This window comes from Callionymus lyra, chromosome 11 (assembly GCF_982586985.1).
Source record: "Callionymus lyra chromosome 11, fCalLyr1.hap1.1, whole genome shotgun sequence".
Lineage (NCBI taxonomy): Eukaryota > Metazoa > Chordata > Actinopteri > Syngnathiformes > Callionymidae > Callionymus > Callionymus lyra.
The window spans coordinates 25,951,882-26,014,467 of NC_141828.1; the positions used below are offsets into that span (position 1 = coordinate 25,951,882).

Sequence of the window (62,586 nt, forward strand, 5' to 3'; positions counted from 1 at the left end):
CCATTGACGTTAATAGCAGCACAACATCAGTTCTGCTCTTGAAAGGCAGACAGCAAAACACTCTGCCAACTGTTAGTCATCAACAAAAACACAAGTTGCATTCAAGGACAAGGGCATGCTTCAACTCAGGCCTGAACTCCCGTTTTGTTCATTAAAAACGAATAATAAAAATACGATTAATTTTGCTGCTTAATGTACACATTACAAAGGGCAGAATTAACTCTCACCATGTTTACATAAATATTTATTTTGTTTCACGATTAACATGTAGGTACTTAACCGATTAGTAAATATTGTTGTGGTCTGTATAAATAAATGCTACAACAAACGTCGTTGACATAACTGTGTTCTCCACTTACTGTGTGTTAACCAATCAGATTCGAGTTAGCGACACAACGTCAGCGCTTTGGAAGCTACCCGCGTCACAGCTTCCACGACGCAGAACGCGTTGAACACGTGACACGTTCATGTCCTCTGATTGGATAGCACTGAGACTCGTCACAGGGAGCTGAAACATTGATTTTAGTTAATTTAACTGTTTGTTTTTCAACACACAATGGCTGAAGAGCTTGATCTGGTTGCGGATATACTTCCAAAGCCATTTTCAAGAGGGATATTTCAAGGTGGATGCAGAGCGCGTGTGTCGTGGCCATGGAAACCACACAGACTGTAGTAGGAATGATCAATCAGAATCCTTTATTTGTCCCGCGAGGGGAAATTCGGTTCAACAACAGCCAGAGCAATGTACCAAGAAAATAAAACACCCAGAAATAAAAAATAAGAAAAAGAAAAAGAAAGAAAATCTAAATAGAATAGAAAATAAATCTGCACTATATTATATATTCACAATCATATTTACAAAAATAACAAGAAAGGTGCAGTTAAATATTTATCTTGGTGTGTTCTTATTGAGGAGTCTGATGGCAGCAGGGAGGAAGGACCTGCGGTACCTCTCCCACTATCACTGAAGGAGCTCCTCAATGCCCTCAGTGTGTGGTGGAGAGGGTGAGATAAGTTCTTCTTCATGGAGCCCAGCTTTCTCCGATATTTTGATATAATGCACTGATGTTCATTTGATGATAAATATCTTATTGACCTATAACAGTTCATGGTCAGATCCCTGTGGTGTATAAAGTAAGTAAGTAAGTAAGTAAGTAATATTTATATAGCGCTTTTCGAGACCAGGGTCACAAAGCGCTTTAACAATCAACAATACTCAAAACAGTACATACTTCAAAGATCAAGACAACACCGAGAACAACACAGGAGTTCGAGAAATTCAAGGAAAAGCCTGCACAAATAGAAACGTCTTAAGATGTTTCTTAAAGGAGTCAGTAGACTCCATCAAGCGCAAAGAGAGAGGAAGATTGTTCCAAAGCTTAGGAGCAACAGCCTGAAAAGATTTCTCTCCTCTGGTCCTGAGCCGTGTGCGTGGAACCATAAGTAGATTCTGATCCACAGACCTCAGAGCCAGAGCTGGGGTGTAAGGCTGGATCAGATCAGTGATGTAAGGAGGAGCCTGACCATGAATAGCTCTGAAAGTAAGAACCAGAATTTTAAAGTTGATCCTGAAAGAAACTGGAACCGGAGAGATGTGAGTTCTTCTACTTGAGCGGGTCAGAATTCTCGCTGCAAAGTTCTGAATCAACTGCAGACGAGACACATCCTTCTTGTTAAGACATGAAAACAAACTGTTACAATAGTCCAGGCGAGAAGAAACAAACGCATGGATTACAAGCTCCAGATCATGTTGTGACAGCATTTTCCTAAGTTTAGAGATTTTTCTCAGTTGAAGGAAACAGTTTCTGGTCAGTTTTCTACAGTGTTGAACAAGAGACATGTCTTTATCAAATACAACACCCAGGTTTCTCAGGCTCAGTTTGACAGACTGACCTAAGTCACCCAAGTACTGACTCAACCCTGGAATCTTATCATCAGGAGCAATCACCAGAGTTTCAGTTTTGTCCACATTAAGCTGTAGAGTGTTTTCACTCAGCCATTGTTTGATTTCTAGCAAACAATTGACTAAGCTGTTCAGCCTTTGGGGCTCAGTTGGGTCAAAAGAAATGTTTAGTTTTTAAAGTCTCTTTGCCTCAATGGAGATGTGACGTAGTTTGGCACAGTGGTAATAAAGAACATTACAGTAGTTATTGAGAGGTGGATTCATTAAAACTTGCCTCACTGAAGGTCTATGTGTGAAATGCATTGCGCGCCACTGATTTATAGCTTCATAAACCTGTCATCTTTGACATTGAATTATGAGCCATAGCTGAAGTATTATGTTTCAATTATCAAAATCTTTAACCTGCCATTTTTAATGATCTGAGACCTTTCAATTGGCTGAAAATCTAAATTAGTTTTAAACAATCAATGGATATAGAAAAAGATGAATGATTAAATCAATTATTTAAAAAGGATTAGCAAACCTGGATTTAAACAGTATAGAGTATGGCTGTGATAGTAAAGGATTACAAGGAAGACGCAACTGATTCAATGCTCTTAATTTGAAAGCAGGGCATTTATTTCCTCCTATTTAATGGAGTCCGGGGAATTTACCGTAAAGTTCAGCGATAACTCTCCAGATTAAAGTTTTGCTAAGAGTGAAGTATCCCGAGCGACGGCAATAGACAAGTGGTGCTGTAATGACAGATAGACCTGCCTTTTGTTGCTTCTGATTGGTTAATTTTGAATCAGACCTTCTGTGATTGGCTAGATTAACGCAAACGGGAAAATGTTTATTATGGTGGAAAAAAAAAGAGTATTAAATGGGTCAATATAAGCGTGAGAAAATCAAATAATATTTGATTTAAGGCCAAAATGTTTTTAAATTATCAGTTTTATTTTTCTTAGTCTTATCTCTCTTTTACACGATTGAAATTTAAACCGTTTCTGGTCTTAGTTTTATCTGTAGATAGTTCATGCGCCTGTCCTTCGCCACACAAACCTCTGTTACTTTGTTGTTAAAGTCCACCTTATTTCCTTTAGTTTTTAAAGTCTCTTTGCCTCAATGGAGATGTGACGTAGTTTGGCACAGTGGTGCGTGCATTAAGATGTGCCTTATCATAGTAGTCGTATTTTTAATCAGCAAAACTAAATAAGACCCTTTATAAGCATTATATTGGCGACAGAGATACGGCAACTGGCGTGCGTCAATTGCATTTATGAACGCAGTTTGTGATGGATTGCGCATGGAGAAGTGAGGCAGTGCCTCACCTGCCTCCCCTGACCGCATGTCCCTGCTGTGAGTTTATACTTTTATGTTTTTAAAGGGGTCAAAGCCTAGCTCCTCCTTAATTAAAACAGCTTTTTAGTCCAGGGTCTCTTAGGTCAGATGACCAGCTGCTCTTTAAAGGTTTGAGAGAGGCCCCTCGTCAATGTCTTTAAAATCAACTTAAAACTTTTATCTCTGTCTTTTGATCATGTCATAGTACTTCATGAGTTTAATTCATTTTCTCCAACTCAAGCAAACAAGGGGCTGAAATCTTTCAACACAATGTTCCTCAACCCTCAGTCCGGGGGTATATTTTTAAAACATGAAGTATGATTTCAAAAATTTCATTCCATCTTAAATCTCTGTGTTTTTTCCGACATCAATTTCCTTTCATTCAACCTCATCTTTACTGTTATTAAAAAGTCTGTTGATTCTAGACATCCATAATATCAGTTTCTTATCTTATCTTAGTCACTGTCATCTCTATCAGTCATCTACCATTTGTCAGACCAGAGAAATGACTCAGCAGGCCAGATTTGGACCCGGACCAGAAGTTTGGTACAAGTAATGTAGTTGTTTTATTTATGGTTGTCTTTATTTTAATAAAATTTACTCTCGCTCTTGTTTTTTTTAGGTGATGTATACAAATCAGCATTTATTTATTAAGCTATTTTATGTCATAGCAAAATTGCTATGGTTGGTAGATTGAAAATTGGATTTCTGGCTCCAGTTACTGGTCTTAAATAAAAAATAAAAAATACCAAATTAAAGGATAATTTCTTTCATTTAAAACCTCACTTCATGAAGAAGCACACAGAAAGTAAAATGACATTAACTACTGAGTCAGCTGATTGTCGAGTTACTTCATATGCAAATGCAAAGAGCTTAAACTGGAACTAGAGCTAGAAGCAGTTTATCGGGGTGTGCCTGTTTACACAGCCAACTAGTCAAGGTATAAAAAAGCAAGGGTTCTTTAAGCATACCAGTGAAATTACCAAAGCATTTTCACATATGATCAGAGATTAAACGTAGTACGTTTTGTTGAATTCTGCTGACCTGTCCGGGACTACACTACAGATATTCTCAAAATAAAATCATATATTTTAGAATTTTAACCAACAAGGACACAACAGAGAGACGATGTCTCCTGATTGACCAGGAATCTTGGTGGTATTTATCGAGTTACGCCGACTCACCTTCATGTCAGAGAAAGACAAGGACATCCAGGTAGCCCACTTTACCCTCGAGGAGCCTGATTGGGGTGAATTTGTTTCATACATCTGACTCACACTCGTATGTTTGCAGGTTGATCCAGCCGAGCCGACGCTCTGATTAACATGCTAGTCATTCTGTCTGTGGATTTTGTTCCTGCTCTCACAATCCCAGCGAGTCAATTTTCATCATCAGCCAGGAGAATGAGTTCATTTATGGAGTTCCTGTCATAATTGAGGCTCGTACATATCTATGGTTTTTGCTCATACTTTAATGTTTGATCCCATGTTTCTTAAGACCTTTATTAATAAGATACTTTCTTACATCTTTCTTTCAGGCATTTTTTAATTTATAAGAAACTTTGGTTTTTCCGATTTTACTCTCCTTAACTACATCGTCAATATTTTCCCAGTCCTTCCTACCTCCACCCAGTGAGGCGTCCAGGAGGCATAATGAAGGAATGTCCAAGGCCCCCACCTAAAATTTTTGGCCACCATTTTGTACCCATTGTTTCGGGACCATAGATGAGCATAGGGACTTAGATCGACAGGTACACCGAGAGCCTAACTCTCTTTTCACCACTACAGATTGGTGCATCGTCTGCATAATGGCTGACTTAAAGCAAATCAACCTTTGGATCTTAAATTCAATGATTCCCTCACTCTTGAACAAGACCCCGATATGCTTGACTAGTCCTTTAATTCACAACTTCGATAAAGAGATGTTCCAGATCTATATCGATACAAAAATTATGAGTTTAAATTCTTCATGCATCCCCTGAGCCCATGTTTATAAAACGCCTCAGTCAATATGATGACGATGTTCAACGGTTCAAGGATTTGAGCTACATTAGAGATAAACTTTCCTGAAACACATGTCAGAAAATCAATGAGAGTAATTTAAAGCCTGCTGAGATCTTATCCTAGGATGATGTAGTGAATAATGACTTCCCGGGACCGCATATGAAAAATAAATCCATGAATGGTAGGAAATAAATGGATCATTAAGAATTAATTGAGAAGATTAATAATTAAAATGTCAGGAAAATGTCGAAAAAAAAAGCTTCAAGGAAATGAATATTTAGTTCCAATCACGCTCCAGATTTCCAAGAGGAACAACGACTTGAAAGAATCTCGTCAGCATGGAAATGAGAAGAGGTTAAAAAAAACCCCTAATTTATTCCTTTCCATAAGTTTATCCTTTTAACTGTTGATAAAGGAGGTAAAGTGACAAAATAAACTGAAATCTCCAGAAAAATCCCCTGCAGACGACCTTGGTAATTGACCGGGAAGAGCAGGACTGGATGTGGAGTCTTGTTGCGTGCAAACATCTCCTCAATGTCAACCAGCAGCTGACAGCGTCGTGCAGAGTTTAAAACCACATCGTTTTTATTTCAGGACACTTCACTCCTGTGAAGACATGGTTTCCTAAGGTGGTCGTTAAAGCTGTTGAAGCCAGAGAGATTTCACTAGAGTGACACAGCATATTTTTTTTCTTTTTGAGTGTTTAAATAATGATGAAAATATTATATTGACCAGGAGTTTTAATATTCTTAATCACACATTTCCATCAATTTTCTCTGAGTGATTTTATAACAAGATTCAAGTCATGTATTTGACAATATTACAAGATTGACTTGTATGTATTACATTAATTATGAGATCAGAGTTGAGTATATTACATTTATTATGATTTCAAAGTTGTGTTAATGTTACATTACAATCTTTTTTTTGTCTTATATACAATACATTTATAACTGAGGCCCTGGCTCTATATGTACGTTTAGAGATTTGTGGTATAACTAATAGATTCCAGTTTAAGGATCGTAACATGCTAGAAGGTTGATATGTTTGGATTACAATAGATCTGTGATGTATGTTGGCGGCGGTTAGACCATGTGAAGCTTTGTATATGTTAATAGAAGGATTTTAAATTACATTTTTAAATATTTAAAATTCAACTGGAAGCCAATGTTAAGAGGACAGCAGAGGAGAAATGTGATCGCACCTCTTAGTCTTAGTCAGGATACGAGCTGCAGAGTTCTGAATGAGCTGAAGTGTTCTAAGAGACTTCTTAGAACATCCTGACAGAAGAAAGTTACAAAAGTCCAGCCTGGAGGTAACAAAAGCATGGATGAGTTTCTCAAAGGCGTCCAAAGGAAGGAAGTGCCTGATTTTTGAAACGTTACGAAGGTGGAAGTAGGTAGTCTGTGAGATTTGTTTTATGTTAAATGATAAATCCTCGTCAAAGCAGACACCCAGATTATTTACAGTGGTGCTAGTAGCTGGGGCAAGTGCATTATGAAAAGCTAAATCATTAGTTAGGGATGTCTGAGATGATGTGGACTAAGTAGTAGAACCTGAGTTTTGTCTGAGTTCAGTAAAAGGAAGTTTTGGGTATTCCAGGACTTGATATCTGTAATACAGGACTCTAGTTTTTGTTAGCTGATTCCTTTAATCTGGCTTCGCTGACAAATACAGTTGAGCAGACTCACCCTCTCTTTGTTAAAGGCAGGTGACTGCCGTGAGAAAAGTGCAGAAGAGTGTGTAAGACTGCAGTTCTGTGTCCTGGTCCAGGCTCTGAGTTTTAAGGTCGATCGAGGATTAATAAAACTGTCCACATTGCTAGAAATGAGAGCCGCTCCTTCCAAGGTGGGATGGATGGATGGAAGCATATCATCATTGGCCATATTGGGGAGGAGTCGAGAGAACACTACGGAGTACGAAATATTGCGTACGGATACACCGACTGAACATAAATTTTGACGACTTCCGACCAGCTTAATTGGATGTCATTGCTGCAAACATGAATAATTATTATGGTCAGGAACATGACCAATACCTCCCACGAACAGTGACCCACCGAACCTGGTTTCCCGGCTGCTCGGGAGTTGCTGGAGGAGAACTAACTGCTAAGCTATGTGGCCCCGCTCTGTCTAACTGAGACTGGCTAGCTAGCGGCTTAGCATCAATAGAGCGGAGCCGGCCCTCTAGTTCAATGAGTTTGACCTCCAATCTAGCCAACAAGCTACACTTTAACAACTGATATTATCACTAAAGGAGGTCGAAGCGTAACTAAACATCTGAAACACAGACGAAAGATAAGATGCGAAACAATCTTTCATCTCAGAGGGAGAGAAAAGCTACGCGGTGGTGCGTTCAGTTGCACAATATACAAGATTAAAATATTTATTACATTTATAGATTATTTATTGATCCCTCAAGGGTAAATTATGTTGTCCAGCAGCAATAACACATCCATAAATACAATCAAATAAATACTTAAATATATTCAAAACATGTTAAAATTCAATTTTTGCCAACAATTTTATTAGTAGGTGTCATGGTGCGGAAGGAAACCCAGGAGCAGAAAGTGTCTGTTCGTCAAAACTTGACAGTTTTATTAGGAGCAGGCAGAGGGATCGTCACAGGTAGTCCAGGAATATACAGCAAACAGGTACGATATCCAAAAAACAGAGCACAGGCAGGCAGAAAAACGAGAAAACGTACCAGGGTCAAGACCGGGAAAGCAAAACAAACTCTAACCGGAAGGCTAAAAAGTGAAACACGAACTAGACAAAAACGGGACAGTAAGTGTGACGAACCGACAAAGACTGAGGGAGAGTGAGCAGAATATGAAGACTGCCAGCAATCAGTGACAGCTGCAGAACGGGAGATCACAAGACAGGTGGAGACAATAACAATCAGCAGGGGGAGGGACCGGAAAGGAAACTCACAGACACAGAAGGGAGCAGGTTTCAAAATAAAAACAGGAAACACCAAGAAAGACTCACGAGACATAACAGTAGGACAAACGAAACAAAACAAGACACTGGATACTCAGGGAAGGATGCATAAAAGTAGATATCTGTTTAGATTGATATATGATTAGATGGTTGGATCCAAGGATACTTGCCAAGATTCAAAGATGGACGGATAGATGCATAAATGGATTGATGGAAAGTTGGATGGATGGATGAATAGATAGATAAATGTATGCAGAGATAAATCCATAGACAGGTTGATGGACAGATAGATAGATAAGTTGTTGGGAGAAGGATAGTTGATGGATGCATAGAGGAATTGATGGAAGGATATATAGATGGTTTGGTGAACGGATAGATGTATGGATACCTACTGTAGATGGATGGATGGATGGATAGTTGGATACAAGATTAGCTGCAATGGATAGGTGATTAGATGGATAAACAATTTGATGTTGTATAGATGCATATTGTGGCTTGATGGTTGTGTCAAAGGATAGATGGATGGATTAATGGATGGATAATTGGATACAAAGAAGGATGGATGAAAGTATAGATAGATACATTGAGGGATTGAAGATTGATAAATGGATAGCTAGATGGATGGAAGGATGATAGATAGATGGATGGATGGAAGGATGATAGACAGATGTAAGGGTGGATGGGTGATGGATAGACATCTTCCTCTCCCTCTGCGCTTGATGGATCTACTGACACCCTTAAGAAACATCTGAAGACATTTTATTTGTGCAGGCTTTCCTTGATTCTCTGAGACTCCTGTGTTTGTCTTGGTGGTGTCTTGACCTTTTGAGCATATACTTTATCGGGTATTGTTTAAAATTGTTTAAGCGCTTTACTGACATATGGGGTGAATGTTTCAATCCTAGTTTAGATGCACTGATTCATAGACGGATGGATAGATAGATACATTGATAGTATAGATGGATGATGGATAGATAGAAGGATAGTCAGAAATGTTGATACATACGTAGATCATAGATGGTTGGATGCTAGGTTAGATTGATAGCTAGCTGGATGGATGAATGGCAAGATGATAACGTCACATTAAGGAAGCTTGTATCGACGTGGGCTCTCTGATGACGAATAACAAAGGTAACAGCTGTCACGTGATGATGACAAAATTAAAAATTTGCCTCCTGAGATTTTGAAAGATGCTTAACACTGTATTACAATAATTGTTTACCGAGAATAAACAATCATTGCTGAAATGTTCTCTTTTTTGAAGACATATTCAAGTTAATAGGATTGAAAAAAACGCTCTTTCACGAGTATGTCATCCTGCCTCTGTCAGTGAAAGCACACTTTCCTCAGATGTGCTGCCCCCACAAACCCCGGCAATTTCCCTTTTGTCGTCGGATCAAAAGACCAATTGAGCTGCAGCCACTGAGAGAAAACACTTTTCAAGATGATGATGATGGTGGAATGTTTAAACCCACTTTTAGTTTCTATTTATTTCTGCTGCAATGTCATAGAAAGTTCTCTCTAAATGATGCTCGACACGATCAATAACTTTATTAGGACCCTGTGTTTCTACAAGTCGGTTTAGCTGCAAATGTTTTTTTAATGTGAAAGTCTCGAGTTGATGTAGTCGTGTCTGGAACAAACCAAGATGACCGCTACGAATGTCATCATTATGATTTTCATATCATTTTCTTATTCATGATGTTTCTCATGTTTTAATTTCTTGAGTGTGCTGTGTTTAATGTGAAACAAAAATCCATCATTCAGGAAAATCTGTTAGTCCATGTTGCTTCTACAATCAAATGCACACTGTGTGCTCATGAATAAACACCATTTCTTCCTCATATTGTTATGCAGACAAAACAGGAAAGTTAAAAGAAACAGAATTCAGAGTTCCATCAGCACAGAAAAGAGAGTCACAGTAAATGATGTGAAGAAAAAAAAACGAGGGTAATGGAAACGGCTTCAATAATGATACTTTTCAGAAGTTTTCTGCTAACTCTCTGTTCATGTCGGTTTATTTTATTTGTTGGTCATGTTACAACATTGTATTTCAGAGGTTAATGACATTTAAAGGCCCCACACGTACTTTTTATTAATAGTGTTTCTGGCTTCCCCAAGTGTCACAATAGTGTAACTGCACCGTTACTATTTCACTGCGTGATTCACCTTTGTTTCAGTTTCTTATTCTATCTTTAGGTAACTTCTAAAAAGTATTTCAGTACTTCATATAGCAACACTATAGTACTGAAGAGAATCTTAAAAATGACAGCTCAAAATATAAACTACAAGGGCAGGACATTAGGTTTCCTCAGGGGCCACATTATATACTCTAACCTAACTATGCCAATAGCAGAAGCTAGCTTGTAGCAGAAGCTAAAGGCTAACATGCTACACTAAAATGAAACACTTTGGTTAAACATCGGAAGAGCTTAAAGTGTATACACTAGACTGGAAGCTATGAAGATGAAGACAACCGAGAACCAGGATGACAATAAAATAGACATACATTTTAACTCACAAAAAGGAAAATAATCCTTAACCTTTAGTCAACATGAGGATGTGTAGAACGAAAGGTAAATATTGGCTGAACTATTACTTTAACCAATTTTGTATTTTAGAGTTAATTCAACCATTGATTGATCATCATAAGACAATATCAAGAAAAGAACCTTGAAATGTTACATGTAGACTGCTATATACATTTATATATCAATATCTAGATATCGATCTAGATATCATGATGGATGGACAGATAATAGATGGATATACAGTACTGTGCAAATGTTTTAGGCAGAAGTGAAAAAATGCTGTACATACCACCCTTTGTCTTCAGAACAGCATCAATGCTTCTAGGTACACTTGCACACAGTTTTAGAAGGAACTCAGCTGGTAGGTTGTTCTAAACATCTTGGAGAACTTACCACAGATCTTCTGTAGATGTAGGCTTTCTGAAATCCTTCTGTCTCTTCATGTAATCCCAGAGAGTCATGATGTTGAGATCAGGGCTCTGTGGGGGCCATACCATCACTTCCAGGACTTCTTATTCTTCTTCTTTACGCTGAAGATATTTCTTAATGACATTGGCTGTATGCTTGAGGTCGTTGTCCTGTTGCAGAATACAATTTAGGCCAATCGTATGCCTCCCTGATGGTGTTGCATTATGTAGTTGTATCTGCCTGTATTTCTCAGCATTGATGATACCATTAATCCTGACCAAATCACCAACTCCATTTGAAAGCCCCAAATCTGCAACAAACCTCCACCCTGTTTCACTGTTGCCTGTAGACACTCATTATTGAACCGCTCTCCAGCCCTTCGGCGAACAAACTTCCTTTTTCAGCCAAACATTTCAAATTTTGATTCATCAGTCCAAAGCACATGCTGCCAATAACTTGTGTCTTGTTGCTGTGCTAAGTCTTGCCTGGTGTATGACCTGTGACATGAAACTGTCATCCACAACCATCCTTCTTCCATGCATAGATACATCTATATAGACTCCATCTTTTATCACAACATGAAACATGTCAGGAAGGAAGGAAGGTCAGCAAAAGAATACTACAGCAGCAACAAAAAGATGAAAAAAGAAGGCATTTATATGTATTAAATGAGTCGCAGAATCACTCAGGATGAGTGATAAAGGCAGTCTCAGGGTTGATGTATATCATCCACTCGCTCGACTTCCCAAGTGCGAGTCCCCCCCCCTCTTCTCCCCCCTTCTCCTCCCCCTCTCCCCCCTCCACTCGGTCCTGATTTGGCCAGAGACTCGGATTGTAACCAGCGTCAGACTGACGAGCGTCTCCTGAGGAGGTGCAGAGAACCATCTGAAGGAAGAGAGACGCGGGGACCTCCAGGATGTCGGGGGTCTCGGACTGCGAGGAGTGCGTGTCTTCTCCACGCGCGGACAACCACACGCACTCCAGCCTGGACGACGATGAACTTCTGAGGTACATCTGGAGAGAATACCTTCACCCCAAAGAGTACGAGTGGGTCCTCATCGTGGCTTACATCCTGGTCTTCTTCGTGTCACTCCTCGGAAACTCTCTCGGTAAGTTTCTTTTTTTATCAATGAGTGAGTCGACGAGTGAAGATGAATGAATGAATCAGGAGATTTTAACATGAGATATTCCATGAGTAGATAGCAGGAACTTGACTTTTGGATTGTTAGAAAGTTCATTTTATACAAATATTTTAAGAGTAAAAGATTTGCAAATGTTTAACGATTCTTTAATATGTTGCTAAAATCTTCCTCTGGTCAACATGTCAATCTCTCTGTCACCGAGGCGTTTCTGATTTTTTTTCTGAAAAAAGAAATTTTAAAATAGCTGCTTTAAAACAACACTTTAATTGTTACTAATCTTTTGATAATATTGCAAATAAATCCTTATATTGACCATAAATACCTTATTTTAACAATGCATCACATGTCAACCTTCCTGTGTGGAGTTTGTATGTTCTCCCAGTGTTGCCTGGGTTTACACCGGTTTCCTCCCACAGTCCAAAAACATAGAGAGGCCGATTTGGAACTTGGTGAAATTGTCTGTAGGTATGAGTGTGTGTGTGGATGGTGGTGTGTCTTTGTGTGTCCTGCCACAGACTGGCGTTCAGTCCAGGGTGTCCCCCGCCTCTAGCCCGAAGAAAATGGGAAGAGGAATTATGCAAAGAGGAAAATTAATGAATGAAAATTAATGTATGGTGTGTCAAACTCAAGACCCGGGGTCTGAATCAAGTCAGTCTATGTGCCCTGCTTGATGGTTGACTCAAAATTAAAGTAGATTCTTGTCCATGTTGATGTTGTTAACATTTTTGCTCACTTTTTAAGGAAGAATATTTTGCGGGTGTCTCATTATTTGAAGGATCTGGTGTTCCACCGATATTTTATGTGTATACTCTAGCACCTGGTGGATAAAATTGCCGCCTGTAAAGACAATAATCCAAACAAAGAAAAACCCTCAGATGAGCTTTTCTCTATCTTTCAGTGACGGAATGATTACAGATTACAGACAAGGTTTGTTCTTCAATAACAAGAATGAGTTTCTGAATATAATCACATTCTCTCCATCAGACCAGGAACATACTGTACTGTGTGTGTGTGTGCATGGGTTGTTTATTGTCTCTGTCTAAACAAGAAACAAGGATAAAGTCTTTTATCTCATTTTTTTTAAATTAAAATGGGATAAAGACTAAGAAAAATAATCTTTGGATCAACATATATATTCACTTATATTAATGAGATAAATGTGTAATTTATAATGGAAAGGTTGTCATATTTAATGATAAAGTTCTGGATGTTTAAACACGTGAATCAAGTGAATCACGATCTACCAGTCGACAAAGGTATTGTGGGTGATCACATTACATTGATTTGTTGTTTTGGGAGATGACTTGAAGATAATGTTGTGAGTCATGCAGTCAAACGATATAATATAAAGATTGGTTCTGTTTGATCTGCCCAGATCTCCATCCTGTGTAATATTGCCTCATGTGGTTATGAAGGTACATCAATATAATTGTACGTATCAATAATTATCAATATATTTATAAATAAATATGTATTTTTGTAGTAGCTAAATCATTTGGACTTGATGGTTTTATAAGTGGTTCATATGACTGGTGGAGCTATTCGCTACAGTTCGAAGGGAAATGTGTTGGACACCAGAGGCAGTCCAAACATTTCCCTCCCAATATCCTGCAGATAAAACACTTTTCCTTTTTATGTAGAACAGAATCAGACACATCTCTGCACACAGCAGCTCCTGCAGAGACATGGATCGATTATCTCTGCAGATTAATTTAACTGCACAAAATACAAACTGGCTCCAAATATTTCCTCCCCCACCTCTCTTTGTCTGTCATTAAGAATTTCTAAGTTTATATTTCTTCACTGTACTTAAGACTGAATAATCACATGAACTTGTTTTTTATATATTCACTTTAATGTCTAGTGTAACTTAATAATGTGTAATTTTTCACACAGTTGTCTGTTCATGAAACACAAAATATTACATTTCTTATTCCTATTTTTTAGAATATATTTATTTATTTATTTATACTATATATTTTTTTCCAACGTTCTCTTCATGATCTCTCAGGTGTTGTGTATAAGACAGTGAATCAATAATATGTGTTCATAGTTCATGTGTTTATTTGTGTTACTATTAAGACAACATAAATCAATGCCAGACGAACATAATCCTGAAACACGTCACAGAATGTTTGACTCACACCATCTATCAAGTCTATGTCTGATTCACGAGGACAGTTTTGGTGTATTTTTCTATGCTTATAGTTGAAAAATATTTGAATTATTTTCATTTCAGGTGTTTGATGTTTAATTCTTGTGATGCAGCTCCATAGTCGAAAAGATAAAAATGGTCCGCGAGCTAATTGGCTGACATTTCACCACGAGTGATATATTTCACTGTGCTAATACAATTTTTGACTCAACAGAAGAACACAGTTTTGTTCAAAGAACGAAGCAATTACATTTCCATGCAGCTGATTATTTAAGCTTGAAATAGCTTTTAAAAATAGATATAATAACACATATGCATCATATCGGATTCAATTTAAGTTGCTTTTAAGAGTAAAGAAAGTATTAATCCCAGCTCAATTTATTTTTCAGATACACATTTGATGACAATATTTAACAATTTTCTTTATAAATCAGCAAGGAATGATGCATTAAGACTTAAAGTTCATATTTCTTTAACATGTTTATTTATAAAGTTCTCCCCTGTCTGATATCTGGGTGAACGAGAGGTTACGAGAGTGGAGTCCATTATGATGTATTAATGGCTTCACTTCTCCTCCAGGCAGCTGCTTTGTTTATACAACGAGTAATCAGAATCTTAATATATGTTCATAACATTTATTTAAACAACAAAACAAATTATATCAGGGAAAAAAATTCAGAGAATCTTGGCTCATACATGAGTTTATGTCACTATTGTGTTCATACTTTGTACATGTTTTGACACAAATCCAAGATCAACATTAACATTTCAAGGGTCACAATATGATAGGAGCAACCAGACGATTGTGTACGAAGGACTCTGGGTAAGTACAAATCTGAGATCCTGGTCTGTCAGCATAGCATCATGAAGTGATCAAGAACAAGAATCTCCTAGTTGAATTACTTTTAATTACTTTATTACTTTTCTTATTCCGCCAAATATCTAAAAAAACTCAAAAATTAATAAACCTACACCAATATAAGGAAACATATCAGTTCCCATCTGTAGTTTATTAAAAGTGTTTCTGGCAATGAATAATGAGCTCATGAAGTATTAAGTCCAATAAAATCCTGTTAAACATGAAATCTACAGACAGGACAGGAATAAAGGGAAAGGGTAAAGGTGAAGAAAAGAAAAGAAATAGAAAAAGGTAGGACAAAGAAAGAAAAGTGCAAGACATAAAAAGAAACAATTAAATAAGGTAAACAGAAAAAGAAACAAAAAGAAAGGAAATATGACACAATGAAGTAGGAAAACGTGAATAAAGAATTGGAAAAAAGAAAAAAGGAAGAAAAGAAGAAAGAAATAAGAAGGAGAAGAAAGTAAAAAAGAAAGGGGTGGTACAACACAGGGGAGTGGTGTCTAATGTGATCATATTTGTATAACATGTCTGTATAATCAGAGTGATGCTTCATGGGAAAAATGCCAGCACTAGCATAAATTGTCCTTGAGCAAGGTGGAGGTCACATGATCAGGACCTTACAGCTCGTCAGGGAAAAAACGTTTTCGAGGTCTGACGAGTCGCAATATCTTTAACAATAACTACATTTTTGGACATGTTTTCACTTTGGAATCTATACTTTTATTCTTGTGTCAACCTTTGTGATAAATTGACCCACAGGCCTCAAAAAGATAAAAGCTGAGTTCCTCATAGCAGGTCTTATTTGTTTCAAACCTTCATGTCAATCAAAGTGGACGACAGGAAATCATTCTATTCTTGGACTCCTAACATTGTGGGAGCAGGTGTTGGAATGTCCATGTGCTTCCAAACGGAACCACTCAAACCAGAATAGTAATTAAAAATGGACAAACTTGGACAGAATAAAATCAAAGTTCTGCTTCATGAAGAGAAATTAAAGGAGATAAAATACCTGCAGGACGATGAGCAACAGGAGTTTCATCCACACGTGTTTTTTGAGGAATATTTGTTCAACTGTAAAAGTGTGAATCTGGCAGCTTGTCTGTTATCTCTCCTTATCTTGTCCAGCAGTTCGTCATCGACACAAAGACTGGCATCATTTTATGTCGGCTTTTTCAACAACAAGCTCTGGATTCATGCAGCACCGCAATGGACAGTAACTGGAAAAGATTGAAAAAGTTGAAATAAATTACATTTATTAAGGCAGAATTGAAAATGATTAGTTTTACATATCTTATATAATTATTTGCATGAACTAACCATAATACATTAAATTAAACTTAAATATGAAGTGTACAGAAACAACAGGAACACTAATGCATGGAAGAAGACGTAAATGGAAGAGGGAGGAGAAGGAAGAACAAAGATGAGGAAAATGGAAGAGAAGGAAGCGAAGAAAGATTGAAGAAAAGGAAAAAGAAGAAGAAAAGTAAGATGGAATACGAAGGAAGAAGGAAGAGAAGGAAGAAAACGAAGACGGAAGAAAAAGGATTCATGAGGTATAAGAAAGAAAAGGAAAAAGAAGAAGAAAAGGAAAAAGAAGAAGGAATAACGGGAAGAAGGGATCAAAGGAAGATACGATACAAGTAAAAGGAAGAAGTAAGAGAAGTAAGAAAGAAGAAAAGGAAGGAACTATGATGGAAGGAGAAGAAGAAGTGAGGAGGAAGAAAAGGAAGAAAGAAGAAAAGGAACACAGAAGTGAAGGAAAAATAAAAATGTAAGAAGATGGAAGACATTTCTTATAGAAGCAAGACAAACAAAGACAGAAGAAAGGGAAGAGAGAAAATGATGAAAGACAAAAAGAAAATTATTTATTGCAAAGATTTACCTTAAAAAACTCAAATTTTTCTACAGTGCAGCTAAACTTAAAATGACCTTCTATACGAGCAATGTCAACATCTGCAGGTTTTATTCCTTATCTAAGAAACATGGTTTACTCCTGGTGCTCCTACTTTCTCCCACAATCCAAAAACATTGTTGTGTGTCTGTGTGATGTGATATGCTGGCAGCATTTTAAGGGTGTCCCACCGCCTTCTCTCCCTAAGTAGCTGGGACAGGCTCCAGAACATCTTCCCTGCCAAAGGGAAAGAACTTAACGTAAAAGGTTGAAAGATTTTTGAAATGATAGAAAACTTGATCTGAAAAGAAGTGAATTGAAATAGTTTTGAGAGAAAAAACATTAAAAAGATAATAGATACACTATTGCATAAAGTTCAAGCATACAAAGGAAAAATGATACAAAGATTATCATAGAATACATCATCCTTTCACTCTGATCCTGCCCCTAAATTTCTTATACACATGGTCTGTGTTTCAGGACAAGTCAAGTTTACTGTCCAGCCACACACTCAGGTACTTATAGTTGTCAATTATCTCCACCTCGTTGCCTCTGATGGACACTGGACATAGGTTTGTCTTGGACCTCCCAAAGTCCAAGACCAACTCCTTGGTCTTTAAGGTGTTCAGCTGCAAGTGGTTCCTCTACCTCCAGTTCACAAAGTCATGTATCAGACTCTTGTACTCTTCCTCGCTGTTGTCCCTGATGCATCCAAGAATGGCAGTGTCGTCAGCATACTTCAGGACGAGACTCAGCTCAGAGTTGTAGCAGAAGTCCAAAGTGTAGATGGTGAAGAGGAGAGGGTCCAGCACTGTCCCCTGAGGTGCTCCTGTACTGCACACCACAGTGTCAGACATAATGTCCTTCAGCCTGACCTGTGGTTGATCAGTGAGATAGTCCGAGATCCAGGAGACCAGGCCAAGGTCCACTTTAATCTTTGTCAGTTTGTCCTGCAGCAGAGTGGGCTGGATGGTGTTGGCTTGAGAAATCCAGGAACAGGATCCTCACTGAGCCGTTTCCTTTATCCAGGTAGGAGTAGGTCCGATGCAGGAGATGAAGGATGGCATCCAGTAGGCAAACTACAGGGGGGTCATGCTGAACTTTGGGACTGGAACGATATAGTAAGTCTTCCACAGGGTTGGCACTTTCCCCAGCGGTAGACTTAGGTTAAAGACATGATGGAGCGGCTTAGGTAGTTCAGCGGAGCAGGTGTTTAGCAGCTGAACAGACACCTTGTCAGGACCAGCAGCCTTCCCTGGAAAATCATTTCGAAGTACACGGTGTACCTGGAGTGAGGGGATGCTGGGAAGCGGTTATGTGGAACTGAGGGAGGCAGATGAAGGTGGGGCAGGTTCTTAAGCGTGCTGCAGTGAGGGTGAGGTGACCTGCTCAAACCTGTTGAAAGAGTTGTTGAGGACGTTTGCCTCCTCCACCATGTCCACTGCAGTCCGAGAGGACTTGGTCATGTGTTCAGTGTTGGTTTTAACACCATCACAGACCTCCCCTTAATTTGTTCAACTTCTCCTCCAACCTCCTCCTGTAGGCGTCCTTTGCCTCCCTCAAGCATCACTTCAACTCCTGCTGTGCTGACCTCCTGGCATCTATGTCCCTGCTCCATCCTGTTAAGGACATCCTTGACCTCCTTTTTTACTCACAGTTTATTATTAGGGTAACAGTGAACAGTCTAAGCAGGGGCGACAACCTGATGATGATAAAAACATCAGGGTGCTGATTCTGAAGTCAAGCTGTCACTGTATAATAATCTCTATTTATATAGCGCCTTTCTAGACCAGCATCACAAAGCGCTTTGACAGCCATTCACAGATACTGATGGGAGTAGGCTGCACCACATGGCGCCGAATCTGCCATCAGGAGCAATCAGGGTAAAGTGTCTTGCTCAGGGACACAACGACACAAGCTTGTCAGGAGCTGGGATTGAACCTGCAACCTTTTGGACTGCAGGCAACCACTCTACCATCTGAGCTATAGACACCCCTGCCCACTGTATGCTCTATCACATAAGTGAACCCTCATAGTAGATAGAATGGACGTAAGCTGACAGCCCATAGTTGTAAATCCTGACAACACAAGACTTTTATCTCAGTAACATGATGAGCCCCCCTCGTCCGCAAGCATGTGGGTCTCTGTTGGCTCTTGCGATGGTTTAGCCCGGCATGTCCACGTTAGTGTCTGGGATCAACTGAGTGAGCCACGTCTCTGTGAAGGTCAACAGCCCGTTGATCTTCTTTGTAAATAAATTGAGCCGATTGTCTGTGACGTCTCCAATTGTCCGTTAGCTTATAGCGGCTTTACATCCACGATAGCGGCACAGAAGTTCAATCGGGATATTATGACAATCTCCAGCCCCTGCCATTGACTTCAGTGACAGCAGATCCTCTCTTGGGTATAGAAGACGATTCTTTCCATGTTTAAAAGTATCCATTAAATAAATTATGAATTAAAACCAGAAAGTTATAGATCATTGTTGTGGAGATGCAAAAGGAGATGAACCCAGAGATAAAAATGTATGTATCTGGTATGAGGATGATAAAAGAGCATCATTTTTAAACAGATATTTATTCTTTTCTTTCACAAAATTTTCTTTCAACCTCATTAGTGGAAGTATATTCATCACTTCTTTTCATCCTCACCACTTGAGTTCCGTCAGGATGTTCTAGAGTTTCTTTCACAAACCTGTCGCTTTCATTAACGGTCATTAGTGATCCTGTGAGATGGCAGTTTCTTCGAAGAGTGACAACATCTAAGATTCGGACATGAAAGAGGGATTGTCTTGGTGTTTGTAGCCGTCATAGTTACCACGCACAAGATTCGAAAACATGTTTTATTAAACGTTGAGTTTATGTTACCTGCTGATGCTTTCAATGGCTTTTAAGATTCTGGAGAACATTATTAAATAAAGAAAATAAATGTTAGGGGCACTATTGTGCAGAAATGGAGTAAGACATACTTTTTGGAGCTCCGTGTTATTCACCATATACATTTGAATTCAAACTTCGCACCTCGCTTCTACTGTTGAAAAACGATTTATTAAGAACCGAATAGCAACGAAACATGCCAAGAAAAGAAGAAAACCAGGGCACCAGGTCGACGAAATGCCATGGCAGTATAACTAGCAACGACGCCATACTGGCTGCTATTGCTAAGCAGGGCACCGATCTTTATAAAGTTTGTGAGCTAGTGAACGCTATGAAGGAATCCATGGAGGGGTGCTTCGTCTCAATTGGGAAATCCCTGGCTAGCCTTCAAACGGACCACCCCGAGGTGAAACAGCGCCTGGAGGGTATAGACGAGGCTTTAACAAGCGGCGACTCTCGCATCACTGCGCTTGAAGCTACATGTGGTGAGCTGCAGGTCCTCAACGTTAAGCTAAAGGCTAAGTTGGTCGATCTGGAGGGGTTCTCTGGCCGACAGAATATTCTTAATCTATTCCTGAGGGAGAGGAGAAGGGTCGCCACACTGATTTCATCAGTGAATTGTTACCGAAAATACTTTGAGAAGACAACTTTGAGAAGACTCTGCTACAGGTCTGGAAAAGTCTACAAATTACTTACTTACTTACCTACTTACTTACAGGTGATCTACAACGGCTCTGACACAACTTTTAACTCGGTGACTGACGCTTAACGGTTTGCTTGTTTGTTGACTGCCAGAGCTTAGATTCTGGACCTATCACGGTTTTGTTTTGTTTTCATTGCGCTCAATTTTTCTATGTACTACTGAGCCTTTTTAATGGTTCACTGCCGTGTTAACAGATATATATTTCTATATACATTAGGGTTCCAGAGACAACTACTACTTGTGTGTGTATATACATATATATATGTACAGTTGTTTATATATATGTGTATGTATATATGTATAAATATCAATAAATGATTGTCATTACTTTACATAATTTACATCACTTCACATTCCGCTTCCGGTGAGCCTTTGATCGGCTGCTTGAAACGTAAGCTCCTGCAATAATTGTCAAAAACAGTCGTTTTAACGACTACTTGTCCGGATATTATGCTCATATCACTTAAGATATGTCTCAAGCATCTCGGATCTATGATCGTGATGCTCTTTTCAACATCAGAGAGTCGATGGAGGACTTCACTCGCGACCGTTACCAACGTCCGGTGAACGTGTTTCCGGCTCCGCTTCTCATCGACTCGGACTCTGTGGAATATCGTTTGATCTCTCGAGTACCGGGCGATTTCCACAAGGGATCGAGTCGGGCTGGAGTACAGGTCAGGATGAGACGTGCAGTTGCGATCGCTCGGAACAACTCTGACGTCATCGAACGTCATCGCTGTTTGATCGACATCCCTCTCACTGTGTGTGACGACACATCAGCGCTGCCGTCTGTCCAGACCTCAACGAAAGGTGGTAAGATTTTTTCATTTCCTCTCTTTAATTCGACTTTTACAACCGAGTTGAACTTCAGTGACAGCTGGTACCCACGTGACCGCTGTTCGCTTCAAAAGATCCCGCTCTGCGCGCCTGTCAGTGACGCGGCGTCGTCAGTGACGTCATCGGTGCTGAATGTGGGACTTCTTAATGTTCGCTCCATTACTAATAAATCCTTTATTCTTAATAATCTTTTCACAAGAGTTAATTTGGATTTATTATGTCTTTCTGAGACTTGGCAGAGAGAGGAAGAGTTTATTCATCTGAACGAACTCTGTCCAGTAGGGAGCGCTGTCCTGGGGAAGCCTCGCCTCTCTGGTCGTGGAGGAGGTCTTGCTACTGTTTTTAGGGAGAGTTGTTCTTGCAAAGTGATTCAGACACAGGAATTCACTTCTTTTGAGTCTCAGATGATCTTGATTGGTTCTACAAGACCTTTCTATTGTGTGTCAATCTACCGTCCGCCTGGTCCTGCGGCGGTGTTCTTGAAAGACTTTAGTGAATTCTTATCTTCCATTATTCAAATGGAATCTGTTCTTATTCTTGGAGACTTTAATCTTCATGTTGATGACGTCACATCTTGTTCTGCTAAAGAACTTTTAACTTTAACTGAAGCCTTTAATTTTGAGCAACATGTTTCTGAACCCACTCATCAAAAAGGCCACATTTTAGACTTAGTTTTTACTCTTGGCCTGAACATTTCTAATGTATCTGTACATGATGTCCATCTGAGTGATCATTCTCTTGTCTTGTTCAACCTGGACTTCATCCCTGAACCTAAGCCTTTGAAAGTTAGGTCTCAGAGGCGTGTCATCTCAGCCGATACTGCAGACAGTTTTTCTGCTATGTTTGACCGTCTTTCCTTTGATGACTGTCCAGATGTGGACAGTTTGATTCACTGTTTTACTGATCATTGTGTTGAAATACTGGATCAAGTGGCACCTGTTAAATCGAACTTGAAAATTCAGAAAAAACGGTGCCCTTGGACAAATGAAGATCTCCTGAGTCTGAAGAGACTTTGTCGAAAGACTGAGCGTCTCTGGAAGTCTACTAAACTTGAGGTGCACAGACTTCACCTCAGGGATCTGTTGACTTCTTACAATGAGATGGTAGAAACTGCTAGATCTGATTACATCAGAAAACTGGTAGCAGCAAATAGGAAAAACCCCAAAGTTTTGTTTGACACGATTAATTCTCTCGTGTCTCCTGCTCCTCAAATCACGCCGGTCTTCTGTGAAGCTGACAGCAATGCATTGTTGAGATTTTTCATTGACAAAATTAAATTGATCAAAGAGAAAATCTCTCCCCCTTTGTTGGGAACCCCTACTGTCTCTGAGCCCATCTCCTCCTCTTGGTCATCCTTCACTGCTGTATCTTTGGGTGATATTTCAGCACTAGTGAACAAGATTCAAAGATCAAACAAGATCAAAGTATTTGATGTAATTGGCCCCTGGGTTACCAATATGGTGAACCTCTCCCTTTCCACAGGGGTTTTTCCCAATGCATTTAAACATGCCATTGTGGAGCCTCTGCTCAAAAAACCAGGCTTAGACCCAACTGACCTCAGTAATTTCAGGCCTATTTCTAAGCTCCCTTTCTTGTCCAAGATCTTGGAGAAGGTGGTGTCTGAGCAGCTGTCTTTGTTCTTGGATCAGAGCGACATCCATGAGAAGTTTCAGTCTGGCTTCCGTAAACATCACTCTACGGAGACAGCTTTACTGAAAGTGTCCAGTGACATCATGATGTCGGCTGACTCTGGTAAATTCACTGTTCTGGTTCTCTTGGATCTGTCGTCAGCCTTTGACACAGTTGATCACCAGATCCTGCTGAGAAGACTAAGGGATGAAGTGGGACTGTCTGGGTCTGTGTTAGAATGGTTCTCATCTTACCTTTCTGGGCGCAGTTTTAGTGTATCTGCCAATCAAATGAGGTCTGAATCGGCAGATCTGTTGTGTGGAGTCCCTCAAGGTTCTGTTCTGGGTCCTTTATTGTTTTTGCTGTACTTGATTCCCCTTGGTAAAATCATTCAGAGATTTCCAGATGTTTCTTATCACATTTTTGCTGATGACATCCAGCTCTACTGCTCTTTTGACCCAACTGAGCCCCAAAGGCTGAACAGCTTAGTCAATTGTTTGCTAGAAATCAAACAATGGCTGAGTGAAAACACTTTACAGCTTAATGTGGACAAAACTGAAACTCTGGTGATTGCTCCTGATGATACGATTCCAGGGTTGAGTCAGTACTTGGGTGACTTAGGTCAGTCTGTCAAACTGAGCCTGAGAAACCTGGGTGTTGTATTTGATAAAGACATGTCTCTTGTTCAACACTGTAGAAAACTGACCAGAAACTGTTTCCTTCAACTGAGAAAAATCTCTAAACTTAGGAAAAGGCTGTCACAACATGATCTGGAGCTTGTAATCCATGCGTTTGTTTCTTCTCGTCTGGACTATTGTAACAGTTTGTTTTCATGTCTTAACAAGAAGGAGCTGTCTCGCCTGCAGTTGATTCAGAACTCTGCAGCGAGAATTCTGACCCGCTCTAGTAGAAGAACTCACATTTCTCCGGTCCTTAAAACTCTTCACTGGCTTCCAGTTTCTTTCAGGATCAACTTTAAAATTCTGGTTCTTACTTTCAGAGCTATTCATGGTCAGGCTCCTCCTTACATCACTGATCTGATCCAGCCTTACACCCCAGCTCGGTCTCTGAGGTCTGTGGATCAGAATCTACTTATGGTTCCACGCACACGGCTCAGGACCAGAGGAGAGAAATCTTTTCAGGCTGTTGCTCCTAAGCTTTGGAACAATCTTCCTCTCTCTTTGCGCTTGATGGAGTCTACTGACTCCTTTAAGAAACATCTTAAGACGTTTCTATTTGTGCAGGCTTTTCCTTGAATTTCTCGAACTCCTGTGTTGTTCTCGGTGTTGTCTTGATCTTTGAAGTATGTACTGTTTTGAGTATTGTTTTGATTGTTAAAGCGCTTTGTGACCCTGGTCTCGAAAAGCGCTATATAAATATATATTACTTACTTACTTACTTACTTACATAATACAGTTCTTTAAGGTATTTTTATATACCTCTGTTATTCCACACTTATTTACTGCTTCGTTTTCTTACATGAGTAATTTGACTTTTACAAATAGGTGCATTTAGATGATTTAGATTAAGGTGATGCACACAGAGTTTGAGGAGAGTTTTTCTCTCTCTCTCTGTATATGTATATATATATATATAACTATTTTGGAGGTGGGGCTCTATTGCCCAGCAGCTTTCTGAGAATTAAGGGTTTTTGGCGTCTTTATATTTCAATGACACCGGTTTTGGGGGTTTCTATATGTTTGTTTTCATTGTTATGTGCAGGTTTTCTGTTTCATTTTGTTTTCTTTGCCAGACTGCAACTAAATGTGTTGCAGTTTTAATTATATCCACAGTCCGCTTTAATACAGGATTATACAATTACAGATTTGAGATCAATCACGTTCACAACTTGAATTGTAGAGTCATGGGTAAAGCTTTAAAAAGGGGAACGTTTTTTCACATCTAGTATCCATTTCCTCTGACATTTTTGATTGCCCAGATTCTTTCCAAAAAATGTTTTATCTTGTTGCCAACCATAACAACTGCAATATTCTCATCGGTGGAGACTTGAGTTGTTATCTTGATGCTTCCCTGGACAGCTCTTTGTGTCTCAAAGAAGCCTTCTCCTTAAAAATCGCCCCCTTTGCTCAATAACCTAATTAAACAGCAAGATTTAGTTGATATCTGGAGACTACAACACCCTTGGATAAGCGCTTCTCTTTATTCTCACCTGTCCATGATAGTTTCACTAGATTTGATTATTTTCTGGTTGACTCCAAAATAGTTTATAGTGTGTCTAGCACTAAATATCATAATATAATAATTTCTGATCATGCTCCTGTTACAATGAAAATTGACTCTCAAGTACCAGCTCGCACTTATAACTGGAAATGTAACCCTTCACTGAACACTGACAAATCTTTTATTGAGTACATATCTGGTCGAATGTCAGACTTTCTCCTTTTTAACGATAATGGCACACTCTCAGGTTCAACTCTATGGGAGTCATTTAAAGTTGTAGTGGGTGGATGTTTTATATCATACCAGTCAAAGCAGAAAAGGGAAAGATGTTAATGTTACCAAGAAATTGAATCTGATAGCTAAATACAAAATCTCAAGACACCCTTGATTCAATGCTTAAACTAAAATATGAATCTGAAGAATATATACCAAAACTAAAACAAAAGCATTTTGAGCAAAGTGAGAAGGCACATACTCTCCTCGACAGGCAGCTGAAGGGTCCAGGCAGACAGGGCTATCCATAAGATATCCTTAGCTTCAGGAATTATTTACAAACCCAAAGTCGATTAACAATTCTCTCTTGGATTTTTAATCCAATTTATATTCATCCAGAACAAAAGCATTATTGATGAAATAGATTAATTTATTCCCAGACTTGTTAACCACGCTCGACAGGAATTAGAAGATCAGATCTCATTGGATGAAATAAAGGCGGCAATTCGTTCATTTCCCAGTGTGAAAGCATACTTACCTGATGGTTTTGGGATTGGATTTTATAAAGCAAACAGCATTCAGTTTCACCTTTGTTATTAAGAATGATAAAATACATTTTCCCAAATTCTATTTATGAGGCAAATATTTGTTCACTCCTCAAAAAAGATAGAGATGAAACACTGGTTTCCTCACATTGCGACCAGAAGATAATTGCTAAAGTTCTCTCTTCTCGGTTATCAAAACAATCTGATACACTCTGACCAAATTGGATTTATTCCTAAACGACACCCGGTCTCAAATACTCGCCGTCTTTTAAATATTATGTACTCATCAGAAAAACAGCAGTCCGCAGTAATATCATTAAAAGCACAACAAGCTTTTGATCAAATAGAGTGGAAATTTATGATTTTATTTAATTTGTTGAAATTGAAATATTTATTTTATTTTTATGAGTTCTCTCAAAATACGGATTTGATGAAAAATTCATGACAATCTTAAAACTTCTTTATGCCCAACCCAAATCTTTTATTTTAACCAGATATGATAAGTCGACTCCTTTCAGTCTATATTGAGGGACCAGACAAGGGTGTGTCTCTCTACAATGCTCTATGTCTTGTTTGTTGGAGCCTCTGGCTGTGGCGATCAGTATAAGAGGCCGTTTGAGACAAAATTCAGTTTTTCTCTCACACATACAAATAGTCATTTCTGTGTGTATAGAAAGTACTTCATCAGAAGCGTAAACTACCTAAAAAAGTACCGTTTTAACACAGTGATATCATTAAATAATGTGATATTATAATATATAACGTGATACCAATCCAAACATTTGTATTTCACTGCTGGCAGCTCTGAAATTCAGGGATGATTAAACAAACTTATTTTGAATTTCTTTTGAAAAAGGGGGCGACTGCCTTTGTAATCAAGTTCTCATGCACCTAAACACAAGATCTCTTAAACCTAAAAAGTTAACAAAATACAACTAAAAATGAAAAGTGAAAGTTTTTTAGTGTTCAGTATATTTAGACAAAGTAAAATGAGTGATCTTTTGGAGGTTAACACACTTTGAACATAATGCAACAGAGAGAGTCACAATAATCACATTATGTTTAAACATTTAAATGGTAAATTTAGTTTATAAACCCTACCCAAAAAGAGTTCTGCTGCTTTATCTGCCTTTTTGTGTGTTTGAAATTGTTCATTGTTTCCTGAGAGACTCTTGAGATGATCCAGCACCAAATGAGTTACAGCATTGTGGTCCCAGGATAATTAATATTTTGAAGCTCTTCCTGTCGCATGTCCTTGTGTGTCATGTGTCACACCTAAGGAGAAATAGGACTGATCTAAACTTTCTTCATTTGTCATATTCCTCTTTAGTTAGTGATGATTTGGCTTCTTTGTTTTCGAATGACATCAATCTGAAAAAAAAGGGATGAGAAGTAAGTTTTCCGTGTTGAATAATAAATGTTGAGACTGCGAGGGATGAGAGTTAGAGACGACCTTAAAGATTGGAAACAAACGATTCATTGAATTCACTCTTCAGGCTCCACTGCTTTATAAAAAGTCTGGTGCTTAGACGGATTTCAGGAGGAAATGATGTACATCAGAAGAAACGTTTATTAATTACATTATTAATTCAGTGATATCATTAAATAACGTGATCATATAAAAAAAATAACATGATAACAATCATTATAACCAAAAATTTGTATTAAACTGCAGGAGATTAAGCAATGATTAAACAACTTTATTTAGAATTTACTTTGAAAAGGGGTGGCTTCCTTTGTAATCAAGATGGCTTCCTGTGTAATCAAGTTCTCTCACACTGACTCTCAAGTTCTCATTCACTTATATACAATATTTTTTACACTCACTATCAAATACTCATACACGTACTATTAAGTTCTCATAAAGAGCTTTATAGTGGATGTGAGCAAGTTTGAAAGAAGGTGTGAGAGGGTTTGATAGTATATGTGAGAGAAACACAGAATTTTGTCTCAAACAGCCTCTCATGGATCAGATCCTGTCCCCAAATAAGTGGAATAGAATGTAGAAATATAATGTCGAAAATTGGTCTTTATGCAGACGACATGGTATTGACAATTTCAAATGTGACAAAGTCTCCACCACCCCTCCTTGATCTCATTCAAAAGTTTGGTAATCTACCTGGATTCAGTATTAATTACGACAAAAGCATTTTATTGCCTCTGTCAAAGGACTTGGATACAGAGTATTTGCATAACTTGCCCTTTAAAATTAGTCTATTTAGTATTTTACCTACCTTGGTGTCAATGTCACGAGACATCCCAGGTGCAGTTTTTTTTTTTACATTTTTTATTGGAAGACTTCACATGAAACATTAACATACATGTTCAAAAATAATGCTAATACCTTATATACAAATATACCGATATAGAAATACAATAGAAATAAAACAAAGTAAGAAGTTAAGCAATAAGGTGGGTGGAGAGAGATCAGACACAGTCATATGATGATAAAGAAAAGTAAAAAAAAAGAAAAGATACATGGCGCGACAATATTATTCTGAGAGAGTGTCCAGAGATTCAAAATATCAGGTGCTTGTTTAAGTTTAATTTCAAAACTTGATTGATAAATTAAAAAATGAAAATAAACAAATGGAAGCTCCTGCCATTGTCGCTTGTTGGACGGGTTTACATTATTCAAATGACTATACTTCCTAAATTCAGCTATCGCTTTCAAAATGTGCCCGTATTTTTTACTTCCTCATTTTTCAAGACAATTGACTCGATCATATTACTTTGGTTTGGAATTACAAACTTCCTCGCATAAGCAAGGCACATCTCCAAAAATCCAAGGCAAGGGTTGCTTTCCCGTGTTTAGACATTATTACTGGGCATGTAATGCTAGAAACTGGATTTTTTTGGAATCAGTTTTCATTTGGTGTCGAAAGAAATGACGCATGTGCCCCCTCATGGCCATTAATTGAAACTAAAAAAAATCTTTGTTGTCTTAATGCATCTCCACTTGCTTTTCTATTATCCAATTCTATACCACAGATTAAGGCTCTGAAAAATGATTTCATATTGTTCATTGCTTACAAAATGTTAAAACAAATTCAGAATGTGATCAACTTGAGCACAAAGATTTGAATTGTTCACCCAAATAGTCGAAGTTCAGTTTACCCAATTCACGCTGGTTCAGATACCTACAAATCTGAACTTTTGTCAGACAATATTTCTAGTGTTTACCAAAACAACATAGTTTTTATAATAGTATGAGAAAATCTTCCACCTCAAAGAAGTTGATCTCCCAGCTTGTCTCTTTATTTCATAAGTCAGCCCTTTCGTCGCACCTCAAAGAGTCATGGGAAAAGTATCTGGGTAAGAATATATCCGATGATGTATGGGCGAAGGGATTGTGATGGATTAAACTTTGTTCTATAAACACGAGACATCAACTCATACAATTTAAGGTCCCTCACAGGTTGCACTACTCTAAAACTAGAGTCATTACAATTTTTCCATCAATTTTCTCCTTATGTGATCGCTGCACTAACATTTATTCTGGTTTTGCTGTAAACTTTAAACATTCTGGAGTTGTTTAACTTTTTTTCAATGTCATACAATGTGAATCTCATTCAGAGTGGCGCTTTGGTGGTTTTGGGGTGCTCAGAGTCGTCCTTTAAATTATTTTGTACTCAACAACAATCTCTGGATTTCTGTTAGGTTGTTGCTAAGAGAGTTACCCTGAGTGAATGGAAATCTTGTTTTAAGAAATGGCTAAACAACATGGTTTCTCTCTTGTATCTTGAAGAAATAAGATACACAATGTCTAACATTCACTTCAAGTTTGTCATTTAACTCCTCCCTCCTACTCCAAAGCCAACAAGATTCTCTTTCTGCTGCCTCTTCCAATGTACAAAGGCCTGCTTTGTCTTCCTTTCTGGGATCCCCAGAGCTGTGAGCGTCTTCCGGACAGATTAGTAAGGAAGCCTCGGCAGCCGACCTCTACTGGGAACAGTCAGGACGGCCAGCCTTTGTCATTGCACTGCTGGACTAGATCTTGGTACTTAGTGGCTTTCCTTTCTGGGGAAGGAACCTATAAGGAGGTCTTGACAACCTTGGGAAACTGCAGCTTACGCCCCACCCTTATCTTCCATGATGGTGCGGCCTGCAGCAGGCCCTTCTTGGTCTTCTTGGGTGCTAGTGTTTCTCCTCTTCCTTGATGAACTGCACAGATGGTCTTGGTACCACACATGCTTGACGCTTTTTCTTCTCTCTTTCTCCAAGATGTCTGCCAGTTGTTTGAGAATCTTTCCGTGGCGCCAACGATATCTCCCGTGGCTAAGAGCTGTCTTGCACCCAGCTAATATGTGTGCCATTGATCCTCTTTTTCCAAATAGCCTGCACAGTGGATCCTCTCTCAAACCCCACCTTTGCATGGTTGTTGTTGATGGAAGTGTGCTTTAGATGGAACAAATCAGGAACAAAATGCAGAAGGGCTACAGTCTCCAGATCTCAGGCCAGGTTATTTTATGCTTTGGCAAGTCCCACTTTGTCCATGCTCCTTACGCTCCAAGCTCAACAGCCCTATACTTTCTCCTTTCCTCCTCCTCTTCATCCCTGTCTCCCAATGCATGGGTTTCGAATGATATCAACTTTCTGTCTGTGCCACCGATGATTCAGTGGCCTACTTGCTTCAAGATCTTGTGGTGACGCCTGCCCCTCTAACTTTATCATCGGCGGAGTCTCTGTACAGCATCACAACCTTGCACTTGGCCACCTTACACTCTTCAACAGCAGATGACCCGGGTAGTTGTAACTGGCCAGACCTCTTGTTGAGGCCTACTGACATGACACGCTTGGAGGAACACCCAACCACCTATCAGGCTGTCCTGGAAGAGCCAAGTCTTGAACTTGCTTGGTAGACCTGATTCGTCAATCATTTCCAGCCATTCCTCGGCCTGCTTTTTGATTCTGGAAACATAACTTATGTCACAGAGGGATGTATCGTTCTATTTGCCGAGGCACTTGATGGGGTTCTCCTTAATTAATGGTATCGCCTCCCCTTGAAAAACAAGTTGATATCTGTCTGCCACTTTGCCATTCCTGGTCACCATGCTCCTCGACTTCTTTAGTTTAAACTTCATTCGAGCCCAGGTTCCGATGTCATCAAGTGCCTTCAGAATCCATATTGCTTCTACATGGGTTGCTGTTGTTATGGTAAGGTCATCCATAAAGCTTCCTGTTGAATGTTGGCGGACCCCAGACTCCACCATTGGCCCTCTGGATCTGTTAACTGCAGCTGTTATTAGCAGGTTCATTCTAATAACAAACAACATAGGGGAGATGGTGCACCCCGATACAATTCTCTTATCCAGGTACTGCCACCTGGTTGTGAATTGGTCATTATCAAACCGTAACTTGAATCCTCCAAAATAGTTGGCTTTCATAGCCCTGATGTTGTGTGGGATGTGATAGTGTTCAATAGCTGCATCGATTAGGTTATGTTGGATAGATCCATATGCATCGGCCAAGTCGAGCCAGATTCCCCTTGCTCTCCTTGGCCTCCCGGATCAACTGACTGAGGATCCCATTTGCTCCAAGCATCCGGAGAAGCCTGGTATTCCACCCTACTGGATCGACGTATCTACCTCTGGTTCTTAACCATAGAAGCATTCATCCTTGAAACTAGCTGATTTTTGAGGATTTCATTTCTTTGGGTACAAAGCTCCGTTCTGCTGTCTTCCAGGATAATGGTATTACGCCTTTCACCTATATCCTCCTCCAGCAGAGGAGGATATATAATCCAACAATTTTCAACTATAATCCTACAGTTTTCAACTATAATTGAACATTTTTTAACTATGATCTAACTATTATTAACTATTATCCAATGATTTTAACTATAATCCAAAAATTCGCAATTGAAATCCAACAATTTTGTTTTTGGTTATACATTACAAATGACCTCAACAATAAAAAAAAGAAAACGCATTGAATCCCCACATCAGGAAGTTTATGGCTGTTTCTCTAAATCTCTCTTGACAGTAATAAAGTACTAAAATAATTTCAATATGTTGATCTGATGATTTGGTTTTTAATGGTTTACTTAGAATTATTGCCTTGGATATAGATGTGTTGTTATTGTTTTTTTTTACAGGCACTGGTAAAGGGGATGTTGCTTTAAAACTAAATAATCCATCACGAGACGTTTTCAAGAACGAGGACTGCATGACTCATGTCATTTCTACGCACTGCAGACCAAACTATCGTTCTCTCACACCTGAAGAAGAATCTCTGCTGCTGCTCTTATTAGAAGTTAATGGTTCTTACTTAACTGACACTTTCTCTTCTCACATGTGTGAGTTGTTGTGAAGCTCTCCGAGTGCTGAACAAACCAGCACTCAGAAAGCTTCACAACAACTCACCCGTTCACACACACATTGATGGGAGTAGGCTTTGAACCAAGTTTTCATCTGAGGATAATATAGTATATATATAATCTTTTTTTTAAACAAAAAGCTCAAAAATACACATATGTCCAACTCATATTCCGGGGGCCTAATGCGGCTGTCAAGTCATTTTATGTTACCCGCTGGATGAGATGTTCAAAATCTTAGTAGATTAATGTTCATGTTGTTATGTTAATTTAGAGATGCCAGTGTTTAAGACAAGATAAGAAATGCGTTTACTGAAACTCAATTAGGTTACAATTTTTGTAACTCTTTTTTATAAAGATCTCGTTTGTACAGCTTTATAAACACATTCCTTTGACATTGCAATTGACCAAAGTTGATTAATGTTAATTTCCTGATCTTCAAAGATGCCTGAATATAAGATAAGCCAAATCTATTACCATCAACATTTAAGAGATTTTATGACAGATGTAGATGTAATGAATACGAGTTGAGTTTGAAGTATAAACCTCTGGAGAACCACATATGTGATCAAAGTGATATCAGATTCTGTTTAAAGATCTTTGAAGGTTTAAAATCTTCAATAAATATACATAGAAATGTTCAAATGTTCAGCCTCTTATGTGTGGTTTTACAACAGATGCTGCTTAAAGGGCACCCATCTTAAATCTCGCCAAACAAGATTACGGTTAAAATTAAACATTCTGACATCATCTAAATCGGTTAAGTACCTACATGTTAATCGTGAAACAAAATAAATATTTATGTAAACATGGTGAAGGTTAATTCTGCCTTTAGGTGTTTTTGTAACGTGTACATTAAGCAGCAAACCTTATTTTTATTATTCATTTTTAATGTACAAAACGGGAGTTTCAGAGGTGATTTTGAAATTTACGTGAGTCATTGAATGCAACTCAGGTTTTTGTGACCAATCAGAGCAGAGTGGGCGTGGTTGCTGGATGAGATCTGATCTCAGCCAAAACAGTGAATTTTAAGTGGGCGGGGCTTAAGCGTATTTTCTAATGTTAATATCTTTATTAAATGAGAGTTTTGTGCAAAAAGAAACATACTGATGAGTATAATAGAGGTCCTAGAACAATATAAGAGACACTTTAATGAGCACATCAGGTGCCCTTTAAAGGACTACTTCATTCATACCAGGAAAAATAAACGTCAACTAAAAGTGTCTCAACATATTTTATACATTATTAGAAAGAATAATTCATTTTCCTCTTTGTTGACAATTTTTTTTAATTTTTTTTATCATAAACCTGAATTACTTGGTGCTTCGAATGATTGCGAACTTCGGGCGTCATAATTGTTTTTATTGAATCATTTCCTCATCATAATTATTCTGTTGACTCTGTATCTTCTCTCAGTTTGTTTTGCAGTGTGGAAGAACCGCCACATGAGAACTGTGACCAATTATTTCATTGTGAATCTGTCTTTTGCCGACGTGCTGGTCACCATCATCTGCCTCCCCGCCAGCCTTGTCGTGGACATTACTGAGACCTGGTTCTTTGGAAAAACTCTGTGCAAAGTCGTGCCCTACCTGCAGGTGAGAGAACTTAGAAACCTAGTGATGGTGAATAGATGGATGGAGTTATGGATTGACAATTAGAAGAAGGAATGGATGAATTTAATGACAGATTGATGAATAAATGTATGTATTGCTGAAAGGCAAAATAGACAGAAATATATATTCATTTTATTGTAGCAACTGGATTTAAGATATCCTTGTCTTTATTTTACTCCAAAATGAAACTTAAAAAAATCGAAATATGAGGAATTGTTCCCAAAACAATTAAACAAGTCTATAATTTAGGCTTGTTAGCAGCCTAAAGATCTCAAGTGGAGGCTTCAATACAAGATGGACGTTAAAGACGAGCAGTTTGAAGGTATTTTGATGTTTTAAAGTGTCTTTTGGACGAAGATGAAGACAACTGAGCTCCAGTTACTACATGAAAATGAACAAACGTTTTTTTTATAACTCTAAATTGTTTATAACAAAAATAAAGATGACCCTGAAAATAATCCCAATCACCATTATTATCATAATTAGTTCAAAAATGCAGAAAACTAAATATTAGGACATTCATAATGAAATGATTCTTAATGAAGCTAATTTTAAATAATGTAAGGGTCTGTAACTGACTGATTTGTTGAAAAATATAAAATATTTTCTATGTAGGCTGAAAGAATTTAGAGTTTACTATTTCTTTATTTTTTTTTAGGTCTGCACCAATTTGAAATTACATTTTTGAACAAACTAAATTTAAATGCTATAACATTGGTTTGCGTGTTACTGTTCCTTTAAGAATAAGACAGGTGAGGGAGGGGGAGGAGTCAGAGTTCTGCGCTGATGATCGCAAATAACAAATGTTGTTCTAATGTTCTTATATTTGCGAAGTTACTAACATACTTACGTACAGTAAACAGTTTTTGTGAACTTAAAGGTGAAGGAGAGCGCTGCTCATTTTTCACGCATCATCGGAAAAACTATGACATTTAAATTAAATACCCACATTTATTCAAATACTTATTTTCTAAGAACTTAGTGAGCTGCGGGTTGCCAACCCCTGGTCTAATCAAAGACGTTGAATATTTTCAATCATGTCCATCGAAAAATCAAAGTGCTTCCTTGTCCATACATCAGCTGTTCACGCAAACATAAGTTTAGTTTCAGTCATTGAAGAATCGTAATAATCTTTGAATCCGGTCCAGGACGTGTTATTGGTTTGTGGAAAGAGATGGACTTTGTTCCCCTGCCGTGATAATGGCTTTAGACCTTTTTATTCTGCCGCTTATAGTGGATTTTATGAAATACAACGATTTCCCAGGATTCATTTCTTGGCCAGATTGGTATCCACAGACACAATTCGTTCAACTTCATTTATGGTACATTTTCCGTGATTTTTATATCGTCATTTTTTTAAACAAATACATTTAACATCTTAGTGGATCATATTGATCCCCAATATGAGGAATCAAAGATTTTTTCTGAAGTCTCTCTAGACAGAACATATGTATTAACTTTCGTTATCTCTGGGCTAGGACTCGGTGGGTCATTTGTTTTCGAACCTTTGGGTCACCTTGACCCAGAGATAACACAAGGATTAAAATAATCTCCCTTTGTTAATTTTATTTTTGGGAAATCCCAACAAACATAACGAAGACTTTTACTTTGCCAGGTCAGGAATCTGACTTAACTCTTTGACTTAAACAAATAATAGAACTCAGATCTGGTTTTAAGTCACACATTTTACTTGGTTACAAGTTAGAAAGAACAAAACAAAGTTTACTTGTCTGTCTGAATCCTTTCTGAAGCACAGAGCTGTTAGTTCGCTGTTATATCTTCGTCTTAGTTTCACAAGATGTTAACTATCTCACTCTAAACGTTCGTTGCAAATAAAAACAAAAACAAAAAAAAGGAGGTTTCTTCCTGACATGGAGACAGCTTTGACATGTGATTAAGTTAATTTAATGAACATACTTAGTTTAGAACCTTCCCATCATACTTATAATTATTTTTATTAAATGCATCAATTAATTTGTAGGATTATTTATCGGCGGCCGTATGAGTGTTCCATTTATAACAGAAATGTACCTTTATATTTTATTAATTTGAACAACAAATTATATAATATATACATATATCATATAGCAATATTACTAATAATTTGAGTTATTAAAAAACAAAGAAAATTAGCAAACAACCTCATATAATCAAACACATGATAAATACAAAGTATGATAAAATTGGTATATATAAATAAGGTGGAAGAGACTGATGAGAGGTATTTAAAGATTGATACTTTGAAATACAAAGATCTCTCTTAGATTGTGATTGTTTTCTGAACCTTCAACATGCACTGTGAAAACAACAAAAGGTGTGTTTGTTGAACTTCTCAGGAAGCCCAAATATGGTGATATACAGGAAAAGAACAGATCTCTGAGACAGAAAAGTAGATAAAATGGAAGAACCTGAGAGACGGGTTGCTTTGAGGGGCGTGGCTGAAGGATAAGACGGATTTATTCAATGATTTGAAAGAGTCACAAACACTTGGAGCTCTTGTCAATTTTGTCAGGATCCTCCTCCCACAAATCCTCTTCAGACTTCAAAGAAAGTTGTTTCTCAAAGGGTTGACTTGCTTTACTGTCGGATCAAAGACATTTGTTTGTTAGAAAGTAATGACTTTTGATTTAAAGTTCCTCCATCCTCTGCTCAGGAGGGAGTTTGAAATGATGGAAATAATGTTTTAGTTTCATTTGAAAATAAGGAAAGTTTGCCAGAGAGTTTAGATCAGGAGTACTATAGACTGGTTAAATGTCAGGATTATCTTCACGGACCAGTCGTCTATTTCTTTTATTTTCACCTCCGTCATTTCTTTACTGTGTGGGATTTTCCGTCTGTGTACACAAGCAGAATTCTGTCCCCACATCTGTATCACCTTCATTTTCCCAGAAGGCTTAGGAGTGCTTCCTCACTGATTTCAATATAAACAACTCTAACATTGATTTCCCGTCAAAAAGGCAATAACGTGGGGATTTCCGACTCTCTGTCAATCAAAGATGGATCCCATCCCCACATTTTTTGTCGCTTCCCAATAATAAAAAATGCTGGTTAAGGTTTTTAAAAACATCTCCACTAATTATTTCTTTTGGAAGCTCAGCACTTGCCCTGTTGGTTATTTCCCAGAGGAAATAAAGACCTAGGATTAGTCATTGACGTCAAAGTGCACTCAAAATAAAGTATATGTTTTCTAAACTGAGAAGGAGATTTTAATCTACACAAAAGCTGTTGAAGGATTTTCTGTGTGTTGTGCAGGCCATTTGTTTAGGCAGGTATCCATGGTGACCTGATGCTATTGACTAATTTCAGTGACTCCTAGTGGACACAAATCCGATCAATACACATTTAGAACTCAGCAACTACTGGTCGATAATGGCTGCGATCAATAAAAAGTTCTCTCATGCTGACGATTCTTTTGTTTATTTTCCCAAACGTATTCACTGATTTTCTCGTTTTTCAGACCATCTCTGTGTCCGTGTCGGTCCTGACGCTGAGTTGCATCGCCCAGGACCGCTGGTATGCCATCTGCCATCCGCTCAAGTTCAAAAGCACCGCCAAGAGGGCTCGCAAAAGCATCGTGGTCATCTGGGTGGTGTCCTGCGTCATCATGATTCCTCAGGCCATCGTCATGGAATGTAGCAGTCTGTTGCCGGACCTCACCAACAAAACGAGCCTGTTCACCGTGTGTGACGAGCAGTGGGGAGGTCAGTGAATAACTATTGAAAATGTATTTTATCGATGAAATGTAAAGACAAATTTGCAGTTCAGCGCTTCATGCTAGCAACAAACTGTTAAAAATGCGTAAGTTAAAATTGCACATCAGGATTATTTTTAATGTTATTTATGTTACTTATGTTCTTCTTCTTCTTATTATTTTTTTGTTTAGTGCTTTTCTTATTCTTATTATTGTTTCTGTTGGCTTGGTTGTTATTGTAATTATGAGACTTTGTCGAAAGACTGAGCGTCTCTGGAAGTCCACTAAACTTGAGGTGCATAGACTTCACCTCAGGGATCTGATGACTTCTTACAATGAGATGGTAGAAACTGCTATATCTGATTACATCAGAAAACTGGTAGCAGCAAATAGGAAAAACCCCAAAGTTTTGTTTGACACGATTAATTCTCTCGTGTCTCCTGCTCCTCAAATCACGCCTGTCTTCTGTGAAGCTGACAGCAATGCATTGTTGAGATTTTTCATTGACAAAATTAAATTGATCAAAGAGAAAATCTCTCCCCCTTTGTTTGGAACCCCTACTGTCTCTGAGCCCCTCTCCTCCTCTTGGTCCTCCTTCACTGCTGTATCTTTGGGTGATATTTCGGCACTAGTGAACAAGATGAAACCCTCCTCTTGCTCAGATGACGTCCTTCCTTGAGCCTGTCTCCAGTTTGTGGTCCTCATGTAACAATGTGAGCAAAGTGAAACCCTCCTCTGGCTGGTCTTACATCTTCCTGTGTAAGCTCTTTATTAAAATGTTTGATGTAATTGGCCCCTGGGTTACCAATATGGTGAACCTCTCCCTTTCCACAGGGGTTTTTCCCAATGCATTTAAACATGCCATTGTGGAGCCTCTGCTCAAAAAACCAGGCTTAGACCCAACTGACCTCAGTAATTTCAGGCCTATTTCTAAGCTCCCTTTCTTGTCCAAGATCTTTGAGAAGGTGGTGTCTGAGCAGCTGTCTTTGTTCCTTGATCAGAGCGACATCCATGAGAAGTTTCAGTCTGGCTTCCGTAAACATCACTCTACGGAGACAGCTTTATTGAAAGTGTCCAGTGACATCATGATGTCGGCTGACTCTGGTAAATTCACTGTTCTGGTTCTCTTGGATCTGTCCTCAGCCTTTGACACAGTTGATCACCAGATCCTGCTGAGAAGACTGAGGGATGAAGTGGGACTGTCTGGGTCTGTGTTAGAATGGTTCTCATCTTACCTTTCTGGGCGCAGTTTTAGTGTATCTGCCAATCAAATGAGGTCTGGATCGGCAGATCTGTTGTATGGAGTCCCTCAAGGTTCTGTTCTGGGTCCTTTATTGTTTTTGCTGTACTTAGTTCCCCTCGGTAAAATTATTCAGAGATTTCCAGATGTTTCTTATCACATTTTTGCTGATGACATCCAGCTCTACTGCTCTTTTGATCCAACGGAGCCCCAGAGGCTGAACAGCTTAGTCAATTGTTTGCTAGAAATCAAACAATGGCTGAGTGAAAACACTCTACAGCTAAATGTGGACAAAACTGAAACACTGGTGATTACTCCTGATGATAAGATTCCAGGGTTGAGTCAGTACTTGGGTGACTTAGGTCAGTCTGTCAAACTGAGCCTGGGTGTTGTATTTGATAAAGACATGTCTCTTGTTCGACATTGCAGAAAACTGACCAGAAACTGTTTCCTTCAACTGAGAAAAATCTCTAAACTTAGGAAAATTTTGTCGGAACATGATCTGGAGCTTGTAATCCATGCGTTTGTTTCTTCTCGTCTGGACTATTGTAACAGTTTGTTTTCATGTCTTAACAAGAAGGATGTGTCTCGTCTGCAGTTGATTCAGAACTTTGCAGCGAGAATTCTGACCCGCTCAAGTAGAAGAACTCATCTCTCCGGTCCTTAAAACTCTTCACTGGCTTCCAGTTTCTTTCAGGATCAACTTTAAAATTCTGGTTCTTACTTTCAGAGCTATTCATGGTCAGGCTCCTTCTTACATCACTGATCTTATCCAGCCTTACACCCCAGCTCGGGCTCTGAGGTCTGTGGATCAAAATCTACTTATGGTTCCACGCACACGGCTCAGGACCAGAGGAGAGAAATCTTTTCAGGCTGTTGCTGGAGCCAAGCTTTGGAACGATCTTCCCCTCTCTTTGCGCTTGATGGAGTCTACTGACTCCTTTAAGAAACATCTTAAGACGTTTCTATTTGTTCAGGCTTTTCCTTGAATTTCTTGAACTCCTGTGTTGTTCTCAGTATTATCTTGATCTTTAAAGTATGTACTTTTTTGAGTATTGTTTTGATTGTTTAAGCGCTTTGTGACCCTGGTCTCGAAAAGCGCTATATAAATAAATATTACTTACTTACTTACTATTATTATCATGTCTTTGATTTATTATTATTTTAACAACAGTGATGGTCATGATCACTGTTATAATTGTGGTTGTTGTTTTTATGATTATATTTTATTATTATATTATCATTGTTGTAAATATTGTTGAAGTTCTTATTGTTGGTGTTATTATTGTTAATTGTTATTATTATCTTGTTATTAGGATTATTATTTTTTGTTATATTATAATTTTGTTAAAGTTATTGTTATTATATGTCGTTATTATTGTCCTTATTGTGGCTATTATTGTTGTTATTATTATTAGATAAGACAGTGTATAAAATGATATATAAGTATAATGGATAAATATTATTTGTGGAATTAGAAGTGATTTTTCATGTAAATAAGAACTCAATAGATTCAATTGTGATAACCATTTAATAGTTCAATTAATATAGTAATAGTTATTAGTAATAATAATAATTAATAATAGTGTTACTAGTTCTAGTATTAATAGAAATAATAAGAAAAGCAAACACTAGTAAAAAAAACAACATTATTAATAAATTACAAAAACATAAGGCAATATTCAGTGGCAGTGCAACCATGAGTTAAAGAAATACATACATTGAGTTTTCCGTTATATAACCTGACAGCAGGGGGCAGGAAGTAGCAGCAGAATCGCTCCTTTCTGCAGCGCAGGTGGATGTGTGAACATGTACATTCAACATTATGAGAGTAAGTTTGTAAGTATGTTCACTCAATTATTTTCTACCCTCAGCGGACATTTACCCCAAAGTCTACCACATCTGCTTCTTCATCGTCACCTACTTTGCTCCTCTTTGTCTGATGGTTCTGGCCTACATTCAGATCTGTCACAAACTCTGGTGTCAGCAGGTGAGATCCTTAACATTGTTTTCTCAATAGCAACATTTATGTGGAGCCATGTTATCAAAGCGACACAATTTTAAACACTATTTAAAAAAAATATGTATAGGACTTTGAAAGGTTTAAAAGTCTAAAAATAGTTATGAAACATGATTGACATTAAAGTGAAATTAACTTTTTGGATTTGGTCTTAAACTTCAGCCCCAAGAGCACCAAAAAAACAAAAAAGGTAGAGAACACTTCTAATTCTAAAAATTCTAGGTACAAGGTGAACTCAAAACAACAAAAATGGTATGGTGTACCACATATTGATGATCACAATCTGGCGCCTGTTGCTGGGAAAGAGGCGGCTTTAATCTGAACAGCAACAGAGACCAGAGACCAGCGCAGTGCTCCTAAAAAAAAAAAACACCGAACTGGAACAAAAAGATTCATAATAAAATTAAAGTTGTTGTACAACTCATTACTTTTTTCAATTTTTGGTAAACCATCTTCACGAGTGTTTCAGCGAAACAGGCACCTCTACCTAATGACTTCAAACCGTCGTCGACTCAAATGCTTCTCAAAATAGTTCCCTGATGGGTCTCTTTGTTCACTGACAGATTCCTGGGAGCTCCTCTGTTCAGAGGAAATGGAGGTCTTTTCAGTGCTCGGCTCCGTCCCAGAGTTCGGGTGAGGCCACGCGGGTCCGAACCAGCACTGTCTGCGCTGAAGTCAAACAGGTCCGGGCGCGACGCAAGACGGCTCGCATGCTGATCGTTGTGCTCTTTGTCTTTGCTCTGTGCTACCTGCCCATCAGCGTGCTCAACGTCATGAAGAGGTAAGAAGGCTCAGAAAAGATTCATCTAGTAGGGAAGTTTTGTTTCTTTTGTATTCAATGAAAAAAAGCATCTTCCATGAATTTTATTAATTAATTAAGACATTTTTTTCTTTAGTTTCAATCAAAAGAAATAAAATAAAAACATTATTTAATTTGTCTTCAATCTTCTTCATTCCAAAAACTGTTTTTTTATTAATCGTTTATAGAAAAAAAAGATTGAACTCATTTTTTAATTTAAAGGCAATAGAATATTATTGGATAACAAAGAAAAAAACTATTACTTAAGTGAAAAAAGTTTCCCAATTGTTTTTCCTTTAAGTGAAGTCTTTTTTTTAATTCAATTACAACAGTTTTGGAGTGGTTTATTTAAAAAAAAAAAATTGAATAGAGACTAGAGACATAAATAAACTACCTTTGGAACCTAATCTGTCCATTATTTTGGTCCTGATGGTTATTTCGTTAATTCTTATATTTCCGTACATCAGAGTCTTCGGGACGTTCAAGAACACCAATGACAGAGAGACGGTTTACGCCTGGTTCACTTTCTCTCATTGGCTCATCTATGCCAACAGTGCAGCCAATCCCATCATCTACAACTTCCTCAGTGGTAAGTTGGCACTTTGTTACAGAGTCATTTAACATAAACTTAACTTAACTTAAACTCAAGAGGAAGATACTGGATATATTTCTCACAAGTGGGATCAACAAGTTATTTATAATGTGCTGGAAGAGAACAAAAGTCTTGAGTTTCTTTTCTGTAACTTTCTGTTGAAATACTGGATCAAGTGGCACCTGTTAAATTGAACGTAACAATTTAGAAAAATGGTTGCCCTTGAACAAATGAAGTTCTCCTGAGTCTTAAGAGACTTTGTCGAAAGACTGACCGTCTCTGGAAGTCCACTAAACTTGAGGTGCATGTCCTCATACAGTGAGATGATGGAAACTGCCAGTTCTGATTACATTCAATCTGGTAATAGTAAATATGAAAAACGTGTTGTTCAACAACGATAAATTCTCTCGTGTCCTGCTGCTCCAATCACCCCTGTCTTGCGTGAAGCTGACAGCAATGCATTGTGGATATATTTCACTGAAAAAATTAAATTGATCAAATGAAAAACCCCTCTCCTTTTTTTTGGCACCCCTGCTGTTACTGAGCCTGTCTCCAGTTTGTGGTCCTCATGTAACAATGTGAGCAAAGTGAAACCCTCCTCTGGCTGGTCTTACATCTTCCTGTGTAAGCTCTTTATTAAAATGTTTGATGTAATTGGCCCCTGGGTTACCAATATGGTGAACCTCTCCCTTTCCACAAGGGTTCTTCCCAATGCGTTAAAGCATGCCATTGTGGAGCCTTTACTCAAAAAGCCAGGCTTAGACCCGACTGACCTCAGTAATTTCAGGCGTATTTCTAAGCTTCCATTCTTGTCCAAGAGAGGGATGAAGTGGTACTGTCTGGATCTCTGTTACAGGTTCTCGTCATACCTTTCTGGGCGCAGTTTCAATGTATCTGCGAATAAGGTCTGAATCAGTGAATCTGTCCCTCAATGTTCTGTTTTAGGTCCTATATTATTTTTTGCTGTACTTGATTCCCCTGGGTAAAAACATTCAGCGATTTCCTGATGTTTCTAACACCATTTTTGCTGATGACATCCAGCTCTACTGCTCTTTTGATCTAACTGAGCCCCAGAGACTGAGCAGCTTAGTCATTTTTTTTGCTAGAAATCCAACAATGGCTGAGTGAAAACACTTTGCAGCTCAATGTGGACAAAACGAAACTCTGGTTATATCTCCTGATGATAAGGTTCCAGAGTTGAGTCAATACTTGGGCCTGAGAAACCTGGGTGTTATATTGGATAAAGACATGTATCTTGTTCAACACTGCAGAAAACTGACCAGAAACTGTTTTCTTCAACTGAGAAAAATCTCTAAACTTAGGAAAATGAAGTCACGAGATGATCTGGAGCTTATAACCCCTGTGTTTGTGTCTTCTCGTTTTGACTATTGTAAAAGTTTATTTTTTCAAAACAAGAAGTAGCTGTCTCTCCTGCAGGTAATACAAGACTCTGCCGCGAGAATTTTGACTTGCACTAGTAGGAGAACTCGCATGTCCCCGATCCTAAAATCTCTTTCAGGAGCTATTCATGGTCAGAGCTATTCATGGTCAGGCTCCAATTTACATCACTCATCTTATCCAGCCTTACACCCAAACTCGGGCTCTGAGGTCTGTGGAACAGAATCTACTGATGGTTCCTGAACACGCTTTCTAACCAGAGGAGAGAAATCCTTACAAGCTGTTGCTCCTAAGCTTTGGAACGATCTACCTCTTCCTCTGCCTTTGATGGAGTCAAGAAGCATCATAAGACATTTTTATTTGTGCATGCTATTTCTTAATTTTCTGGGACTCCTGTGTTTGTCTTATGTTTTGGCCTTTTAAACTTTTTACATTTTTAAGTTTTTAAGTATTAACTTACTAACGTACTTACTTACCTACTTACTTTATGTCCTGTGGCAGGAATATCATCCTACAGGTCACGACCTAGTGAGGTGTTATAGTATTATTCAATAGGAATTCAATTAATTGGAGGTACATTTTTCCCACCAAATGCCTTAAAGAAATTTCTTAAAAAGTTGCTGAATTAAAAAAGGTTGTTAAAAGCCTTTAATTTTCTCAAAAAGTGCGTCTTATACTCCGTAGCGCCTTATATATGAACATTACGTGGTGGGTGGCTTGTTTACAAACACTTTCAGGACTATGTGCCGACTGAGCCGACAGGTCGTGGGCGATATTACGTCATTGCGTCATCACAGGGTGGGATTAAAAACACACGTCACATCATGGCGGACAGCTTTGGAGTGATATTACTTCCACCGGTTTGAGCGAGTGTGTCTTGGTTGTTGTACACTCAAAATCCCTCGACCAGTCATACACGTGCGTTCAACATGTAATACACGTGCGCTCTAGCTGTCATACACATGCTCAACTTCTCTGCTGCTCGCTCAACATTTGTCTGCTCACAACATCAGTCTCACGCGCTGCTGCTGAACATCAGCCTTTTGAACATCATTTGAACATCGTTACCATGGAGTGAACGGAGTTGTCAGAACGCTTAATAAAGTTTGACTTTATCTGACTGTTTTGTTGACATTCCCTTTAGCACAGCTTTATCTATATCTTATTATCTAGTGGATACATAACGCAACCCAGTCAAACGTTTATTATATCTTTTATTCTATGCGCCTTATAATCCGGTGCGCCTAATAGTGCGCAAAATACGGTATTCAATAGAATAAAACAATAATAATAATAAAAAGAAAACATTTCACCTCAATCAAAGTGTAAACAACACCTTCCAAACTTTCGTCACTTCAGTCGAAAAAATCAAAATCAAAGTATATATTTTTTATTGCTAATATATTATTGCTAAGAAAGAAATGCCCCCCCCCCCACAATATAGCTCAAACCCCCAAAATGAAAAAATGAAAAGTAATAAGGTTTTTTTTTTTTTATTGAAAATATTTCTTGATTGAAAAAACAAATCTACCTTGCATACTTGTGTATTATCAACCAACAAAAAAAAACAAACTTAGTATCTTCAATTGTGCTCTTTGCATTTCGCAAATGAGATCTTGTTATGAAAAGTATCTTCACCATTTAAAAAGCTTGATTTTGACATTTAGAACGTTAGTCTGTTTTTCTTGTTGAATCATACAGTTTAAAAACAAACACTACTGCTGGAATATCATCTCATCGAGCGCTGCGATGGCACAAGGGCCGGGTAATGTTTTTGATTTGACCTCAACACAAAAGTGAAGAAAATATAATTGACTTATAAGTGGAAGAGGTGAAATACTGTAGGTCAACTTTATCTTATACAACATTTATGAGACGGATAGACTAAATAATAAATGGTGATAAATAACGTGTCTTTGCTTCCAGGTAAGTTCCGAGGGGAATTCAAGGCCGCCTTCTCCTGCCACTGTTATGGTCAACACCAGGACCGGACGCAGAGGATCCGAGCCAGAGCGAGCACCGACAGCCACAAGTCTCTGTCCACTCAAGTGCACAACTTGGACAACGTGTCGCGCATTTCAGACCAGATGGTGTGACCTATCACTCAAGGCCTGAATGGACCTCAATTATGAACCTCGGCAGGTATTTTTGAACACTTTATTGTTAAGAATTTGACCTTCTGAATGTAGAAAAAAAAAAAGCGGACAAAAGAAAGAATGTAAAAACAAGGTTTCTATGTTTGCATGCCAATCAGTGGATCTGGACGATCAATGATCTGACATTTTCTTTTTCCATCAAAGGGGATTCATGGTTCAACAATGGTTTCATTCAGAGATTATCTTTGACCAACACTCAGGGATCAGTCCAAATAATCTCCTGCTAAAAAATCTAAGCTAAGGAAGTCTTTTTTTATGTAAATATTGATCAACATTGAAGCGACTAGGATGTGAAATGTGGAAGTGTATATCAGTGTCATCAGAACATTGAATGGTTTAAGTAATAGTTATTTATTTGTTAAAAAACAAATTTAAGAACATATATTTTTGAATAATTGGAATAAGAATATCAAACTCTGTAACAAAATGCACTTATTTTGAAAAAATATAATATTTTGAATCGTTCAAAAATGTCAATTCAATCCTTAAAAACTAAACAATATTTCAATTAAAAAAAATAAAAAAATGTATGGAAGTATATCAGTATTATTTTTTTTAATTGAAATGTTTTTGCTTTTAAGCATTGAATTGTTTTTTGCGTATAATTTTCATTGAACATTTTAATTCAATATAGTTTATATTGTTACCTTTTTATGTTAATGAAATGATTGAATTACCATATTTGCATATCCATATTTTCAAAATTAATTAATTAATTTTATATGTTTGCACTATTGAACCAACGTTTTATATAAAATATAGAATTTCGAAATGTATAATTATTGGAGTCAGAATATCAAACTCTTTGTATAAAAAAATATTAATTTTGATAATTTTAAACATTTTCTATTGAACATTATTATAAGAGAATTCAACTTTTTCATATACAAATTATTGAAATTAAATTATTAAAAAACAATTTTATGCTTGAAAGTCAACATTTCAATGTAAGAGATGAAAGTTTGAAAGTGTTAAATTCAACAGTTCTATATTCTGATGTCAAGTATCAAGTCTGGGACAAAAAGTAAATCACAGACAGATAAAGTTTCCCACACAAACCCATGTTTACATGTCAATCAATTTCAACAGCCATTTGTTACCTTCAAGCTCATCTTTGGAGATGTGGATTGTTATCCTTTACAGTGCAGTTCCCTCACAATGCTTTAAGTTCTGACTTCAAGAATGATGGAATAACATCTACAACATTTAATTGTCTTGTTGTGTAAAAATTCATCTGTCTTTCACTCGACGAAGGACATTTTAAGTTCGAAAAAGTCGTCCTCTTGATCATATCTTGTATGCGTTATGTAAATAAGAAATATATTCTCATCCAGTTAGAATGTACATTCCTGCAAGTTCCACCAAATTGTCAACCTGCTTTAGCAACCTTTATTAGCAACCCCAAAACAACAACACAACTTTGTAGAAATCTGATTGTATTTTCAAGTCATTTTGCTATTAAGAAAGTTTGAATGGCAGAGTGACAGATGGAATGCACTTTTCATGAAAGTAAATTACTAATCAATGTATATAATTTATCTGTAGGAAAATTGTGAGAATATTTTTCTGACCAATGTCATGTTATTGCTGCTAAAATACTTCTTTATGTCTATGTGTAACCCCGGACTCAAACAAAAAGTGTTGCTATAGGATTTATTTGTAGATGTTTAAAAGGCTTGAATCCTTTTAAAAATCGTTTGAACATCGTTACCATGGGAGTGAATGGAGTTGTCAGAACGCATAATAAAGTTTGACTTTATCTGACTGTTTTGTTGAATTTCCCTTTAGCACAGCTTTATCTAGTGGATGCATAACGCAACCCCAGTCAAACGTTGACTGTATCTTTTATTCTATGCGATTTATAATCTGGTGCGCCCTATTTATGAAAACAGTTCTTAAATAGGCCATTCAATGAAGGTGCGCCTTATAGACCAGTGCGCCTAATAGTGCCGAAAATACAGTACCTTATTGGAAATTTAAGAGTCAAAGGACAACAGACAAAAATCTTATATTTGACAAGAATCATGACGAAAACAAAACATGTTTTGCTTTGTGTCCGGGGTTTCTGTCTGGATTATATTAAGAATGGTTTTATTTAGATGTGAATGTTATTGTTGCACTGTAAATGTACACAATTCTATTGGAATTATATTTATTTTATTTGATGTTAATTTTGTTGTTATTTAAAGTGTGTCAATGTTTTGTTGTGTCTCTGATGTGTCGAATTAAAGCAATCAGTTTTTGTCTGACTTGTTTTCATGTGTTTTTAAAAACAAATCAGTTCAATCCTCCAACAAGTGAATTCACCTGCAGATCAAGGTCAAGTGAAAGTGATTTTTTAATATTAATGTTATTAGTTAAGCGATGACTTTACGTTGTCTTTGGACTATGACTAATAGTGTTTATTATATTGTTACCTCTTTCAAGTTAATGACTTTTGTTTTACTACACTCCTTTCTACTTCACTTATTATTTATTTAGGACTATATTTGCAGAGACGATATGATCGCTTCAAACTGGTTCATTCCACATGATGTTCAAATTATTGATGTCAGTAACAGTTTCCCTCTTGTAACAATTACACCTCATTGCACTTGTAGCTTGACCAGTGCAAGTAGCTAGCTACGCTATTGACTCTTATCTTGCAGTCACAAACAACATGACTAAATCTGAGACTACAGTGATTGAATCTGAGACTAGAGTGATCGCGCGTGATAAAAAAAATGGTTAAACCTAAATCCAACCAGAGACGGGAGGAGAGCTCTGACAGTGATTCATAATGGGAGTCATTGAACCAGAATGATCGTCCTGGGATTTGAGATCTCCACTCTACAGTATATCTGAAAACAAGAAAGATCGCCGCCGAGCAAACCGGCGCGAGGGGAGACAAGGCTACTACTTGGAGTGCTGTGGTCAGGATTTGCTCTGACATCTCCACAATTCGCGACACTGGGCCTGGTTGCAAGCTTACGTAGCCGGGAGGATATGGCGAAGTTCAGCACTGAGAAAGATGAAGAAGAAAAGGACGTATAATAGAAAAATGACTCTCACACTATCCAATATATAAAAAGTAGACTGGACTTTAGCTCTCTATCGATTGGACCAATTGTGACTTTGTTACATCTACTGTTGTAACATCTTATGAACAAGAATCTGTTATGCCAAAGAAAAATAAGCGCTGGTTTAAGATATGATTATGACTATGATTTAATTTTACTACTATTACTACTACTATTACTATTACTATTTTGAGGGTAATGGCGGTGGGACTGGAAAAGCTTCTGCTTCTCCCGCTTTTCCCTTTTGGGAAATACATGTAATACTTGAGCCACGATGAAGTGTGATGTTGATGATTTAAACTGACATGCCTGAAATAAACAATATTCATTCATTCATTCATTCATTCATTCACTAATTGTCTACTCGGCTTCCCTGAACAACCTGCGACTTCTGTCAACCTTCAGCGGTAGAATGTTCTTTAAGTCAAATTTGGTGTTGAGCACCTGGACTGTTGTCTCTGCTTTAAGCCAGGGCTTCTCGTCCTTGCAAGACAAAACTCCACAAGTCAATCAAAGCTTTGAAAAAACTGTCCATGCAATGGTTTACTCTTCAAGTGTGAGGTTTTTTTCAGGTTCAGTGTTTTTCCAATGAATACTGGCTAATGGTACAAAGTACTTATTTTTCAATTCTTTGAACCTGTTTTAAAAAGGCGCTTTACAAATAACTATTACTAACTTACTTCATGTGCCTTCACTGTGATGGACTACTTTTCTTTTTGCACTTTATTGATCTCGAAAAACTTCTCATAACTGTGGTCTAAGGTCACTGATGGTTGTGTACAAGAAAAAGTTTGAACACCTAAAGGGCTCATTCAAGGTTTTTCCAATTGTCTGGTCTGGCTGACCTTTGTTTGTTAAAGTAGTGATGGTCACTGGTTTCTCTTTATTAAGCTGTTCTTTTCATAATATGAATTCTAACAGTACAAGTGAGAAGCAGAATGAGTGCACGAATGCTCCTTCCAAGGTGCAAAACAAATAGACTCAAGGACTCATTCATTCCTCGGGTTATTAGATTGTACAATTCTGAGTTCGGGGGCAGGAGTGGAGTAAAAGTATCATGATGTTCTGTTCTATGTTAATCTTTGTATTGTAACAAATTGGCGTGGGGGGAAGGGAGGTTTGGGGCACAGGTGCGGACCCAGGGGTCTCTTAAAGTTATCCCCGGAGGGATAACCACAAAATCGCACAAGCGACTACAGGGGAGGGGGAGAAAACAAAAAGCACAAGGCTACCTTTTAATAACCAAAACTAAAGTGAGAACCAAACCACTGCTGCCAAGCAGCTGAACGAAAGACAAGAAACTTGAACAATATTTTTCTGTAACTCAGAGGGCACTCAGAGTGAACCTCTCACCATCGCATAGAGCAAACAATGAGCAGCACAGAGCACTGGGGTCTCAGGGCAGATATAGCCTTGTCACACCTGGGCTCAATCAGCCAATCAGTGCACACACCTGATTGCAGAGAGTGAATCAGTCACCATTCTCACGAGGCGAAACACTCCGTTTCCTCACATGTATCCTTTGTCTTTGTTATTTTTCTTTGATCTATCTTCTTTATCTTTAGACTTAGATTGTATCATCTTGTTCTTTCTCTTTATTTCTCTTTGTTCTTGTTCTTATTTTATTTTGATTATTTTTTATGAAAGATTGCTGTATTTGCTTTATTTGAATAATTTGGAAAAAAAACTATTTCCCGAAGACTCCTGAGGGATCAATAAAGGTCTACCTACCTATAATAACTCCATTGAAAAGTACAGGTTAAAATTCATCAAGAAAATGATCAAAGTCTATAAAGGAATAATTATAAAAAGAAGAAACTAGACTATAATGCCTTCAGAGAAACCTACAATATAAATAGCCATTAAAAAAACAATAAAGGTAAGGGTGTCTTTGCGTGTTTGATACCATCTTTAAAGGTATATCCCTTGCCAAGACTCTGTAACTAGTCGTCGAGCTGAATGTCATGACTCGCTTGTCCAAAATGCCATTTTAATGTCTTCCCTGAACACTTTACCAAGCACCTTCTTGTATATGATGGATTTGTTGAGCTGAAACATGTCTTTAGCAAACAGCTTAAGACTTCCATACAAACAGTAGAATTTAGATTTCATATCTTTCTATTAACCTACATAGCTATTCATGGTCGAGCACCAACGTATATCACAGATCTAATCCCATAACAGCCTTCTAGAATGAATCCATAAACTCACATACATTAGTTATACCACAAAACTCTAAATGTACATATGGAACCTTCAAGTGATGGTTCAAAATTCAAACTTCACTCATTTTCTACTCACCCTGATGTCAACTAAGAGTTTTTTTTTTTAGAGTAATCTGTTCTTTTTAGAGTTATAGACGAAAGTTAAATAAATAAATGATAATTTCAGTTATGAAATCCTGTTTTTGTTCTCGTTTTGTTCACAGAGAAAACCTCTGACTGATATTTGACGTGATAATCATCATCTGTCATCAGCATCTGTATTCATCAAGCCTCGATCAACGTAATTGTCATCAGTCGTCTTTCAATGAGGCAGCTGAGCCCATTCACAGTGTTGCATTTAAAAGTCATTACTGGTGAACATGAGTCGGAGGTCACTAGTCACTCAAGTAACATTTCCGCAAATAAATAAAGATTGAAGCTGCAAGAAAGATTAGACACGATCAGACTCGTACTTCCTGTTGAAGACAGAATCAATTAAAATTAAGTCTGTAACAGTTAAAACTGTGCTTCATAAGAGAAATGAAAAACGGGTCCAAGCCACTCACAATGAACGACAGGAAGAAAAATGTCCTTTTGTTAGGTCAATTTGACTAGATTAGATGATCATGTTGGATGGGAAAAAGAAGCAAGAGATGAAACTACTTTCTAAACTGAAGTGGAATGAAACAAATAAAATGAGTCTATTCACACCATTCTAGCAATAATAAAAAATGAAAATACATTTAATGTTTGGGGTTCAACTATATGGAAGTTTCTATATGATGTCCTTGATATCAATTTAATTTAGTTCAATTTTATTTAAAGTGTCTTATCATAACAAAGTTATCTCAAGACACTTTACAAGAAAGACAATAGTGGAGAAAGTAAAAATAGATCCAGCAACTCAATAATGAGTAAATCCCAGTGTGGTGTTGTAACAAACATAATGTAGGTAAACACAAAAGTGTGTGCTAGCTAACTCGCAAAAGCTTCAATAGTTAACCGGTTAAATTAAATATGATCTCACCAGTTAAATCTTATATTGGTATTTTGTGTTTTCATCTAACTAGCTCACAGTTCACTAGTGGAATGCATGTTAGAATATTTGTTGAATAAGAGATTCATATTTTGATGTATTAAACGAGGTTATGTCATGAGTCTACATGCAACACGTACTCACACCCGAGGCGTCATACCGTCCGACGCAGTGCAATTCCCCCCAGGCGTCACTAGGGTGACGTTATAGGGGGGACAAAAACGTCGGTTTTAGCCTACCCGGGTTACCCAGTAATATACAGAGCAATCCCCGACGCCGGTTACTGTAATTCTAAAACTATGAAGCGCACTTGAAATGTTTAATGTCAACAGTGCAATTCTACCCCCGATTGTGCTTAACGACCTCGAACCACGGTAAAAAATGCTTCATTTGTATTTTTTTAAGCTTTGATTGTTCACGCATCGCGGAAGTCAAGAGGCTCTTGCGGAGTAATACATGCTTAAAAGGTCCTGTAAAAGTGACTAATATTGTATATTTTTAGGTGTTACAACTCCACAATGTTGACATTGTTTTATGAATGAGTAAACTAAAGTCTGGATGTGCTATTTCGCTCGATCCTCTTTATAATGCGGTGCGCTTTTCTATGAAAATAGAACCTTTCATTGAGATTGCGTTTATGGACATAGGTTTTCTTTTTATTTAGCTGCGATTTTGAGCGATCTATGTGACGTTTGTCAACATTAATCGCAATCCTTCAGAGGTGACATCACACAGGCTAATAAAAAGGAGTTTAGAAAAACACACAAAGTAATGATCCAGTTCCTTATAAATGTTCCTTGTTTATTTAACTTGAAAAATGCGCATTTAATCTGTATTTGACCTTAATTTTTTACACAGCTCAGACGTAGAATCTGATTGTGCACGGAATGTAGAGCCGTCACACCACTGGAATAAAGCTTATATAGATATTGTGATTGTTTGTTTAAAAGTGTCATGGAATACAATTGTAGATGTGATTGTATGAAGACAGAGTTCAGTTCTGTAGTTTCAGCGTCAGGTAAAAAGTTTTCAAACTTCAAACAAACACGCTACTTCCTCCAAACCCCCGGATGTTGACGTCACTTATTATTACTCGTCTCAGAACAAGCGTTTTTGTCCTCACGTTTGTGCAGTAACTTGACGGAACAAGGTGCGCGTCACTCGTCTATTGAGGTAAGATATAATTATTGCTTTAAGACTCAGAAATAATGTTTCATTGCGTGTAATGTAACTTTCTGTGGTGCGTTAACACGAGAGCTAGTTCGCTAAAACACTGAATAGCTTTTTTTAATTATAATGCGACTCACACACGTATTTTGTTTGTTATTTTGAAAGGACGAATATATTTATATTCCAATAAAAAGTTTATTTTAACCCTTTTGGATGAGGGATTTGATCTGTTGTTGTTTTCTTTAAATGAAAGAATATATATAAAATAATAATGAAAAGTACTTTAAATTCCAGCATAAAAAGGTAAACCAGATGGAAACATCATAAAACAATGGATGAAGGAAACATGGAGAGCTTATCTCTGGATGATCTAGTATACTTGCTTGTATTTATTTACTTATTATATTTAAAAGGGAGCACTAGTATGTTTTTGTTTTGTTTTTGCATGGAAGTGACCTGCAAGAACTGCCCAGAACTCCATAACCTGCTTGACATGAAACCTTTCTCTCTGTGGTTCCTGACAAATGATTTCAAATGTGAAGTAAGTGAGTAATATTTGTAACATAGTGAACACAAACTTGTAAACCTACAGCACATCCCATCATGGAAATAATCTAAAATGCAACTCTATGTTCTTTTCTAGGTGAGATGGAGTGCTGCATATCAGGTGCTGGACTAACCATCGGAGGTAGAAGGGGTCAACATGTCAAAAGCAGGTGAGGTGGTTACATCATACACACTTTGGTCATTAAAATAGTCATGTTTGGTAATAATGATAAATACATTTCAGTGGGAGGACACACTGACATGTTGACGCTTATGGCCAAGGTTTTCTGGCTTCTGTTGTTGGTAACACTTGCCCGTGCCCGTCAAGGTGGAAGGTACCAGACTGAAGAGTCTTTTCAATAGATTTTACACTTCAAATGATCGGAATCATACGACTTCATTAATACATTTTTTCCAGGTTCTGTTGACTTTCGGACAAAGAGGATTTGACATTGTTATGGCAGTAAGGAGATGGCAGGAAGTGAAAGATTCTTGAGAAAGAGATGAACCAAGGCTGGAAGTCCCTTTCAAGTCGTTGTGAGTCCCTTAAAGGGATGTCTCGCATGGCAGTGTCACAACAAGGTAAGAGTTTATTTAGCAAGTGAAGAACAGAAATAGTACAATTACAGTTGCTCATTCTTATTGTCTTATTCTTTTAAGATGCACCATGGGCTTGACTGGTGAGGCTTTGAAGGATCTTCACAGCATTTTAGGAGCAGCAGCAAGTCAGCGTGACGTCACTCGAACCATGACTCAGACCAGAAACTACTACACACAAGTTTTCGCTGAGGATGAGACCATCAACGTCGTGCAGATTCACTCTGAAGGTTACTTGTGACATTTGTGATCTGTGAACAATTGTTTGATATGAAACCTGTAATAAAGGACAATTTGATATCATTTTGAATAATGCTCCCATAGTATTCATCCCAACATGATCAATGCAGTTGTAACTTCAGAGATGCCTATAATTGATACCAATGAATGCTTAAAAAAATTAAAATAAAGTTTTTATGATAACAGTTCATATCTTTTATTATGACAGGGTGATAAAAAGCAGCTCATGTACAATATTCATATTCGAGTTAATAGCTTATCCAGTATCAAAAGTTAAAAGTTTACTACTATTGGAATCATGACATCAATAATCACACCTAATCAATAATATGTACTTCAGAAGTAGATACATAATCATACATTAGTAATCAATAACATGTAAATTAATAAACAGAGGCTTGATATTGAGGCTAGTGTGAACTTCATGCTCATTTTTAGACCCCCAGGGGCCGCTGGGAATGAACCGGGGCCAAAAACATGTTTTTCATGACTGATGCTCTTTTGCTCTTATTTGATCTATGTGACCCTCAGATATATGAAACCTGGTCTGTGTGACCTCTGACACCTCTCAAATCATATGCCGGTGAAACCATAATGATAACTCCTCCTAAACTGGAAGTAGCTTTAGGAAGCACCTAGAAAAACGCCCTTTCAAACATACGTATGTGTACAAATGGAACATGAAGAACCTAAAAGTTTCAGATCATTTAAATTAACAATGGTCGATTTATAGTGCTTCAAAGTCCAGACTTTTCCAAGTTTCCCATGATACCATGGGGCACAGGAAGTTCATAGCAACATCAAACCACCACAGTTCAACTCAGAATGGAGTCTAGTATAACATATCAAAATATCAGCTCTGAGGTCCTAGTAGAAAAAAAAGTTGCCTAAGTCCATTTCTGGAAGATCAAGTCTGGTCATTCTGTTACACTCTATGTCGATCTAAAGCTAGGGTAAACAGAGACCTTTTTAGAACTTTTAAATCACCAATAGTCATTTTCACCACACATTACATGCACTGATGATGAATACTATGGGACGTTATTCAAAATGATATCAAATGGTGCTTTATTACAGGTTTCAGATATCAAAAAATTGTTCAAAGATCGTTACAAATGTCACGAGTAACCATCAGAGTGAATCTGCACGACGTTGATGGTCCCATCCTCAGCGAAGACTTGCGTGTTGTAGTTTCTGGTACGAGCCAAGAATCTTTCTCTTCCTGCCGTCTCCTTACTGCCATAACAACGTTGAATCCTCTTTGTCCGAAAGTCAACAGAACCTGGAAAACATTGTATTAATGAAATCGTATGATTCTGATCATTTGAAGTGTAATGTCATGCTTATGTTCTTCTTGTTTTATTTTGAAGGTGGTTTTCCGTTTTTATGTGTCCTGTGTTTTCTGTTGACAGACGCTGGCACGTGCGTGGCTGGGGATGATTGAGTGGCGGGTTCTTCCCATTGATAAGGAGCGTCTCTACCCGGAACAACTCGCCAGAGTATTGCGTTTCTATACCAGGTTGGCTATCCCTTCGATCTCGCTCCTCGCCTTTGAATTAGAACTTGATAATCCTTTGGATACTCCTGACGTTGTCAGCACTGTTATTTACTCACGTGAGTCCTTTTGTTTTTCCAACAACAGGAGCCAGAAAACCTTGGCCATAAGCGTCAACATGTCAGTGCGTCCTCCCACTGAAATGTATTTATCATTATGACCAAAAATGACTATTTTAATGACCAAAGTGTGTATGATGTAACCATCTCACCTGCTTTTGACATGTGTTGACCCCTTCCCCCTCCGATGGTTAGTCCAGCACCTGAAATGCAGCACTCCATCTCACCTAGAAAAGAACATAGAGTTGCATTTTAGATTATTTCCATGATGGGATGTGCTGTATGTTTACAAGTTTGTGTTCACTATGTTACAAATATTACTCACTTACTTCACATTTGAAATCATTTGTCAGGAACCACAGAGAGAAAGGTTTCATGTCAAGCAGGTCTGGAGTTCTGGGAAGTTCTTGCACGTCACTTCCATGCAAAAACAAAACAAAAACATACTAGTGCTCCCTTTTAAATATAATAAGTAAATAAATACAAGCAAGTATACTAGATCATTCAGAGATAAGCTCTCCATGTTTCCTTCATCCATTGTTTTATGGTGTTTCCATCTGGTTTACCTCTTTATGCTGGAATTTAAAATACTTTTCATTATTATTTTATATATATTCTTTCATTTACTTTTTTCACTTGTTGAATTGCTGGGATCTATTTTTCCTTAATCAACTGTAGTCTTATTTCAACTGTATAGTGTCTTGAGATAACTTTGTTATGATAAGACACTTTAAATAAAATTGAATTGAATTGAAAATTGAATTTAAAGAAAACAACAACAGATCAAATCCCTCATCCAAAAGGATTAGAAAAAACGTATACTTATGTACTTAAATATGTTATCTGTATTTATATGCAGAAGTGATAAATGAAATCAATATCTTGAATATTAATAAAATAAATCGCCTACCATGACCTACCAATATAGCAAACTTTTTATTGGAATATTAATATATTTTCGTCCTTTCAAAATAACAAACAAAATACGTGCGTGAGTCGCATTATAATTAAAAAAACTATTCAGTGTTTTAGCGAACTAGCTCTCGTGTTAGTGCACCACAGAAAGTTACATTACACGCAATGAAACATTATTTCTGAGTCTTAAAGCAATAATTATATCTTACCTCAATAGACGAGTGACGCGCACCTTGTTCCGTCAAGTTACTGCACAAACGTGAGGACAAAAACGCTTGTTCTGAGACGAGTAACAACAAGTGACGTTAAATCCGGGGGTTTGGAGGAAGTAGCGTGTTTGTTTGAAGTTTGAAAACTTTTTACCTGACGCTGAAACTACAGAACTGAACTCTGTCTTTATACAATCACATCTACAATTGTATTCCATGACGCTTTTAAACAAACAAGCACAATATTTAAATAAGTTTTTTTCCTTTAGTGTGACGGCTCTACATTCCGTGCACGATCAGATTCTACGTCTGAGCTGTGTAAAAAATTAAGGTCAAATACAGATTAAATGCGCATTTTTCATGTTAATAAACAAGGAACATTTATATGGAGCTGGATCATTACTTTGTCAATGTGTGTTTTTCTAAACTCCTTTTTATTAGCCTGTGTGATGTCACCTCTGCAGGATCGCGATTAATGTTGACAAACGTCACATAGATCGCTCAAAATCGCAGCTAAATAAAAAGAAAACCTATGTCCATAAACGCAATCTTAATGAAAGGTTCTATTTTCATAGAAAAGCGCACCGGATTATAAAGAGGATCAAGCAAAATAGCACATCCAGACTTTAGTTTACTCATTCATAAAACAATGCCAACATTGTGGAGTTGTAACACCTAAAAATATACAAAAGTCACTTTTACAGAGCTTAAAAAAATACAAATGAAGCATTTTTTACCGATTTATGGTCGTCGTGTACGACCTCAAAGTGGTTTGAGGTCGTTAAGCACAATCGGGGGTAGAATCGCACGGTTGACATTAAACATTTCAAGTGCGCTTCATAGTTTTAGAATTACGGTAGCCAAATGACAACAATGTTACGTCACATCACGTTACCATGGCAACGAATAGTTGGACGACGCGTCAAATGTTACCTGGGTCGTTTGAATCCGACGTCGGGGATTGCTCTGTATATTACTGGGTGACCCGGGTAGGCTAAAACCGACGTTTTTTTCCGACCTATAACGTCACCCTAGTGACGCCTGGGGGGAATTGAATGGCGTCGGATGGTATGACGGTATGTGAGGACGTGTTGCAACATGTTCCTTGTGTTTCCGGTTTTATTGGGAAATCCGCTCCCTTCTGTGTCTGTGCTAGTCTTACTTCTCCCTGTCTGAGTAGTAATTGTTCCAGCTTTGTCTTGTTAGTCCCGCCCCAAGCTGCTGCTGATTGCTCCCTTGTGTTCTTAAGCCTCAATCTCTGTCACGTCCTTTGTTTTGTCGCCACCATTTTCCAGTACCTGTATCCTGCCGTTGAGTATTCCTGCCTCCTACCCTGTCTCCTTACCTTTTTCCCGACCAAGACTCCATTCCTACCTGTTGTGATTATCGACCTGTTTCTGCCCCTTGACGCCGAGTTTGCCTAACCCCTGCTTTTGCCTTTTGTTCCTTCCCGTTTCCTGGACTGTTCGACTATGCCTCAGCCTTACCCTCTGAATTAAAACCAAGTCTATGCAAATTACCTCTGCGACTGGGTTCCTCCGTTCCACCTTCGTGATAGGTTAGTCTTGGTATGAAGTCACTGTTCATATTTGGAAAGGTTTGGTGACCTCAGACATAAACACGTGATAATCCTCTGCAGATGTTTCACACCCTGACATATGTTACTACCTGAGATCATAGACATGTATACATAGACGCCGCATCAAATGCTGCCGTCCACTAGAGCGGTGTGTATACAGGGCGGCCATCTTGGTACAGTACAACTCACTCCTACAGTGCATTACGTCTATAGAGGAATGATTAAACATGTTTACACTGTAAAAGTGATCATAAATCGCTCATTGAATAGAATAGAATAGAATGCAATACTTTTATTCATCCCCAGAGGGGAAACACACTTTTAGAACAGCACAATGAGAATAAAGTGCAAGGAAAAAAGAAATAATAAGAGATAATAAAATAAAACAATCTTAAAAATATACAAATTATTTACAATATTAAAAAATTAACACTATTAACAGAATAAAATAAAAATAAAATAAAATAAAAATAAAAACACACGAGAAGAAAAACACACTACGGATTAACATCAGGATATTTAAAGTAAAGAGTTAAATATCCTGACACCAGTTGGGATGAAGGACCTTCTATAACACTCCGTCCTACACTGGGGGTGCCTGAGCCTGCCACTGAAGGAGCTGGCCAGCTCCTCCACGGTCAGGTGCAGTGGGTGAAGAGTGTTGTCCATGATGGAGGATAGTCTAGAAAGTGTCCTCCTCTCTCCCACCTCCTCCACCGAGTCTAGCGAGCGGCCCAGGACAGAGCCGGCCCTCGTGACCAGCCTGTTCAGTCTCTTCCTGTCCCGGTCCGTGCTGCCTGCTCCCCAGCAGACCACAGCGTAGTGGATAGTAGAGGCTACCACAGAGTCATAGAAAGTCCTTAATAGTGGTCTGCACACTCCGAAGGACCTCAGTCTCCCCAGGAGGTGGAGGCGGCTTCAGCCCTTCTTATACACGGCGTTGATATGTGTGGACCAGTTCAGTTTATTGTTGAGGTGAACACCCAGGTATTTGAAGCTGTCCACCAGCTCAATGTCTGAGCCCTGGATGCTCACCGGTTGATGTGGTGGGGACTTTTTCCTGAAGTCAATCACCATCTCCCTTGTCTTACCGGTGTTTAAGCAAAGGTAGTTACTCTCACACCAGTCAACAAAGTCCTTGATGACTGACCTGTACTCCAGCTCGTCCCCCCCAGACACGCAGCCCACAATGGCCGAGTCGTCAGAAAACTTCTGGAGGTGACAGCTGCTGGAGTCATAAGTAAAGTCCGCCGTGTAGAGGGAAAAAAGAAAAGGTGACAGCACTGTCCCTTGAGGCACCCCGGTGCTGCAGATGGTCACCTCAGACCTGCAGTCCTGCAGCCTCACATACTGCGGCCTGTTGGTGAGGTAGTCCATCGTCCATGCTGCCAGCTGTGTCCCAACTCCTGCGTCCTCCATCTTCTTCCTTAGCAGCGCTGGCTGGATGGTGTTGAAAGCACTTGAGAAGTCAAAAAACATTGTCAAGCTTTTTTCATGTGGTTTGTTGTTGATTTTGAGGAATACAGACACTACCTGCTGAAGTAGGTCCGAAGGGTGGTTGTCAATGCCAAATTGTGTGTCTTCCGTATGTTCCCCAAGCAAAAATACATCACCTGTACCAATTTCCTCACAGACCACATGCATAACCACATTGGGAGCTAAGGGGAACTGGTGAATCATCCGCTCTGCTGTTCGCACCACTTTGACAATGCCCTATGATGGAATCTTCAGCCCCCCATTATTTTTGAGCACAGGTAGGTGGTAGCTTTAATCATATGAAGCAGGTATAGCATCTGTCACCAGGCTGGCACGGCACACATGGCAGGAGAGACTTTTAAGAACCTTCTGTGCTCTGATCGTATTAAAGAGATGCTCCAAGTGATGAACCGTTAGGTGCAGACATACGGCTGAGCAGCTCAGAAACCATTAGCATCAGGGTGTCAATGTTGATGATAAAACCGATGACAGACAGGTACCTTAAAAAAAAAAGGTTTTTTTTCCCTGATTGTATTGAAACAAAGACACCTATAGGAATTTTTTAATTGAAAGAGGTAAATTGATTTTAACACCAAATCCATCAGATGTGAAACAGCAAAGGGTGACAGGGATGGTCACAGTCATAGATCTGCTTCGGTGGCATCTGCTGTGGGTAAACTGTACTGCCAATTTACTAGGATCAAAATTAATGTGTGCTTCTTACAGGTTTGCATATCTGATTTTCTTTTAGGAAGCTGAACAGTTAAAAAAGCATGCAGGGGGGAAAAGACTGGAACAAAAGTATAATTTAACATGAACAGGGCATCTTATGAACTGAATGCAGAAATCAGTATTGAATGAATTTATTTCATGCAAACAGTAGAGTAATTTTTTTTTTCAACTAAAACCTTTTTCAAAAAATCTTTGATCTGTGAAGAAGTGTGCCATCTTTCACTGAACATCTGATCAGAAATTCCCTTGCTCTCAACAAGAACTCCACTCTCTCCGCCCAATTCAAAGCCCCGAAGGGAGCTTTAAATCCTTTTGCACGGGGATTGCGGCTGTTCATGACATCAAAGAGCCTGTCAATCATCTAAAAACAAATATCTGCATCAACCTTAAGCATCTAAAATCTAAAACTAATCTATTAAAAAAAACAAAAAAACATTTCAGTATGTAAACCTGCAGGTATTTGGAAGTTGAGCCTGTGACTTTGTTGGCAGCATGCAGTCCATCCTTCGTCTGAACATCGTTGATGTGGATGATGTACTGGGCTGTAAGCCTTCAGAATCAGAATCAGAACGAGCATCCTTATTAGTCACAGCTGAGCTGACCAAAGTACAAACAGGAAAATGTAATGCATCACATGCAGCCATAACTATGTAAATAAAACACAGAACAATAAATAGAATTAAAAGGCAAATAAGCCTCAAACAACAATCAGTATTTATTTTATAAATACGGTCGGTAAGTACTCATGTGTATTTCAGTGCGCCTAAAATGAGCAGGTGTGGGCAAATGCGATAAATATTTTAATATGACCATGTCCTTGATGTTCATTTGTTTTGAAAACAGGTACTCACGACATCAGAATGAGGTTCAGCTTCAGGAAATGCTGAGGCAAGTCCACTGACAGGCTTTTTTCTGCCTTCCTTGAAGTTTTTGTCGTCCTTTATGGTCCTTGCTAAAATTTAAGAAACATAAAACACATTTTAAAAAAAGGTTTTTAGCATTGTAAAGAGTATTGCACTTTATTCCTAAACATTCAGACAGAAATTTTTCTTAGAAAGTATGGCTTACATGGACAAATGAATCATAGAAGTTAATGAAATAATTCATCTATTGGCACGCATACCTTTTGTAAATGAGATGGGAAGTTAAAGAAAGATGGTTTGACTTCATGTCTCAGCTGAACTATTTGCCCCGTTCTGTCAAAGTCATCCGGCTGGAAGTGCTCACTGCAGACCAAGAA

The 62,586-nt window shown here is 38.1% G+C and overlaps 1 protein-coding gene across 1 annotated transcript; it reads left to right on the forward strand.

Moving 5' to 3' along the window:
• The first annotated feature begins 12,023 nt into the window (after window positions 1-12,023).
• hcrtr2 (hypocretin (orexin) receptor 2) lies at window positions 12,024-46,263 on the forward strand. Its single transcript, XM_087802836.1, has 7 exons — window positions 12,024-12,216; window positions 33,877-34,055; window positions 37,531-37,774; window positions 40,879-40,994; window positions 41,588-41,805; window positions 42,291-42,412; window positions 45,740-46,263. Exons 1-7 carry the CDS (start codon window positions 12,024-12,026, stop codon window positions 45,907-45,909), a joined length of 1,242 nt encoding a protein of 413 aa, XP_087658962.1. The 3' UTR covers window positions 45,910-46,263.
• The last annotated feature ends 16,323 nt before the right edge of the window (window positions 46,264-62,586 follow it).

Coding starts and splice junctions, on each gene's coding strand:
- hcrtr2 (XM_087802836.1), top strand. CDS start 12,024: ATGTCGGGGGTCTCGGACTGCGAGGAGTGCGTGTCTTCTCCACGCGCG. Junction 12,217..33,876: donor ACTCCTCGGAAACTCTCTCG/GTAAGTTTCTTT, acceptor ATCTTCTCTCAG/TTTGTTTTGCAGTGTGGAAG. Junction 41,806..42,290: donor GTGCTCAACGTCATGAAGAG/GTAAGAAGGCTC, acceptor TCCGTACATCAG/AGTCTTCGGGACGTTCAAGA.